This window comes from Benincasa hispida, chromosome 11 (genome assembly GCF_009727055.1).
Source record: "Benincasa hispida cultivar B227 chromosome 11, ASM972705v1, whole genome shotgun sequence".
Taxonomy (NCBI): Eukaryota; Viridiplantae; Streptophyta; class Magnoliopsida; order Cucurbitales; family Cucurbitaceae; genus Benincasa; species Benincasa hispida.
In genome coordinates, this window is record NC_052359.1 from 14,957,736 (window position 1) to 15,029,824 (window position 72,089).

The 72,089-nt window shown below is 32.1% G+C and overlaps 1 protein-coding gene, 2 non-coding genes and 1 pseudogene across 3 annotated transcripts; all 4 read right to left on the reverse strand.

Moving 5' to 3' along the window:
* Positions 1–2,398: 2,398 nt before the first annotated feature.
* On the reverse strand, positions 2,399–2,594 carry LOC120092244. The gene has a single exon (XR_005485955.1). It is a non-coding gene; the product is annotated as a U2 spliceosomal RNA (small nuclear RNA).
* Positions 2,595–14,671: 12,077 nt separating this feature from the next.
* Positions 14,672–14,774, reverse strand: LOC120092288 (annotated as a pseudogene).
* A 26,045-nt stretch (positions 14,775–40,819) lies between these two features.
* LOC120092255 lies at positions 40,820–41,015 on the reverse strand. The gene has a single exon (XR_005485965.1). It is a non-coding gene; the product is annotated as a U2 spliceosomal RNA (small nuclear RNA).
* Positions 41,016–56,566: 15,551 nt separating this feature from the next.
* Positions 56,567–58,788, reverse strand: LOC120090042 (early nodulin-like protein 3). The gene is made up of 2 exons (XM_039047530.1): positions 58,441–58,788; positions 56,567–57,260 (listed from the first exon to the last, which is right to left on the reverse strand). Exons 1-2 carry the CDS (start codon positions 58,667–58,669, stop codon positions 56,860–56,862), a joined length of 630 nt encoding a protein of 209 aa, XP_038903458.1. The 5' UTR covers positions 58,670–58,788; the 3' UTR covers positions 56,567–56,859.
* Positions 58,789–72,089: the final 13,301 nt, after the last annotated feature.

Below are 72,089 nucleotides of genomic sequence, written 5' to 3' on the forward strand. Positions count from 1 at the left end.
ATCACTAATAGTATCAATGATAGACTTCTATTTATTTCTATCACTAATAGATACTGATAGACTTCTATCACTAATAGATACTAATAGACTTCTATCAGCATCTATAAGTGAGACTTGTATCAATTTCTATCTATGATAGTATTAATGATACACTTCTATCAGTTTCTATAAAAAATTACTCTATAAATAAATCAATTTAGACTCTTATTTTGGAATTTTCTTTGAGAATTATCTGTGCATTTATTCTAATAGTTCATTTTATAGAACTCACATTTGAAGAAGCCTATATACGTTTAAGAATAAATACATGAATGATTTTCAATTGTTATCGTAATGAAAAATCTAAATTGATCGATTTCTAAAACTTTAACAGTTGATTTTTTTCAAATTATTAGTTTCAAACGATATCGATAAGTAGAAGGTATAAATTCACGCCGTTATAAAAGTTCATGAAAACATAAAAAGTAATGAACAAAAAATCACTCAGCAACGTAAGTAATAAAACATGTTTATCTTTTATTTTTTAAAAGAATGTAAAATGTACTATAAATCAAATTAAATAATTTTCAATATTCGACCATTTAAATCCTGGTAGAAACTGGAGAGCATGATTGGTTTAAAAAAATATATTCTTTTTTGAAGTATAACTACCGATGTGGGACGTGGGTTGGTGAATCTTTCCCATTTAAAGTTTGCAGTTGTTACTCCACGTTTAAAAGTTTGATAATGGTTTTTGTATATATTACATTTTCAAGAAAATTATGATTTACCAAATATTTATGTAAAATTGAATTATTATATTAATCCTTGAATGTTGATTTATTTTTCACAAAAATGGAACATATGAGATTCTTTTACCAAACAGCTTATAGCTTTTGGTGACTACCATAATTTTTGTACATTTTTTAAATGCGTGACTAACAAATTATTGGAACAAATTCAAACCACCTCACTAAAAAAATATATGGTTGGATAGGATCCCAATTATAACTACCCAAGCTTATGAAGGGACATGAATGAACTGAGATCACATCCGAATAAGAATGAGAGGATCCTGAAGACATGAAATATAGTTTTGAAAGTTACTATACCTATACTAACAATGTGCATATTTCTTTTTTGTGGCTCAAAAATATAAACTTCAAAGTTAAGTGTGCTTAGTTTAGAAGAATCCTATGTTGAGTATGCATGTGAGTGGGGATAAAGCATACAGGACTCATGTTGATTTGTGGGGACAACTTTCAATCTTAGAAGTATTCAAGACTAACGTGATGTTACCAGGTCGCAGGGGATGCAGGGGAATATCAGAGCTATCAGTTGCCGAATCCGAGTTCCGAATCCTAGTTTGAATCCTGAGCTTAGGACATAGATCTCTCCTAATAAGATGTGGTTTGAGGACGAACCAAACGAAAGCTGGTAGTATGTAACGACCCAAGTTTAGGAGGGGAACATGAATGAATCCAGATCACATCCAAATGAGAAGGATCTTGAGAACATGAAAATATAGTTAGACTTAAAAGAAATTTAAAGTTACAAATCTTCTCAGAATTTTCATAGAATACACGTAAGTGAAGAGAGCAAATTCCAAGTCGCTTGGGGCGTTATACTAAAAAAAAACATGATTGGATAGTGTAAAGATTTTTCATACTTTTTCTTATTAAAAGAACTTTGAAGATTTTCTTTTTTTAGACGGAAAAGTTGATGAAATGAAAAACCGAATATTTAGGGGAAAAAATGGAAATTTCTGGTAAGTTCAAGTTTAAACTTTGATTTGCATCAAATTATTACTTTAAAGTAAAGATAATACTTCAGTCAGATATGCAGTAATACATGCAAAAGATAAAAAATAAAAATTAAATTAAAAAGATATATTAGATACGTAGTTCGAATCTGGAAAAAGTGTTTCATTAAATATTTTAAATTTAGGATTTTTCTTCTGAAATAATATTAAATGTATTACGTACATAAATTGTATAAACATATTATATAAATACATATGCCTCGTATACTAATCAGAGACTTAAATTGTATTTTTTTTAATTCGAATTAGAACTTTGTTAAAAAAAAATTGATTTGGTTCTGTTATTAAAATTGTAAAAGTAAATATAAAAAAATTAAATCAAAGTTAATCTGAAGGTTTAGTCCAATCCCGTGAGGCAAAAATCCTAAACTTGTGAAACTATTAGAATAAAATTCACACAACTAAAAGGGAAAAAGAGTTGATTATAGATACCTTAAAAATGTGAAAACCTTCACCACCTTTCATGGAAATTTATATTGAAATTGTAAATTAAATTGAATAAAATTAAATCTTCGAATGCTCGTGATACGACTATTAAAACAGACGAGAAATGGGCTCTAAATTGGAATGATCCAAGAAAAATTGGAACTGGGGTTGGAGGGGTGCGCCAGGCCCATGCAGTAGTGCAACGCAAGGGCGACGCTAGAAGGCCCAAGCAGCAAGCTACTTTGGTGGGCCTTCCCCCTAGAAAAATAAATTTAATATCATGTGGACCGATGGCCCACGTATCAGATATTAAACTGATAAGAACAGATACTACACTTGATCTTAGCCAAAAGGCCGAGAAAGGTATGGGTTCTTTTGAATCACTCCATTGCTTTTATAGTCATCACGTTCTTTATGCTTTTTCCACCCAAGCGATGTGGGACAACGAACAAAGAATTTCTCATGAACATTTTGAAAAATAGGCTTACGCTCCAACGTTAGCTACTTTAGTTTTAGTGTTTTTATTATTTATATATTCTTTCTCAAAAGCAAATACCAAAGAAGTTTGGTTAGTTTTATTTCTGGTTTTTTTAGTTACAAAAGTAAAAATTATATATGTTCAATAATTATCCTCATTTTTGTTGGACAAAATATACTTTTATTCATTAAGGTTCAATTCATGTTTATTTAGTTTCTGAAGTTTGAAAACAGATACTTTAATCTCTGAGATTTAGAAAATAGTTTTAGATGGTCTCTCAGGATATTTGGACGATTAGTTAACTAATGGTAAAATGATATGCTTGTTAATAGGATGAATTGGCTAATTAATTTGGAATATTTTATTAATTTAATAATATTTCTTTTAATGATGTGGACTCTCCCCTCTTTACCTCTTCGCCATCATCATCTTCAACTAACATGAGACCCATTTGAAACAAGGAACCCAACGACATTTTGAGTGGCAGCGACTTAAACGTGCCCTTATAAGCCACTCGTAACGCGCCGTCGCCTACATTGGAAAGCCAATTATCTCCTCCGCCCCACCTTCTCGCCACTGCCGCCCCGCTCGGCCAGTTTCAAACCCCTAACCCAGCCACCGCTAGAAAGCTCCTCTTCCTGGGTCTACAGGCCGTGTCTGTGTCTTTCTAACCTCCGACGGTGGAGTAGGAAATTCAATGGCTTTCGCAATGAGGTCTCAGGTGCACAACGAGGGGGTTTTGTTGAAAAGATTCAACAAGGGGAAAAATGGGTCAGGTTTTTATGTGAGGTTGGCTCCGGCAACGCCATGAAAGCCGCCACTTTCCAGCTCTGCAAATTGACACGCCTCAAACTTGGAACTCAACTGGTTGATTTCATTTTTCTTCCTACATTTTTGTGTATTCAAAATTTTTCAAAAACCCTTGTGGGAATCTTGTATATTTTTTCCTTTTATTTATTATTAATCATATCGAACTCTCCGAAACCCAAAGCAGATTTGTTCATTCCTCTGATGTAAAATGTCGATGATTAATTTAGGGATAGAAAAGACGCAAAAACATAATGAAAGTTTGCAAGAGAAAGTTGAAGAATATGATAGGAGAAGTAAAGAGGAAAGAGTCAACATCTTTAAAAAATATTATTAAATTAATAATGTTGCCAAATCAGCTAGTCAATTCATTTTTTTACCAGTCAAATCATTTTACCATTAGTCAACTAACAGTCCAAGTAACCTCAAGAATCAATTATACTATTTCTTAAACCTCAAAGATTAAAATGTTCTTTTTGAAACTTCATAGACTAGATTGACATTAACTTCAAACCTCATGAACCAAAAGTGCATTTGTCCTTTGTTTTTTAATAAAGAAACAAAAACTAACATTGAGTTGAATAGTTTGTACTTGAGGTTTATGTTATTTTAGTTATTTTAGTGTGAGTTTAGGTTTTTTCTACTATTATTTTATTATACAAGTAATAGTACCTTAAATATCATATTTTATTAACCACATAAATTAACTGAAGTTATTTCTTAACTTGTACATAGTTCAACTAATTAAAGATTATAAAAATTAATCAAGAGATAAAAAAAATTAAGACACTTAAACTTATACAATCATGACAATGGGCCCAAAACTTGCAAATTTATAGAATTTTGGCCCTTAAATTTTTTAAGTAATTACATCATTGTAAAAATGAGTTTTTTTCTGGTTAAAGTTTTTGTTTGTACCAGAGTTTATTTATTTTTTATCGGTAGGTTTTGGGTCTACTTTTTATTTGGTCCTAATATTTCAAAAAGTTATATAAGTTGGTCTCAAAAGTGTTTTATACACAAGTTTACTTGATTTACTATACTAAAGTGTTTTTATTGATGTCAAATTACTATAAAAGAAGACTATTAAACACTATGAAATGGACACTAAAGGAGATCGTTGGAATTGGATGTCGAAGGGAATCATAGAGCTAGTCGTCAAATTGGGGGTCAGAGGTGGTCTTCGCTGGAGTTGACCACTAGATTCGGTCGCATAAGTGGTTGCCATAGTTGATCAACGAAGGTAGTCATCAGAGCTAGTTTTCGAGGTGGTCGATGTCAAAATTGGGCGTCGAAGGTGGTCTTCGCTGGAGTTGGCCATTGGAGTTGGTTGTAGAGATGGTCGTCTGAGCTAGTCGCCGAATGATCATCGGAGTTGGGCACTAGATGTAGTGGTCGGAGGTAGTTGCAAAGATGGTCATTGCCAAAATTAGACGTCGAAAGTGAACTTAGCTGGAGTTGGTTGTCAGAGTGATTGTTGAAGTTGGCCACAAGAGATCGTCATTAGAGTTGGTCGCCAATAGGTGGAGTTATTAGAAATATTTGAGAGATTGTTATTCTAACTACTAAGTTGTAAATAGTTTTACTATAGCAAAATAGGGGTTAAAATGCAAATTGTATTCCCCATTATTTTAACACACGCGCCCAAATATTGAGTGAGTTATCCCATCCAACCCACTCCAAATTGAGCCTCGACCACCCTCTAAAGGATTGTTTGATTTGATGGTCATCTTTTGTTTTCTATTATTAAAAAAAATCAAAGGTATTTTGTAACTATTTTAAGAAAATCAAACAATTTTTTTTTATAAAAAAAATACCTTAGGATGCCTTTGTCGCGCAAAACTTAGTTGAGTTGAATTGATAATAATGTTCCACCATTCACCATTCTACTAGGATGCTTTAGCTTTTTGTTCCACCATTCAACTACACAAATGCTTTAGCTTTCTCAAATTTTTTGCACTCATTTGAGATGTGAACTCAAGAATTTCAAATATATTTTATAATTTCCTACATGTAACTATAGCGTTAGATATAAACAAAATACTATTTTTTATATAATTAACAACCTTATAACATATTTGTATGAAAATTTATTAAATAATCCCCAAATAAGAAAAACATCATGTGGTTGGATATGATTGCTGAAGGTGATCACCGAAGTTTGATGTTGCCTGCTAAAGGTAGCTCTCGTTAGAGTTGATCATCAGAGGTGATCTTCGATAAACCTTTTTTCGGAGGTGGTCTTCATCAGAGTTGCCATTGAAGGTGGTTTTCGTCGGAGTTGGTGATTGTAGTTGGTCGCCAAAGGTGGCCAATAGTGGATACAGAACCTCATGTCAAGAGGCAAAAATGTATATAAGGTTAGAAGTTTAGTCCATAGACTTTTTTATTTGTGTTTATATATATAGTTTCTAAACTTTAAATTTTTTTAATAGGTTCATGGATTCTCGATTTATGTGTTTAATAGGTTCCTAATATGTCAATTATGCATCCAATAGATCTTTTACATATTTGAATATGTTAAATTAAATGTTATATTGACATTAAATTTAACTTTATGGTTAGTAGATACAATTGGATATTTTTTTAAAATTAATGTATCTATTAACTACAAAATTTAAAATTTAAGGTTCAATTAGACACAAATTATTTTTCTTCTTCTTATAAAACATTTAATTTTTTTTATATATTTTATATATTTTTTAGATTTATTAGATATAAAATTGAAGTTTATAGATTTAGTGAACATTTTTAAGCACTAGAGTAAAAACTGAAAGTTAGGGATTTATTAGTAACAATTTTGAAATCTTAGGGACTAAACTTGTAATTTAATATTTATATAAATGTAATTTTAAATGCATCAATATATGATATCTAGATTATGTAATATTAATTACAAATTTATAATAAATCTTTATAGAATTATTCCCTAAATATATGGGCAAAAAATCACTCAATCAAATTTTGTTAAATAATTTTATAAAGATCCAAAAGTATTTGTATGTTCCATATGAATATGTGAGAAAATTTAAATATTATATATTTTTAAAAATAAATAAATAAATAAATAAAAGTTAAATATATGTAGTGAACACTAACAAATACATATAGGATTGTTTTCATATATAGAAAAATAAGCTAACTTATTTACAAATATAGCAAAATGTCATTGTTCATTGTCTATCAGTGATAGATAGTGACATTTTGGTATGTTTGAAAATATTTCCACAAGTTTTATCATTTAAAACACTTATCCACATATTATATATATTGAAAAATTAGAAATATGAAATATGTTCAGAATTAAAATTAAAAATGCATTTCTCAATACTCAAACCTTGCACGATGACTGTGCCCCTCCGCACCATTGAGGTAATGTCAAATTTTAGGTTTATAACGAAACGGAATAATATATATTTAAAATACAACTACAATATTTTTTATATTTAAGGAAAATCAATATTCATAAATACAAAACATCACCAACTGAGAGGAGGCAAAAAGTTATGTCTTGGGCCAACGAGTGGGTCTTGTCTTTTTCTTCTGCATGTCTGTGAAGTTTTGAAAGATCCTAACATCTCAAATCTCGATAGAGAGGCATGAATTTCTCAAACGAACCACACTCTTTTGTGCCCCCCAGACCCTTAAATAGATCCGCCCCTGGAGGTGGTCATCGTTGGAGTTGATCATCCGAGGTGGTCTTGGCTAGAATTTTTGTCAGAGGTTCTCTTTGTTGGAGTTGTTTTCGAAGGTGGTGGTCAGGATTGATTACTTGAAGGTGATTGCCAGAGTGAGGTAGTGGTAGTCTTGCATTATATGTGTGAGATGCATGTGTAAAAGAAAAACAAAATAATATCTTTTAGTTAAATTCTTTTAAAATAATTTTATGTGATCCAAGTTTAGAAAAATGTACCCAAAAAAATTATAGAATTCAACCCATGTGAAACAATGCACTATTTTGCATATACAATAATGATTTCAATGATAGATATGTGATAACATTAAAATAAAAAATAGTTGCATGTCGATAACACAACGCTAAAATATTAACATATTGTTGGAAATAACTTTGGGCTTAGACCCATAGAAAAAGTTAAGGGGACTAAAAGAGTTTTGTCCCATATGGATACATTTAGAATTGCCTAGAGGGTAAATACCAGGCATTGTAAATGAGAGTCCAAAATGTGTTGGTGGTGAAATGTACAACCCTTTCACTCGGATAACTGTGCTTGTGCGAAATGAACTAAATTTTTGCTTAATTATTTTTAAATAAAAACTAATTTCTTATCATTATTAATAAATCATTTTCTTAATATTTTCGACCGTTCATTTTTTAACGTTTATGAACGACCATTCATTCTTACTCGTGACCGCAACACGGAGGTCGCGTCGTAATTGCTGTGCGAGGTGAGGGAATCAAACCTCTAGCCTCGAGGTCGATAGTACAAACTCTATGTTTATATTTGATCGTATAAACTTTTCAAACTCATTAAAAATCAAAATGCAATAACATAAAATAAGTTGAAAAAGATTTTAAAAAATCAAAACAAATAAATAAAATGATCAAAATGATCTTAGAAAAAAATTGGTTTAGTTTTGATATTTGAAAAAAATAACAATATGATTTATTGATTTAAAACATAGGAGATATTTTAGGAGAAATAATAATGTATGATAAAAGAAACATCTAAAGGAAAAAATTAGTTACATTGTAATTTGAATGAGGGTTTTATAGTCATAAAAGGTCTTTTGAAACTTTTTAGGGATACTATCGATGAGACATTTATGTGACCTACGAATACGTGGTAATTAGTCTCAAACTACGTCCAACAAATACACTAAACTAAAAAGCCAAATACACTACAAATGAAAATTAATTAACCAAACCATCCAAATAGCTTTTGAACTTATCCATAACTAACAATACTTTTTCTTGTTCTAGACTCAAAATATCAATTTAGAAAGTGAGGGTTGGGCTGATAAAAACTTTATCTAAATAATTGTATTCATGGAGAAAGAAACCGATTTGGATTGGAATATGAAAATCTCAATTAAAAATTGTCAATTGAAATTACTAACCAATTATGATGTGATGTTAATGTCAATCGTAAAGATCTCATGAACATAAGAGAAGCAAACAATATTCGATGATGGTACATCCTTCCTTAATCGAACCTGTCAAGATGGGTTAAGACCCTCAAGGCAATTCGGTTAATACCAACACCGTCCATATGCGTGGCCTACTTTTTCACAATGGCTTGATAGGAATCACTTTGGAAAGAAGAGACTTTGCGACTTGAACTCTTGGTCGATGATCGATTAAATCGAGCCTTTCATTTATGCACCAATGAATTTGATCGATTAAGTCAAGCCTCCAAAGTAGACTTGTCGTCGATTGAGAACAAAAAATAAAATCAGTTAAAAAAGATAAAAAATGAAAAAGATGTGTTCGAAGCAACAGAAACTTCAATAAATTGGAAGTCATGATAGTGGTTATTTTCATCTCACTTATCATTGAACAAAACTATTAATAGTTGAACAACCGTAACAAGGAAGTGTTCACTACAAAGCTAAGGCTACGTAATGTATTCTAATATTTTATGTTTGAGACAAAATGATAATAAATATAATGTTTAAAATAATTCAAAACTCATGACACTTGATTAAGATTAATTGAAAGTATAGTAAAAATAACAAATCTCAGTTAGGGTAACTAATATAATATGATATTTTAAATTTCAAAACAAGATTTGAAAACTAGTTGATGTACAAGATTAAAAAATTCAAAACAACTATTAAATCTTATTCGAAAATTTAAAACAACTATTAAATCGCGAGATTTATGAAAAATTATCCACTTGAAATGATGATTTAGTTGACGTTAAAAGAAATTGGACTCACGTGACATTTATGCACTTTTTTATAGTTCAAAAGGATCTCACCTTTAGCTATTTTTCCAAATGATAATGTAATTACTACTATATACCTAATTATTCCAAAACAAAAAAAGTTTAACCCAATCCAACTCTTACATTTTGGATTGGTTAATCCGAGTAGTTCGAGTTGTCGAGTTATTTGAATACCCCTAATTGTAGATTTTTCTTTTTCTTTTTTTTTTTTGAAATATTATACAAATGTTGTGAACTTCATGAGGGAACACGGATACCAATAAAATATAATACAATATAATAATAAAATAAATAAATATATAAATAAATAAAATAAAATAAATTAGCAAAATATAAAGTAAGAAATTTCTCTAAATTCTCCACTTTCTCCATTTTTTATGGAATTTGCCCAATGAGTGTGTATCTACCAAAAATCCACCTAATGCCACTATTTATAGGCAATTTGACAAGTAAGAGGTGGACTACATAGACATTAATAATATATAATGTTAAGATGCGCGGACAACACTTTGAAAAATGGGGTCATGACACATGGTCAATGGACACTAAGTATGAGCATCTAATGGATATCTATTATCATAATATTTATAATACTCCCCCTTAGATGTCCATTATATATATGAAATATGCCTCGTTAAAACCTTACTAGGAAAAAATCCTAGTGAAAGGAAAAAATTACATATTTCATATAATTTATACTCCTAAAAAGTATATTTACTCCCCCTCATGGAAACATCAGTCGTCGCATACCAATGTTGTGCACTAGTTTTACAAAGATTGCAATAGATAATCCTTTGTAAATAAGTCTGCTGGGTTATCTTTCGAACAAACTTGTTGTACAATAATATCTTCATTTTCTTCAAGATCATGAGTATAGAAAGGCTTTGGCGAAATATATTTTGTTCTATCTTCTTTATTATATCCTTCTTTAATTTGGGATATGCATGTTATTTTGTCTTCGTATAATATTGTTAGATGATTTTTATTAGAAGACAAACTACATGTTTCACGAATGTACTGATTCATTGATTTTAGTCATACACATTATTGACTAGCCTCGTGAATTGCAAGAATTTAAACATGATTTGAGAAAGTAGCCATTACGGTTTGTTTCACTGACCCCCATAATACAGCAGTTCCTCCACATGTGAATAGATATCCTATTTGAGATCCAGCTTTGTGTCGATCAGATAAATATCTAGAATCCACATAACCAACTAGATCAAAATTTGATTTATTTGAATAAAAAAAAAACTCATATCAACCGTTCCTCGGATTCCAGTTCAATATCTTTTTATTGGAGAAGAACTATATCTAGCTAATAAATTTACTGAAAATGCAATATCTGGTCTTGTATTATTAACAAGATACATAAGTGCACTAAGATATGGTACTTCAGGACCAGGAAGCTCTTCATTATCGTCTCGAGGTCCAAATATATCTTTCTTTACATCTAGTGAACGAACTTCCAATGGAATGTTTAATGGATGTGTTTTATCCATATAGAACCTTTTCAAATTTTTTCTTGTATCAGTTGACTGATGAACAAATGTCCCATATGCTAAATGCTCAATTTGCAAGTCAAGGAAAAATTTTATTTTCTGAGATCTTTCATCTACAATTCTTTCTTAAGATATTCTATTGTTTTTGAAAGCTCTTCAGGAGTTCCAATTCTATTTAAATCATCAACATATACATATATAGTTATAATAAAAAATCATGGCTGTGATTTCTTTATAAAAACACATAGACATATTGGTTGTTTTAATATCTTTCTTTCAACAAATATCCACTCAGGCGATTGTACCACATTCGTCCTAATTGTTTCAATCCATATAACGATCTCTGTAACTTTATTGAATACAATTCCCAGGAATTTGATTTATATATTTTAGGTATCTTAAATCCTTTTGGCATTCTCATATAAATATCATTATCAAGAGATTCGTTGTGACCAGATGCATGTCCAGATTTTCATACACAATCAGAGCAATTAAATATCTTAATGTAATTGCATTCACCACGGAAGAATACATCTCCTAATAATCAATACCAGGTCTTTGCGAAAAACCTTGTATAACTAGGCTTGCTTTATATCATATGACCACATTATTTTCCTCACAAATACCCATTTGTATCCCACAAGCTTGACACCATCTAGTGTTCAGACTACTAGTCCAAAAACCTGACGTTTTAAAAGTGACTTTAATTCTGCCTCGATTGCTTCTTTGAAAGCCAATCTTTTCTATGTCGACATTCTTCAATAAATTTTGGTTCAAGATCCTCACTTTCAAATATAATATCAAGAGTAACATTATATGCAAAAATGTTGTCAATAATTACATTAGTTCGGTTCCATCTTTTTCCTATCATGACATAGTTTATTGAAATCTCATTATTATCTTTAGATATTTCACCTTCCGCACTAGTCATACCAAGGATTTCTTCATGGGTATTTATATCCTCAACCAAGTCTTTTTTACTATTAATTATTTTTTGTTTTCGAGGATTTTTATCTGAACCATTGGTCTACCACGCTTCTGGGCTGTTCCAGACTCATTAATGATAATTTACTGTGTTGGGATATCAATTTTCGATGGAATATTTGCAGCTGGTATATGTGGCTTAATTACTTTCTTTACATCTAAAAATGCATCAGGTAACTGATTTGCTATATTTTGCAAATGAATTATCTTCTGAACTTCAAGTTCGTATTGTTCTGTACACAGATCTAAATGAGACAATAATGATGCATTCCATGTAATTTATTTTTCTATCTTTTTAATTCCTCCTCCTAATGTTGGAAATTTTGTCTTATTAAAATGATAATCAGCAAATCGTGCAGTAAATACATCACTCGTCAGAGGTTCAAGATATTTAATAATTGATGGAGAATCATATCCAATATATATTCCTAACCTTCTTTGAGGACTCATCTTAATACGTTGTGGTGGAGCAATTGGAATATATACTACACAACCAAAAATTCTCAGATGGAAAATATTTGGCTCATGGTCATAAGCTAATTGTAATGGCTAGTACTTATGACAAACTACTGACCTAATGCATACAAGTGACGTTGCATGCAAATAACATGTCCCCATACAGATATAGGAAGCTTAGCTCTCATAAGTGATAGTCTAGCAATTAACTACAAACGTTTTATGAATGATTCTGCTAAACCATTTTGTGTATGAACATTGAACATAAACTACAAGATGTTCAACACTTATCCCAATTGATATACAATAATTATAAAAAAACTTGGGATGTAAATTCATCAGCATTATCAAGACGAATAGTCTTTAATTATATAATCAGAAATTTGTGTTCTTAACTTAATTATTTTAGTAAGTAATCTCGTAAATGCAAGATTTCAACTTGATAATAAGCACACGTGTGACCATTTTCTGGATGCGTCTATTAGTACCATAAAATATCTAAATGGTCCACTTGGTGGGTTAATAGGTTCACATATATCACCATGAATTCGTTCTAAAAATGCAAATGATTCAGTCCTCACTTTGATTGGTGATGGTTTAATGACTAATTTGCCTTGAGAGCAAGCATCACATGATAATTCATTAGATTGAAGAATCTTCTAGCTCTTCAATGGATGTTTATTTGAATTCACAATAATTATTTTCATCATTATAGATCCTAGATGACCTAATCGGACATGCCAAATTGTAAATATGTCTAAATTCATGAATTTCAGGTTCATTGTTGTGTATGTTTCAATTACTCGTATACGAGTATAATATAATCTAAAAGATAAAGTAGACAACTCTTTCAGTATACGTTTTCCATGTGAGACAGTAGATATGATATAAAGATACTCCATATTATTCTTTCTATGAGTCTCAATATGATAACCATTGCAACTTACATTTTTAAAACTAAGTAAATTTCTCTTTGATTAACTAGAGAACAATGTATTGTCAATTGTAAATTTTGTTCTTCTATGCAAAATAATATTTTCTTTTCAAAACTCTTCAATAGGTTTGTAAAACCTGATATGTACCGACTTTTGCTTCCATATTGTCAGTTTGGAAAAATATTATTTTACATGTAAGTATTGTATGTGTTGTCGCATCTGTCAGACATAGATTTTCTTTACTCATTTTTTAATTATCCAACATATTAAAATAATCTAGGTTTGTTCATTAAAAAAATAATTACAATAAGAAAAACATCATTTGGAATATGCAAATATTAAAATCTACTAACAAGAAAAAAAACATGGAGAATCATTTCAATAAAATTCATTTTAGGGAATCGTGTCAGTCGAGATTCATGATTTTTCATCAACGATTATTAAAATTTACAACATTCAATCTAGGGAATATTATTGCTTTAGTTGACTGAGATTCATATTCTTTTTAATCAATAACTCGTTATTTTATTCAACCACGAGAAGACATCAGATGAGTGAAAAATACTTTTAAAATATTTCCCTTCATATTGCTACAGCAAAGAGCATATCTAACATATTGATTTACAACGAGCTTTAGGAAAATTTTGTTTTCTGATAATCACATTTTTATGGCATCCCGGTGTGTTTGATGCCAAAATACACCTTTATAACAAAAATAATTATTTTCATTAATATCAAAGACTACAAATTTTAATTTTATAATATTTTTCATAGTAGCACTATTACTAAATATTATATTTATGTTATAAATTTTATCATATATGTAAAACATCTTATTAATTGTACTTACATAGAAGCTCGTTCCGATAACATGTAAATTTAAGGTGCACAACGAAAATATGGAGAAAATAAAATATAAATAAATATTAAAATAAGTAAAACATAAGAAAATTCTGGGACAATCGCCTCATACTGACCAAACTTTGTTTCTTCTTTTAATTATTTGAATAAGTACACTTTGAAAAGAAAAAAAAATGCTATGGTTTTCATTGGAATTATAAAGTAAAGAGAGAAAATCAGTTGGGACAAAAATGTTCGTATTTAACTTAGAAAAATAAGCATGAAAATCGTTTATAATATAATAAAAAAGAATAATTAATTATAAATCAATAATAATTCTTGTACTTATTTAGTAGTTAATAAAATTAAAACTTACACAATTAAAAAGAGAGAGAGAAAACCGGTGAACGCAAAACGGTAAACTTGAAACAAAAACCATAAAACGCAAATCTCAGAATCCGCTGAGTCCTTAAAGATTAGACAGAAAATGGCTGTACATATACATGAGGCAAAAGAATTTGAAACTGGGCTTGGAGGGGTGCGCCAGGCCCATGCAGTGGTGCAACGCAAGAGCGACGCTAGAAGGCCCGAGTAGCAAGCTACACTTGATCTTAGCCAAAAGGCCGAGAAAGGTATGAGCTCTTTTTAATCACTCCCATCACTTTTATACCTATCGCGTTCTACAACCTTTTGTCACTCAAGCGATGTGGGACAACGAGATGAAATCCTTCCCTGTCAATAAGAAATTTAAAAATTCAATTATTCTTCACTTTTCCATTTATTTGCATATTATTATTCTAATTTTGCTGATGAATTCACAATTGTAACATTCGATTTTCCAATCAAAATTTCTCATATACATTTTCTTTTTATTTTTAAGCTCCATCGTTAGCTACGTTTTTTTTTCTTTTGTACACCATCTTTAGCTACTTTAGTTTAGTATTTTTAATATTTATATTTTTTTCTCAAAAACAAAAATTATATAGGTTTGGTAACTTATTTTTATTTCTTGTTTCAAAAGTTAGAAAAAAAAATGATAATTGACTTTTACTTTTGTTTTTTTAACATAAAGGACAAAACCAATGAACTAGTTGGGACACTTACGGAGCGTTAGGAACAAAGACTATCATACGACTATAATAATCACCTATTATTATAGTAAATACTATTTCAAAACTTTTAATTAGCTACAGTCAACACTATTTTAAAACCTCCATTTGCTATAGTATTTACTATTTTGCTACAGTTTTTACTATTTTACATTTATCATTTTTTTATTTCTTGCTACAGTGTTTACTATTTCCTTCTTAAACTCAAATATTTTGACCTTCAAACACATACTATTTTAACCCAAATACAAACTATTATGACCCAATTATAATAATCTAGGACTATATAACTAACTTCTTACCCCAAACATCTCCTTAGTTGGTAATTATAGTCTGTAATTATAAGTTATATTAGTTTGTAAATTACAATAATTTGTGTATGGGGTGTAACCTGTTTTAATCTAATAGTTAATCATACTTAAATATATTTGAATATATTTTCCTCTAATAACCTATAATTTTAATATGAATCTTATTCATATTAATTTTTAATCTATAGTTTTAGTATAAATCTAATTTATATTATGTAATATTTAAATCTTATTCAAAGATTTTATTTTTCTCATATAGTAAAGTTTAACTTTGAATCTAATTCAAAATTAGTTATACATTATATTAATTGTAACATATATAATTATATTTTCCAAATAATTCTAACATTCTAAATTCATCCAAAACTTCAACAAATTTGTTTTTATCTTAGTGAGCGAGAGACCTAATGGACCTATAGATTAGAAGCTCCAATGATAAGAGATTAATTAATTAAATTCTTTAATTAAATTAACCAATATTCATTAATTGTGGGTCACTCTATTAAAAACCTGCAACTGCATTCTTCGCACTGTAGATACATTTATGTGTCCATAGATATTACCGATATTACCGTTACCAGTAAGTCAAACCTTCACAAGTCATTCATAATTATCTGTCTATGGTCCTACCATAAACAAAATCCCTCTCAGACCAATGAGAGGGAAGGGGCCCATTGTTCAAGACCTCAAGTCAGCACTAAAGGGAACAACTCATTTACTTTCCAAGATGGGAAAAAATAAATTCCACATCGTGTAGTTATGTTCCAACTCCTCACTCGGTCTTGTCCCAAAAATGGTAGGCATATTGAGTCGTGGACTTATACTACTCTCACCCATGCAAATCAAATGATAGTTCCCCATAGGCAAGAGTCCATTGTTGACTTTTTGACCCTTAATCTCAAATTAATATATTTTAATTAATTAATTAATGTTTTGATGATAACAAATCTACTTTTATTAATTAACCATTTGAGTGTTTTGAAGTATCCATTGCGTAGAGCTTAGAGCAATGGTTTCAACACAATTTGAATCACCTAAATCGGACCTCAAACAAATAAGATATGGTTGAAACAATCTTAAAGGAAAAATCTCAAGCGGCTAGTTTTGGACATATGGTGTATTTTTGCTTTTTGTTAATTTTTTTAAATGAATTTAAAAAGAAAAAGAATTTAATATTATATTTTGTTTATGTCTAACGGCTAGTTTAGTTTTAAATCTTCACCATTGATTTTTCTTTTCCAAGATCCAAGGGTTCAAATTAAATATGGTTTTCAATAATTTTTCCTCCCTATTTAAACTCATATTCTTCTCCAAATCATAACAACAAATTTTATTATTTTCGATCCTCCATAACTCATTACTCATTAAGTCACCATTGTTGTTCTCTCTCCAAGCTTCAATTTTCTTATTTTTATCTTTTTCTTAAGAGAGATATTTTACGTTATGAGGATTGATTCATTGAGTGCTAAATTTGTAAATCTACACTTCAAGAGATTTTTTCTCATATTGTTCTTCATTTCCAAATTCATTGTAGGGGGTTGCTCTTGATCCCTAAAAAAAATAATTATAACGGTTTTATCCCCAATCGTGGAAAGGATAGGATTTGTTCTTGCGCCCGGAAAAAGGACGTTGTAACGGTTTGACTCTAAATTGTGGAAAGAGTCAAATTCGTAATGACATACCCAAGAGGAGCTTAGGAAGTAGATATAGGTCGGTTGTATCAAACCACTATAAAATTACCGGTGTCAATTTTTCTATCTCTATACTACTTTAATTTTGCAATTAATGTGTTATTATTTTTTATTACATTAAATTAATTGTAATATTTGTTCTTCAAATTATTTGTTCATATTGATTTCTTTTGATTGGCAATTTTAAATTTTCTATATTCATTACCAATCTTTTTATTATAATTAAATAGGATGCTTTAAATTGTGATTCTTATTTTTTTTTTTAATTGAATGTGAAATTATTTTCATGAATTTATTGTTTAAATTACTTATTACCTAAAATTATATTCATTTTGCTTAATCGGGCTTATATTATTAAAAGTTTCATTAGTTTTAATAAACCCTATTCACCCCCTCCCCTCCTTCCCCCTCCCTCTAGGGTTGCCATACCGATCCTACATACATAACTCACTCATGATTGAGATTAAGTTACCTGAGGTCATCCTATGAAATATTAATATTTTAAACTAATGGTGTTCTAGTGAAAGATTAATTTCACAGTCTGGTATTATACAAACTTTTTGTATAGGATACCCATCTTTGCATGTTTATTACATGAACGACTTGAATCAAATCGTTTATAACACTTACAACACTTGTAACATTTACAATGTGGGTCATATCCAAGTGTTACCAAGATAAGGTACCCAACCTTATCCATATAATATAGACCTTTTAGGTTATTACTTGAATACAATCCAATTGTATGTCTACCACATAGTGTTCAAGTTACATTAAATAACCATGAATCTTAGCTTATTGGATTAAGTTAGGCAAGACTAATAAATGAACAAAATACTTCTTTATTTTATTAATAAATAATAATGTTTACAAAATTACAAACTACGAGTATTGTAGTGTAATAGTTATAACCCATTAGAGCATACACTATACCCAGTACATATCTTCCACTTGCTCTAGACCAAGGGATGCATATCTTTCAAACCTAGATTCTCCAAACGACCCTAAAAAAAACTTAGTCGTGAGGGCCTTTGCAAATGGATCAACAATATTGTGCTCCGAAGTGATCTTCGTGACAATCACTTCTCCTTGTTGCACAATCTCCTGTATTAAATGATATTTGCATTCTATATGTTTTTCTCTCTTCTCACTCATGGTCTCCTTAGAATTCACCATAGCATCACTATTGTCACAATAAAGGGTAATGGACATTGACATGATTGGAATGACTTCCAAATCAATAAAAACTTCCTTAGTCAGACTGCTTCTTTAACAGCCTCACAAGCAGCTATGTACTCAGTTCCATGGCGGAATTAGCAATACAACCTTGCTTGACACCCTACATACTATAGCTCATTCGTTAAAAGTGAACAATGATCCTGATGTGGATTTCCTAGAATTCTTATCAGTATGAAAATTAGAGTCAATGTATCTTGTGAAGATCAAATCCTAAGCACCATACACGAGCATATAGTCCCTTATTCTTCTAAGATACTTGAGGATTGTCAATAACCGTAATCCAATGATCAAATCCAGAATTTGATTGATATCTACTGACAATTCAAACTACATAGCAAATGTCTAGCCTAGTACACAACATAGCATACATTAGCCTACCCACTGCCCATGCATAAGCAATTTGTCTCATCTCTTCAACTTTTTAAGGTGTCTTAGTATATTGTACCTTAGACAAGATAATTCTATGCGTAAAAGGTAATAAAGCCCTCTTGGAATTCTGTATCGAATATCTAACAAGTATCTTGTCAATATACGACACTTGAAACAAGGCCAACATTTTGTTCTTACGATCCCTAATAATGTAGATTTCTAAGACGAGCATCTTGTAAAAAAAAAACAATTTTCTTATTTCTTTCTTCATTTCATATTGAGTTAAGGCTCTCCCACTAACTAACTCTCAGTAACTTTCCTACATGGGGATTTATTTATTTATTTATTATTATTAATATTAAATCAAAATATAATTTAAATTAATTAAATAATATTTAATAAATCTAATTTATTAAATTCAATTCATTAAATACNTAATTTATATTATTTAATATTTGAATCCTATTAAAATATTTTATTTTTCTCATATAATAAAGTTTAACTTTGATTTTAATTCAAAATTAACTTTAAAATATAATATATCCATATATATTATATTAATTATATCATATACAATTATATTTCCAAATAATTTAAACAATTCAAATTCATCCAAAACTTTAAGCCCCGTTTGATAACCATTTTATTTTTTGTTTTTCTTTTTTAAAATTAAGCTACAGACACTACTTCTACCTCCAAATTTCTTCATTTGTTATCTAGTTTTCACCAAAAAAGAATACCAAATTTTGACTTAAAAATAGCTTTCAAAAAATTATTTTTGTTTTTGGAATTGGCTAAGAATTCAACTATTGTACAAAGATGCAAATCATTGTAATAAATATTGATGAGATAGATTTAATTTTCAAAAATAAAAAACTAAAAATCAAATAGTTACTAAACGAGACTTTTAACAACTCTATTTTTATATGCCTACCATACTATTTGTAAATCCCTTTATATGTAACTTTAAGACAAATGATTGGATTGCTAAAAGAATAGAAAGAAAAAAAAAACAAACAAACAAATGATTGGAATAAATTCAAACAATCCCACTTAGGTTTTGTTTGAGATTGTTGTACCTTTTAAAATAATTGCTTTCAATTGTACGGTTAGAAAATTAGCTATGAAAAGAAGTAAAATAATGTTTGATAAATTTCAGCTTGAACTTGAGAAAGTAGGTTAGAGTGTTTGGTAAATAAAATACTAAAACATCTTATTTTAGATATAATAATTGAAATACTTATAATCAACTTTTTTATTATTTTTTATTTTTTGTAATTTAAAATTCTAAATAATTGTTTTTTTTTAAAAAAATATAATGACAAAAATAGGGTTGGAAGGAAACAATTTCTAAGAATAGGTGTTTTTGGGAAACTATTGACAAAATGGGGTAGTGAAATCGTGTAACGGGTACACGATTTCCATGTGGCAAACTCATATACCCGGTACACGAGTACCGTTTAATCCAGTCAGCACCACATCGGCTGACTGGTTGACCGGTCAAACGCAAACTCGTGGACCCGGTCCACAATTTGTTTATTTTTTTTTTCTTTTTTTAAAAAAGTTTGTTGACTATTTTTTTTAATTGTAGATGTTGAACAATATTAAAACTTTAGGAATTGGTCCACAAATTCCTTCATTATTAAACTTAATTATATATTTAATTTACAATGAAAATATCTTGCACTCATATTAAAAAAATATATATCATGATATTAAAGAATATTTAAAATTAGTTCTTTAATTTACAATTTGAAAATGAAAGTTTACATGAAATTTAAAAACGACCACCCTGGCCCTTACCCCTCGTGTCCCTCTAAATTAGGTTCACCCTGTTGTTGCTGTCATCTATAACGAATACGTCTTCGATCAGTGTTAGCAACATTAAGTCCTCTTGTTTGTTGAATAATACCTTCTACGTTGACCAATGTTTGTTGACACATTGAACCCAATTCTGGTAAGTTGTTCTGCACTGAATATTGTTGAACATCGCCGATAAAATTATTCTGTAAAATAAAAAATAATAAATATTAAACAATATTCATATCATATATATGGAAAATGTTTGATTTTAAATCTCTTACCATGCAGTAGTAGTAAGCGTCATCAGGTGTGATAAATCGCCTCGTGATCGAATTATACCAGGGAAAGTAGTCGTCTGATACAACTTTATGTGGCAATTCTTCTTAAGCAAATCACCACAAAGCCTTGGGGTAACACTGTGTTCGACCGTTGATTTCTTGTGATCGCTCAAGAAGAATTGCTGCATAGAGCCAGTGCAACTTGGTGGGCGCAATTGGGTGAAAAGCATAATAAATCACGATGGGACAGAAAGCTGATGACGGTCGATTTCGAATTAAGTTGACAAGCCGCTAACAAACTATTGTAGCAAATACACTCAATTTTTCGGTGACAAATATTCGACGCATTAGACAGAGAATTAATGCCATCCCATCAGTGCAATCATAAGAGAGAAGCAGCCTTTCACCCCGAAGATCTATAAATACCGAAGGCAACCTTTAGTGAAGGAGTTCAGACAGTTAGATAATTTTTCCTTAGATAGAAGTAGATTTTCTTTTACTTCAAAGGGCGAAGCAAGAGAAGGGAAGAGATGCTGGAAGATCGCTCTGGTCAGCTCGAGAGAGAATCCAGAGGCATAGAAAAGCAGAGAGAGGGCCGTTCTCGCGAGAGCGAGGATATCTTTTAAACAGAGTAGAGAAGAACAGTGTAAAAAGCCTTGGGAAGCAAGAGATTGCTACCATGCTCTTTATTCTCATTTCGCATTATTATTTTATATTTCAACTCTATATCTATAAAATGAAACTTGCTTATCTACATCTATTCACTCTCTTAAAAGCACGCATGAGTAGCTAAATCCATTGAATGGGTTGAGAAGAACTAAGCTAACATGACCTAGGATCTTCATCGCATGCGATTGTCTTGACTTATGTTGCACCCAACACCCCTTTAGAGCTACTCGAGAGAGAGTCTAAGGAAAGAACCTAAGACTTGAGAGAGCTAGGTTAGAATCTAGACTCGAGAGAGCAAGATTAGATCTGCATAAGCAAGAGATAGAGACTTAGAGATAAGCTCTGTTTGCCAACATGCATTGCATGCACCCTAGAGATAGGTTATGATATTATGTGGTCGCCTTGTTTGTGTGTGTGCCATTTGTCATCGCATATATAAGAATAGAAGCTTATGTTAGGTTCTATAGACTTATCGCATATATCGCATGCGTTCTAGAACTAGAGGCCGTAGCATTTGCGTTGAGAGATGATTTGCTATTGTATGTGTGTTGCATAATCGCATAACATGAACGCATCTTAGGAAGTGTTAGCTGAACCCCTTCTCAACCCGTTCCCTGCATATTCATCGCATCTTCCGTATTATCAACTCTTGTCCTAACACCGTCATACTTTTTATTACCGCAAATAAAAACCCAAAAATAACTCTTGATTTATTGGTTACCACAAAGTCTTCTTGAAAATTATCACCGCATACCGTTTTCCCAAGTCCCTGAGTTCGACCCTGGACTTATCAGGAAACTCAGCGGGATTTATACTTGGATTCTGCGAAAAAAACTTATTGCTCAACGCATTCCCATCACTGCTGTGTGACTGTGTCCATTTTTCCAAGTCAATGTCTGAAAAAAATTCAAGACATTCAGGGTGCAATTGTTTCAATTCTTTCATGCACCGAATGAACTTATGCCTTTGGTGTTGATTTTCAGCCTTAAACACCAAATTTTCTAGTTGCTTTGATTTGTATTTCGTATTGAAATTACTGGCAACATGGTGAAGACAATATCGATGGTACGTTCTGGGTTCACTCCAACCAATTTCTTCATTATTAATTGCAGCAAGAATGCCCTTATGTCTATCAGAAATCAAGCAAATACCCTCTCTTTGGGTAACATATTCACGCAATGTCCACAAAAACCATGACCAACTGAATGAATTCTCACCTTCGACGATAGCAAAAGAAAGGGGATCGAAAGACTTTCCATAGAGATGAGTTCCATCAATCTGGATTAATGGCCTACAATGGTTGAACCCTTCTCTTGCAGGATCGAAAGACCAAAAAACTCATCCAAAAATAGTCGTACCTGACACATTAGAGGGAAGGAAAAACCAATCTGTTCGTGTTCCTAGATTGTAATGAACAAGAGCACTCAACCAATACGGAAGCTCCGAATATGATTTCTCCCAATCACCAAACACAACAATCAACACTTTTCTCTTGGCTTGCCACACCCGTCTATAATTGACATTATAGCCATATTGTTTTTTAATGGCTTCTTGGAGTAGGGCCACAGGTACTCCAGGATCAGCTTTAACCAAATTTTGAATTTCAATACTCATGAAATTTGAATCAAGTTGTGAATGATCCTGTGTCAATTCTGAAAACAAACATGAGTGTTCTCCTTGAAGTTTGGTGATTTCGAACATCCCATGAGTTTTACGCCGACATGCCCGTAACCTCCAAGCACAACCACATCACTCCATGATTTACATTTAACATACCAAAGATCCTGATTTGATTCCACTATAACAATTTCGTAGTGTTCTGTCACACAATATTTTTTACAGCAAGCTGTAAATCTTCTTTGGTATTAAACGACATTCCTTTTTGTATTAAACTACAATTATCTACACCTATATTCCTTTCTTCCAAAGTAGACCCTAGTTCACACGATGAATTTGTCATTTCCCAATCTATTTGGGTGAACATTTCAGACCGTACCAACTCAAGATCATGTTCCCCACTATTGTCGTTTCCAAATAATTCATCAATTTCAACGTCAATGGCACTATCTCCATCATTTTCAGGTTCAAGAATAACTAAATCTTCAGGACGCATCGACATATTTATTCTGATTTTTTCAACTATTATAGTTGACAAAAAGTATGTTAATATGTCAACCCAAAAAAATCCAATTTCTAAGTTTAACATATAAGATCTAAATATTATACATTTAAATCAGCCCAAATCTAAGATTCATAAACTATATATTTAAATCAGCCCAAACAAATAAAAAATATAAGATCTAAGATTTAAGATTTATAAACATATACATATAAGTTCAGCCCAACAAATACATATATTTCTAAGTTTAACATACATATATTTCTAAGTTTAAATCAGCCTAAACAAATAAAAAAAAATATAAGACCTAAGATTTAAGATTTATAAACATATAAATATAAGATCAACCCAACAAATAATTATAAGATCAGCCCAACAGATACATATATTTCTAAATTTAACATATATATATTTTTAAGTTTAAATCAGCCTAAACAAATAAAAAAAATATAAGATCTAAGATTTAAGATTTATAAACATATACATATAAGATCAGCCTAACAAATACATATAAGATCAGCCCAACAAATACATATATTTCTAAGTTTAACATACTGTCGAAAAAATAGCTTGTAACCCTAGGGGTATTTTAGTAATTGTGTGTACCCTAGGGCTTCCCACTAGTCTATTTATTTGGCCTATTCTCTTGTACTTTGTGTATTAGAATCAATAATAAAAATCAGTGTCTATTGTGGTTTTTCTCCCTGTACTAGGGTTTCCACATAACCTTTTTGTTATTCTCTTCCTTACTCTTTTATTTTTAACATGGTATCAGAACATGGATACGAAACCCTGACCACCATTGAGGAAAAGCCAACAAGAGAATCCCAAACCAATAACCTAAATATAACTAGTATTATCCAAAAAGCCATTTACAGATACTTCTAATCTCTTCTTCCCCACTTTCGTGAAAACCAGCTGCTGCTGCCCTACCCATCGCCAGCCGACTCCTTCGCAGACGAAATGACCAGCCGCTAGACCTAGCAACTAGCGACCAGCAAACCAGCAGCTACCCATTTGGTTCGGTCGCGCGTAGACGAAAACGACCAACGACCGGCCGAACGAAATCGAGATCTGTCCGGCCGCTCTCAGACACTGCCAAATGACTTCGACCTGCCTCGATCTGCGATGCCCAGCGCCGACCGGTCCAGATCTATGATGCCCAGCGTCGATTAGTCCAGATCGACCCCGCCCAGCAGTTCCTGTCTGTTGTCGTTGCCGTCGGTCTTCTCCTCTCAGATCGGCGTCTCATCTCAGCCACTGCCGCACCAAAAGACAGATGGAAGAAGTGTGTGTTTTCCAGCCGAGTATGAGCAACCGAATGGGGCAGTTTTTGCCGATCATGGATGAGTTTGGAAATGAAGATTCTTCATCATACCACCAGGACCAAGGAAATATAATCCAAGATCAAATTACCCAGTTGCAGTTGCAGATTAAACGACAGAACGAGATGTTTCAGCAGCAGCTTGTTGCTATTGGGGAAGCCCTAGGATCGACATCCAAGATCCAACCAGGTCTTGCTTCTTTTCCAGTCCTGCCCAATCATTGTGGCTCAACACAATACCCAGATGAAAACCCGATAAATTCTTTCCCTATTTTACCCACTACAAATATCTTGCATGGTTTTTTGTCGGTTGACAGTACGACTAGCCTGAGTACAGTTGGAATCAGTACTATTGCCTAGTCAGGCAATATACAGTCTTTTTGTCTTGTTAGTGTGAACAGTAAAAAACCTTGGATTGTTGACTCAGGGGCGACAGATCATCTTACTTGTACCTCTGATCAGTTTTTCTCATATTATCCAAGTGCTGGTAACGAATGAATTAGGATTGCAGATGGGTCGTTTGCACCCGTTGTAGAAAAGGGGATTTATCTCCGTTTAAGGGTTTGGTTTTGCGGGACGTTTTGCATGTTCCTAAAATTTCATATATTTTGTTTCCATAGATATCACCTTCCTTGAGGATCAACCTTTCTTCCCTTTAGCCATCTTCAAGGGGAGACCTCTAGTGAAGAGACTAATTGGTCGACATATACAGTTCCCTTGGAGTCTGCCCCTATTCCCGAACATGTTGGTCCTGTCCTTTCGACCAATCAAGTCCTAAGGATAACATACTATAGGAAGAATCTCAGGAAGGAAGCAGCGTCACCTGTTGCATCTCCGGCTCCGTTCCATGAGTCAAATTCGACATCAGGTACGTGTATTCCTGTACTTGTATTAACGAGTGCAGAGAGAAAAAAGGAGGAAAATGTGCTGACAACACCACTATAGCAAATGGGAAGACGACAGTGAATGACGATTCAGACACAGCTCTAGAAAATGTGAGTGATACTAAAGATAATGGTGAAAAAGGTGTGATTTTTGAAGATGAGAAACAGGAAGAGGAGACTAGTGATCACAGTGGAAATTCTGACAGTTTGAAGGAATATGATGCTTCTCTTGATCTTTCAATAGCCCTGAGGAAAGGTATTTGGTCATGTATAAGGTACCCTATGCATAGTTACATGACATACAGTAACCTGTCATCTAAATTTAGGGCCTTTACCACTAGTTTAGATGCAGGGGTGATACCGAGTAACATATAGGAAGCAATGGGAACTGAAGTTTGGATAGCTGTTGTTATGGAAGATATGAGAGCTCTGGACAAAAATGGAACGTGGGGCCAGGTGATCCTACCTAAAGGGCACAAGACTGTTGGGTGCAAATGGGTTTTCACTATAAAGTATAAGTCAGATGGGACTGTTGATCGGTACAAGGTCAGCTTAGTTGCCAAAGGGTTTACTCAAACCTTTGGGGTAGATTACTCTGAAACATTCTCTCCCGTAGCTAAACTCAATACTATCCGAGTATTGCTATCAGTTGTAGTTAACATAGATTGGCCTCTGCATCAACTGGATGTAAAGAATGCCTTTCTCAATGGAGAACTTGAGGAGGAATTCTACATGAATCCTCCTCCTGGATTTGAAGATCAGTTCAAACAGCAAGTCTGTCGGCTGAGAAAGTCGCTATATGGGTTGAAATAGTCTCCAAGAGCCTGGTTTAACAGATTTGCCACCTTTGTCAAAGGACAAGGGCATACCCAAGGGCACTCAGATCATACACTTTTTACAAAGAAGTCAACTTTAGGGAAGGTAGCAGTTCTCATTGTGTACGTTGACGATATTGTACTCTCCGGTGATAATGATGATGAAATTGTGAAACTCAAAGCAAAAATGGCCAAAGAGTTTGAAATTAATGACCTTGGAAACTTAAGATACTTTCTCGGAATGGAAGTAGCCCGGTCTAGGGATGGAATCTTAGTGTCCCAACGAAAATATACGATTGATCTTCTAACGGAAACAGGAATGACTGGGTGCAAACCTGCTAACACCCCAGTTGAATATAATTCAGAGCTCAGCAATACTAGTAACAGTGTTCCGGTCAATAAAGAAAGGTATCAGCGGTTAGTTGGGAAATTGATATACTTATCTCATACAAGACCTGATATTTCATATGTAGTGAGTGTCGTCAGTCAGTTTATGCAAGCTCCTTATGAAGAACACATGATAGCAGTTGAACGCATCCTACGATATCTGAAAGGTACACCAGGGTTAATGTTCAAGAAGTATAATAAACGTTACATTGAAGGCTATACTGATTCTGATTGGGTAGGGTCTGTTGTTGATAGAAAATCAACATCAGGGTATTGCACTTTTGTTTGGGGTAATCTTGTGACCTGGAGGAGCAACTCTATTTTTATATGCCTACCATACTGTCTGTAAATCCTTTTATATGCAACTTTAAGACAAATTATTGGATTGCTAAAAGAATGGACAAAGAAAAACAAATGATTGGAACAAATTTAAATCATCCCACCTAAGTTTCGTTTAGGATTGTTGTAGCTTTTAAAATAATTGTGCTGTTAGAAAACTTAGCTGCGAAAAGAAGTAAAATAATGTTTGTAAATTTCTGCTTAAACTTGAAAAAGTAGGTTAGAGTGTTTGGTAAATAAAAAACATCTTATTTTCGATATAATAATTGAAATAGATTGATAATCAACTTCTTTTTTAATTTTTTTAATTTAAAATTTTAAATAATTGTTTAGTATGGGAAATTTTATTTCTTGTAAATTAATTTTTAAATATTAAGGGGAAAAGCTTTATCTAAAAAAAAAAATTGATGCATTTAACATATGAGAAATAGAAAATAGATTTTGATTATATTAGAAATAGATAAATATATAAAATTTATTATAAATAAATCTTTTTTTAAAGTATAGAATTGATACTAAATATTAATTAAAAATTCTAAAACTAGTAGGATACTGCTTTTAAAATAGATGTAGAATTAATGTTTTTTTAAAAGTGGTTGTATCCGATTTAATTTAAATCTATTTTAGCACATGTAAAAATCTGTTCAGATTAATCTCAAACGTAGCTTTGATAATATATGGTTGGTTAGGACTCCACTAATATGATTGAGTAATGTAAAGGTTTTCGATTTTCTTTTCTTAAAAAAAACAAAAAGAAAAAAAAGGAAGAAAAAATTTAGGAAAATAGTTGAGAATTGAAACCAAATAGGCAAATATTTAGAAAAAATAGAGTGGAAAATTTATAGTAAAGTTCAGTCATCTATGCTATCAAATTATATTTTAAGTTAAGATATCAAGAAAAAAGAACTTATTTCTATTTTCAAAATTTCAAACAACATGCATTTTAATACAAGAATACAAAGAGTATATAGCATGGGAAATTTGTACGAATGACCCAAAAATTTGGCCCAAAATGTCAATGACCAATTTTTAAAAATAATGTCAATTGACTCTCTGCTAACATCATCGCCATACCAAATTACGTAAATTGCCCTTACTTCGTCTTCTTACCTTTTTACTGAGAACCCACCAAAACTAAACTATTCTTCATTCAAATTTTCCAAGGCTAATGGCTTCGTATCACTCATAAACGAAAAAATATTTCCGACTTGCAAACGATTCTACTGCCATCGACAAATCGAATCTTATCGGTAAATCTTTTAATATGGTTTTTTTGGTTTTTGATGTGTTCTGTGGTTGAAGATGAGTAGAAAGAGTTTGTGAGTGAGATAAGTGAGAGTGAAATCGATAGAGCGAACCGGAGAGAACGAATGTGAGCGAAATAAGTGAACCTATGGTTTTTTTGTTTGTTTTTCTGGTTTTCGATGTGTTATGTGGTTGAAGACGAGTAAAAAGAGAGAATGTGAGGGAGATAAGGGAGAGTGACACCGGAGAGAACGACATCAGAACATCAGAGAGAGCGACACCGGAGAGAGAGACACCACAGAGAGCGATACCGGAGAGAGCGATGCCAGCGAGAGCGATTCTAGCGAGAGCGATTCTAGCAAGAGCGATGCCAGCGAGACCGAATCTAGTAAGATTTAAACAGAATGTTGTTTTACATTTTTTTTTTCTGAAGGAGTTTACTGATTGAATTTTGCAGGAGCGATTTAAGATGGCTACATGTTTCAAAATAGCCGAAGCCGACCGATTTTCCGGTCAAGTAACCAGCTTGGCCCACATTGCTAATGCAAACGAGATTGTCAAAGAGAAGCTCACGCCAACGTAGTTGGCCATGTTCAAGAGAACAGTTTTTAGGAGATTTGTTGACGTTGATATGGTGTTTAACAACCCAATTGTCCATCACATGTTGCTTAGAGAAGTGAAGAGGACAAAATTAGACTCAATGTCATTCTCTGTCTGTGGGAAGGTTGTCACCTTTTCGAAGGATTACTTTTTGGTGATGACTGGTTTGTGGCAATCCCCATCATGAGTTGATCGGAACCAGCAGTCCTCATATAAACTTGCTATCAAGTATTTTGGTAATCGAGTGACGAAGGACACTTTACACCTCCGTGAACTTGAAGAAAAATACAAGGACTTAGAGTTTGAAAATGATGATGATGCTGTGAAGATCAGCCTAGTTTACTATACTGAGGTCGCAATGATGGGGAAAAACAAACAGAAAAATGCAGTCGACCTCAAACGTTTCAAGGACGTTCAAAACTTGGAGTACTACAATAGTCTTGATTGGGGTACCATTATTTGGGAGAGGACATTGGATGCCCTAAAAATTGCCTTGAATGATAAGAGCAATCTATACAAGACGAGGGTCAAAGCAAATAAAAACTACGTTGTGAAGTACTCCTTACATGGATTTCCACAAGCGTTCCAGGTAAATTTGATTAACATAATAATCGTATTGTTTGATCTAACATTACTATTGTTCTTAATATATTTTAAATTTTATTTAGGTATGGACGTACGAGATCCTAGCTTCATCGATAGCTGGGAACATTGCGGAGCGAAGGAGCAAGGTGGCTTTGCCCTGCATATTACGATAGTCATGCTCTCACTCAGTGTCCTTCAAAGTACGAGAGAGAGAGATATTCGAGTCTAACAATGTACATTTACTCTATGCATAATATGTTTATCTGGTTGTTAAATTTACACTAATCAGTTTATTGGGTTGTTAATGCAGATAAAGGTTGAAGAGGGCACTATGATGTCAAATGCTGAAAGGGAGTTTCGGGATACCCTAGTGAAACGATGACCTATATTTGAGCTAGGTGCAGATGATGATAGTTTTGAAAGTGGCAATAGGTCGATGAGTGAGGGGGGTAGTCCCGAAAGTGAAAGTGACGGTGATGACCATCATGGAGATGACAAAGATGAGGTTGTCAGGGTGGGGGGAGGGGATGAACCCAAGCATTCTGAGCACGAGGATGCTGAATATGGAAGGGTGGAAGGAGGGACATACACATGTAGTGATGATATGTTCCATGATATGATGGGGGACGTACGCAAGAAGGACGAGTTGAACCAAGTTGATGTCTTTCTTGCGGACTCCAGTACAGAGCGACCTGTGGATGAGGAGTGTCCCGAGTGTGCTGCCCACCGTAGGGAGGGAGCCAATGCAGACGAGTCTATTTATTCATACCTGCGGCCCATGGACAACTCACTGTCGAGGTTGGATGGTCGTATATCGGGTTTTGATAGTCGTGTCTCCAGTATGGAGGAAAACATGACTGACATGAAAGGGAAATTGTCGACCATCCTGTCATTGTTGCAGTCTATGTGCAAAGTTTGCATCATTTTATGTCTTTATGTGTTTAGCTTTTACGTGTTCGTGAACTCACCATTTTACTTTACTAATTGAAGGGTTCCACGGTGAATGAGAAGACAAATAGGTCACTCATCCCATCTCGGGATCCCGATATGACTGCGACTGCCTCTGACACTCCCATCCCCATCTCCCCTCTACAGCCCGATACCACCACTTCACCTATTCCCACCCCCCTGTACAGCTCGATACCACCACTGCCACGACATCACTGATNCCCCTCTACAGCCCGATACCACCACTTCACCTATTCCCACCCCCCTGTACAGCTCGATACCACCACTGCCACGACATCACTGATTGACGTCAAACTTATACAGGCCGACGTCCCACAAACAGAGCCCGACATGTCTGCCTTACTCACCATGCCACATACAGAGGCTGGCATGCCTGGCATCCCAGAGCCAAACACTTATGGGATTGTTACGACCACAGAAGAAGTTCCACTGATGAGTAATTTATCGATCAGTAATCTTTGTTTATATTTTTATATTTCTTGATTAGTAATATTTTGTTATCTGTTTATGTAGGAATCTCGAAGAATTAGTCGTAAGAGAAGACCGGTTGATAAATATACACCCCCAGCCCAAGTAAAGAAGTGGCTAAACATCCTCTCCCAGGTGTAGCTACGTCAATATCTAGATCGATCGTCACATATAACGTAGCACACGCTGTTCCACACAATATCTTGACAGAAATGATGGGCTGGATCTCTGACGACAATACAGACAACGAGGTTCGAGAGAACTCCTTCAAACCTTCAAGGAATTGATTACCCTGAATTCGTTGGTCGAGTGCGATGTAAGTGTCCTAGTCTTTACGTCTCTACATGTTGGCTATCTTGTACTTTTACTGACATATTATTTTTTCGTGCAGACCATAAATACTTTATTTTATTTTATGAAAGATAAATTTTATACCCGGCCCGACATGTGCATGTATAAGTTCACCATCTTGCCAATTGGTGTAACGATAAATTTTGATATTTCGTTTCTCAACTTCTCATTTCGTTAAGTTTCCTGGTCTTTACTTCTTTACTTAACTTCTCATTTTATTTGACAGAGTCACCTCAATGCTCGTGGCAAGGTATTTAAACGAATAAAGAATAAGTCACTTCTGGAGGCTGCCCTAGCTTGGGAAGATGAAGACACGTATAAGGACTACGTCACCGGTAAATTCGATGTCAAATGGGCAGATGTGGATTTCGTTTACACGGCGATGAATATCAGTGACCACTAGATGGTCCTTGCAATGGAAATTAAAAGAGGCCACATATTCGTGTTCGATTCACTTCCGTCATACACACCAATGACAAAGCTGGTGAATTGGCTAGAGCCATTGACGGTCACAGTACCATCCCTACTTCACTACTGTGACGTGGATCGATCAAAGCCGGACCTATCCATAGCCCGTTGGAAAATCTCGCAACCTAAGAACGTCGACATACAACACGGGTCACTTGATTGTGGCATCTTCGCAATAAAACTACTGGTACACCTGGTGACTGGTGCTGATCCATCCGTAATCACTCAAGAGAAGATGAGTGAATATAGGATGCAATTAGCGTGTCAGCTATGGGCAAACACTCCATATTTTTTTATATGTATAGAACATTGTATTTTTTATTGTATGTAAAAACATTCATTTATTTTTTATGTATGTAAAAATATTCATTGTATAATTGAACATATATTTTTTTTGAAAGTTCAAAATTCAAAGTTCAAAGTTCAATATCAGAATTTTATCAGAACATGCATTTTTTATGTATAATGGAGCTACTGCTCTTTTCATTGTATAATTGAACATCTATTTTTTATGTAAGTTCAAAGTTCAAAGTTCAATATCAAAATTTTATCAGAACATGCATAATTGAGATTAGAACATTATATGGTTCAAGGTTCAAAGTTCAAAGATTGAGAGAGCGAGATGTTCAGAGAGAGCGAGATTGTGAGAGAGAGCGAGATTGAGAGAGAGATTTGTTATCTATTTTGTTACAAGTATGAAGATTAAGAGAGTATGAAGTCATTGTTTTTGTTACACGTATGAAGATTGAGAGAGTATTTGTTATCCACTTTTGTTACAAGTATGAAGATTGATAGAGTACGAAGTTATTGTTTTTTGTTTTCAGTATGAAGATTGAGAGAGTATGAAGTTATCCATTTTTGTTACAAGTATGAAGACTGAGAGAGTATGACGATGGAGAGAGTATGAAGATATAGAGAGTATGAATATTGCTATTATATAAATACTCCAACTTGTTATTGTTTTTTGTTTACAAGAGGAAAGTATGAAGTATGAAGTATGAAGTGTTACAAGTATGAAGTACGAAAAACAATGAAGTATGTTACAAGTATGAAAAAATATGAAGTATGTTACAAGTATGACGTATGAAAAAATGATCAATGGTATTATAACTAAACTGGATGAGGGGTGTTTATTCTCGATGTCTAGGATTTTCGGCATGTCGCACAATTGTAAGTGGTTCAGAACAATTTTGGCAGTTATGTCCATAATTCCCACACCAACCATACTTAATTTGTCTGTGAAATTCTCCTCTGGATGGTATTCTTCTCACTCTCCGTCACCCAGCTTGTGGCACAAACTTCAGAGGAAGGATAATCTTTTCTACGTATCCTTGGTTTTTTCCATTCAGATATGTGGTCAAGTGGATTTATAGGCTCCGCATACGCAGTCATTAGAGAGTCCACTGTATAAAATCGACTGCAAAGACTGTGGATGGGTATATTTCTTTCCTTGGCAACAACAATTGCATGGGAACATGGGATACCAAGTGAGTCGAATTCCTTACACGTGCCTCCCTTCGTGAAAATTGACAATACCGTCCAATCGATTATCTCGCACGTGTACCCGATAACAATCAATAGACTCCACCCGATATCGTCTGCTCTTATTAGCTTCACTTTCCAATCTGGTTTCACAGTAGTCAGAGTGCAATGTCGTTCGAGATGCCCAGTAATTCCTCCATTTGTAGAACCACGATTGGAGCATTCCTCTAACATGTTCAATCAAGCATACTATGGGCATCAGTCGATACTCTTTAGTTAAGGAATTGAAACGCTCTGCATTGTTGGATGTCATATTATCATATCTTCGTTCTATTTGGTAAACCCGTGCCCACCTTTGAAGACCGATGTCTTCTAAATATTTCGTGACATCACCGTCTCTAAAACTCGAAGTTCGTTCCATTTTGTCTGGAACTCTGTCATATGAAATGCCCTTGCTGCATCTCTAAATATCCCAACAACCGTGCTATCCTTAAGTTTGTAACCAGATTCTATTCTATATGCCATGTGCACAATCCATGAAATTTTGTGGGAAAAAATGCACGAATAGTATTGTCGATAGATACCATCCGATCAGACACAAACACTAGATTATCGGGTTCTCCGATACTGCATTTCAAGTTTGACATAAACCATTTCCATGATCGATCGGTTTCATTGTCCACTATTGCATATGCTAGTGGGTATAATTGATTGTTCCCATCCATAGAAACCGCAACCAACATGGTGCCTTTGTATTTTCCTTTCAAGTGCGACCCATCAACAATAATACAAGGCCGACAGCTTGCAAAACCTCTAATACAAGGCCCTAATCCCATAAACATATACTTGAAATACACCTCATCTTCAAGTTCGATCTCAAAGACTGTATCTAGATTCTCTATTTTTAGCGCTTCTCCATACGCATGTAGTATGGAGTATGAGTATTCTGGAGTACCTCTAGTGAGATCAAATTCCTTCACATGGCACATTCTCAAAAATAAGGTTAAAAATTGTATTATGGATATGAAGGACAAGAAGAAGAGACGATGGATTTATTAAAGGTTTTAAGATATTAAAAACCCAGCATTTTGAGAAGAAATTTAGAAAAGATTCATAAGTCATATTCACTTGGATAATACTACGACTTGATGGTGTAGATAAAGTAGATGTGATGATATAAAGAATTATTTTGGAATATTTAGCTAAGTTGATGTCATTAAAGGAAGCTAAAATAGTTGGACATGACCTTGGACTTACAGGGGATAAAGTAAGGTGTTATTTGTTTAGGTTGAAGGATTATTCTAGTATACTTAGACAAAAACCAGAGCCTTATTGTGATGAGGAGATCCAAGTTAGGCAAATTTGAAGAAACAAAAGTCTTTTGGAGTTTAAAAGTATGCAAATTTGCAAAGAAGAATTCTACAAGATAGAAATTCTTAGTGAGAGAGATAAGATTTATGGAGAAGTTAAGTAAAATATAATTTAGTAAAGAGATTATGTTCCACATGGAAAGTGGAAAAAAAAAAGGTGTCTTGCATTTAGTGGTTTTATCAAAGATAAATGTGAATGAGAGAAAAGTATCCAAGAAAGTTACTCTCTTGGAAAGAGAAAGAAATTTAATGTGTTCGAAACTCCTAGTTATGTATGGTTCGAAGGCTTGATAAGAGGGGTTACAAGGTATTTGTTTTGGTGTAAAAGAAGAATACCTCATTATCATGTGGAACTTTAGGACAATATGTGTTAGATGGAAAGCTAGCTTATATAGGTGATTGATATGTAACTTTGTTTTAACACAAGAATCTGTTACCGAAACAGAAGGTTGAGAAGGGATAAGTTAAAATGGAGTTTGTAGTAACAGTAGATGTTCGAGAACTATTGATATGATATATTGAGGATTCATTAGTTAAGACGTAAAACATTGAAGGCATTAGTAAGATTTAAGGGATTTGGACTTTGTGTGCAAGTGTTGGAAACATGAACTAGCAAGACCATCAATTTGATTGAAAAAGGAACTTAATCCAGCTCGAGGTAGACAAAAGTGGTAGATGCACAAAAGTAAGTAAGTTGGATATTCCAATATCACCATTGGCATGAGGGATAGACTTGTAATAAAGTTCAGTTGATAACAAGAAGTTGCTATAGGTGGGTTTGGAGCAGTATAGGATAGTATGTTTTCTCTTATATGGGCAATGAGTTAACTAACTCTAGGTAATACGAGTAAATCAAGCTATGACTTATGAATCAAGAAGGTTTTATCGTAAAAACCGACTTCAGGGATCAATTATGGTTATTACGAGGTAATGGAAATGTGTTATCAATTGACTGGCACTTTAGCATCCAGGGACTTCAAAACCTCATTTTCAGAGGGAATTTTAGCCTCATCCACAACAGGATCTAAGTAATGATATGTGATTGTTTTAAAGCTAAAGAATAATTTGAGGATTGGCTCAAGCCAGTTTTATAGCCCATGATAGTATAGAGCCTAATGATGAGTTTCTCATGAATGCGAGGATTAATTAGATAGAGTTATTCTTAGACATGTAGACCCTAAGAAAGACATCACAGTCAGCGCTTCTAGAGTAGAAGCAGTTTTAGTTGACCAGATTTGTTCTGGTACGTAACTTCAGATGACACATTATATCGTATGACCAGTTTCTCCACTACACCTATGAAGTTTTCGCTGTGACAGAATGGTAAGCTCAGATATATGTTCTTAGTGGATAAGACTTTCTTAAGCTTATGACAGTTTTCATAGTTCTTAGCTTGAACGTGTTAAAGTATTGTTGGTTTTCAACATCTTAAGTTTCATAGTTATGTATGGATGGGGTTGTCACACCTCTTTGATGCTAGTTTCAGCTATGTTAAACGACGACCCATGTTTAACATCCATTTTTTGAAGAGTCTCCCAGGTGTTGGATCTCAGTTAGAATTTATTGTAGCTTTTCACCCATAGACTGATGGTCAAACAAAGCGTTTGAACCAAAAATTGGAGAGTATGTCATGGGCGTGTGGGTGGAGTTTTTGAGGAGTTGGGACTCTCATTTGCATCTAATAAAGTTTGCTTATATTATTAGTCACCATACTAGTACTAGCATGTCGCCATTGGAGGCCTTATATGAGAAGAGTTGCAGGTCTCTTTCATGTTAGGATGAAGTTGGTGAATGGAAGTTGCTAGGACTTGAGTTAGTGCAGACGACAAATGGGGCAATACAACAGATCTGAGCACATATGCAAACAGCTCAGGGTAGATAGAAAAGCAATGCTGATATGAGACGTAAGGACCTAGAATTTCAGACTGGTGATAAGATATTCCGAGGTTTGGTAGGAATGGGAAGCTGAGTTCGTGATGCTTTGGGCCATTCAAGTTCCTGAAGAGAATTGGCCCCGTAGCTTACTGATTAGCTTTTCCTTCATTGTTGTCTTCAGTTCATAATATCTGTTATCTTCGATGTCGAGAAAGTATGTGACAGATCCGTCCCACGTAGTCGACTACGAGCCCTTACGATTGAATGATAACTTGAGCTACGAGGAGAAGCCCATAGAGACCCTTACCAGAGAAGTAAAGACATTGCGTCGTCGGGAAATTGCATTTGTGAAACTATGGCAGAACCACCAATTCAGGGAGGCCACCTGGGAGCGAGAGGATGAGATGAAAGCCCAGTACCCAGAGCTTTTTCAAGAATGAACTTTCGAGGGCGAAAGTTCCTTGAGTTGGGAAGAATGTAACACCCCGCAGTGTTTTAACTTTCGAGGACGAAAGTTCTTTGAGGAGGGAAGAATGTAACACCCCGCACATTTTTTTTATATAATAATGTAATTTCAGTAACGTTATTATTTGGTAATTCAATAATTGCTTAGTCGGAGGGCATTTTTGGAATTTTGGATCGCAAGTATAAATCCAGGAATTTAAGTTTGGTGAAAAATTATTCAATTTTGAATTTCAATGTGAAAGTTATGGCAGAAATTAATTTTCCTTTCGAAACGGAAAGAATTTATTATAATTATACCTCCTTTTTAGTTATTACATTTATTATTATTTTTTTAAACCCTCACCAACCCTTCTCCTTCTTCTTCCTTGCACCGCACGACAACACCACCATCCTCAATTTTTCTTTCTTCTTTCCTCCCAACCGCACGCCGCCTCCGTCCAAACCCACGAATGCCGTGCCTCCCCTCTTCTGACCACGAGCATCTGTTCAGGATAGGACTCAGTCTCTTGTTTGTTTCATGTGTTTATGTGCCATAGGTGGGTATCTAGAGGACATAGATGCCTAGCCTGACCCCAGTGGTGGGGTTACTTACTGAGTATTTCATACTCATCATTTATTATGTTGATGTTTTAGGAAAAGGTAAAGATGCACCGGCGATGGCGCAGCGGAATTCGTGATCGTGTCACTGGGACTAGACTTTTTCGCTCCGCACTTGAAATTTGAGTCCTTATTTTCCTCTTAATATTTAGCTTTACTGTTTAAAATTTATTACTAAGGATTATTTCTTTTATATACTTTTGTTGGTCTTTAAGAATTTTGGGTACCTCATTATTTATTTTAACAATTGCATTTAATAAATGTCTTTTGAACTTCTCTTGTTTAATTAGCATTTATTTCAAATAACTGAGCGTCGTTTTAAATTCTGTGCATGCATTTATTTTAGTAACGGCCTTACCTAAGTCCTAGGGGGTCGGGTCGTTACAGACAATCTCATTTTCAAGTCCTTTTTTCTCAAAAATAGTTTACCAACTTCAACGTCCTCTGTCCCAGATGAAGAGGTGTCAGGCATAATTAACTATGTCCTATAACTTGAAGACACAGATGGTGAAACCACTGAAGCTGCTGTAGAACGACGCACATCTCTATGATCACGATCCATTTCAATCAATCCTGTTGGTTGCTCATTCACATCCACATCCACATCCACTGAAAGACCACAATCCATATAATCGAATGTTGATGGTATAGTGTTGGTAGACAATGGAATATCATCCTCTTCCTGACGAAACTGATATGATTCCTCGTATTGTCTGTCCACAGCCGTATCATCATAACTCACATTTCCAAACCCCATTCCAACCCGTTCGTCCTGTTTAGACTTTAACGTTACAGCTATCTGAAGTCTACTAACCTTTTCTCGCAAAAGAAAGAAGTGAAGATCATCATCATCCGTTATGCATTGTGGAGGGGCTTCAAATTCAAGATTATATTTAACTTTCAGGATAAGATCAAAATCTGAAGAACTGACTTTTGTAGCCCTGTAAATGCGAGATTTAAGTTTTTCATAATTCACTGTAGGGGGCACAACGATTCCTTTCAACTGTCCCCCAATATACGAACTTTCATTCTCATCCCAAGCACCTCCAAATTGAATAAATAGACATTTTTCTGTCATCCTACAAAGCAAGAGAACATTTATCATTAAGTTGTACAAGCAATTGAAGTGTACTCTAGCTCTCGCTCTCGCTCTCGCTCAACATCTCGCTCTCTCTCTTATTCTTCCTCTTTCTTACTCTCTCCCAATACAAAATTTCGTAATGCTATCCTTCCAGAAATAACACATAAAAAATAATTAAACAAACTCAAAATAATTCACCTTTCTGAAAAAGCTGTTCCTTTCTGAGAAAACCTCGTCTTGAAAATCCTCATTCGAAAAATCTCCGTTCAACAAAACACCGTCAAAAACCAGAGAAGTAATCACTTTTGAAATGAAGTTTAGAGTTTAAAGAAATCACCATTGTATTGTGTTTAGGTATTATTGATTTGATTTGAGGCTTTCGTCGTGACATTTTGTCAAATCAACAGTACACTGACGAGCAACCACATCAAACCAGGGAATTTCAAGCGAGAGCGTTTAATCAGATAAGAGCGAGATTTACCTCGTGAGGCCAGTGTAAGGGCAATTTACGTAATTTGGTATGGCGATGATGTCAGCAGAGGGTCAATTGACATTATTTCTTAAAAATGGGTCATTTGACATTTTGGGCCCAATTTTTGGGTCATCCGTACAAATTTTCCCTCGAGATCCAAACTCTAAATATTCATTAAAAATCCAATTCTCCTCTCAAATGTCAAAATACACCAGTATTTATACTTTGTTATTTTCATGAAAAGGTGCCAAAAGTTACAAAGCTGTGTTACAAAGTTGTGCTAACTTCATTGCCACTTATTACCCTGTTTCATAGTTCGGAAAAAGTATTAGGACTTTTCTTTTAAATACCATTGAAATTTGTATGCATTTAATAAGTTCTATAAACAAATTATATTTATACACGTGTGTCGTATAATAATCACAAATTAAATTCTTTTATTTTTAAAATGATTGGAATTAGTACTCATAAATTTTTGCTTCGATTTTTATTAAAATTATGAACATATAGAAAATCAAACCGAAGGTAAGAACAAATCATTAAGAACTAACCAGAAATAGGCTCTACTTTTAAATGAGGCTATAAAAGATAATACTAAGCGATCGTTTGGGTTTTGTTAAGCGATCGTTTAGATAATACTAAGCGACCGTTTACCTAACTGTTACGCGATTGTTTAGTTTTCGTTTATTAAAAATTCTACCTGATTCTAAAATGGACGTAGAATTAATGTTTTCTTAACGACGGTTTTAACCAATTTAATTTAAATCTGTTTTTGTAAACGTGAAAAACAGTTACAGATTTTCTTCAAATGACACAGCTAAGACAAATCTCAAACGTAGCTTCAATAATATTTGGCTGGTTAGGATTCCAGTAAACATGATCAGGTAATGTATTAAAGGTTTTGGATTTTTGTTTTCTTAAAAAAATTAAAAAAGAAAAAAACCAATAGGAAAATAGTTGAGAATTGAAACCAAATTGGCAAATTTGGTGTTTTCCCCGTTTTAGCATAAAAAATCCCACTTTTTTCCTTCATTCTACCGTTTTCATCTTCCTTTACCGATCGGTTTCATCCTCCTTCACCAAAACCTTCATTTCATCTTCCCTTTCAGCCCTCGTTTCATCTTCACCCAAAACAAACTTTCCTTCATTTATTTGATCATTTAAGGTCGTCTAAGCAGTTGAAATATTCTTATAAATTTTTGCTCTGGTTTTCAATGAAATTATAAAGTAAATACGTTGAAAGAAATAACAAATGAAGAATTGGCAGAAATCGGCTTTACTCTTAAATGAGGCTACAAAAATTGAAACTGAACTTGGAGGAGTGCGCCAGGCCCATGCAATAGTGCAACGCAAAGGCGACGCTCGAAGGCCCAAGTAGCAAGCTACTTTGGTGGACCTTCCCCCTAGAAAAATAAATTTAATATCATGTGGACCGATGGCCCACGTATCAGATATTAAACTGATAAGAACAGATACTACACTTGATCTTAGCCAAAAGGCCGAGAAAGGTATGAGTTGTTTCGTATCACTCCACTGCTCTTATAATCATCGCGTTTGTAAGCCTTTCAAACGTAGGCGATGTGGGACGAACAGCTGAATCCTTCCCCGCAATTTTGAACTTTAAAAACTCAATATTCTTTTTACTTCTTTTATTTATTTCTATATTATTGTTCTAAGTTTGTTCATTAATTCAGAATTGTGACCTCGACTCCCCGTCATAATTTCTCATGCACATTTTCTTTTTAAGTTCAGGCTCCATTGTTTTTTTTTTTTTTTTACACCATCGTTAGCTACTTTATTTTGGTATTTTTATTATTAAAATAAACTTTTTTCTTAAAAACTAAAACTATATAGGTTTTTGTAACTTATTTTTATTTCTTGTTTCTTAATTACATTAGTAAAAAAAATATGTTAAATAATTGACTTTTACTTTTGTTTTTTAATATAAGAACAAAATAAAATTAACAACGATTTGGATGTTTAGTTGGTTGTTATAGTGTGGTTATACTAGTGTGTAGATTATAGGGGTCGTCATTCAAACCACAAAAATCGAACCGAACCGAACCAAAAACTCAATGAAACTATAAAATATGGTTCGATCCGGTTTAACATATTAGAAAATTCGGTTCGATACGGTTTAACTACCAAACTGAACCGATCCGAACCGTTTTCACCCCTAGTAGATTATACATTTGTAGGTTAAAAATCACTTTAGTCCCTAAACGTTCGTTTATAACAATTTAGTCCATATACTTTAAATTTATAACAACTTAGTACCTAATGTAGAAATTAATGATAAGATTTCATGAGATTTCATGCATAATTAAACCGTTAAATTGATCAAATACTCAATATTTTTGCAACATATAAAGTCTACATCATAAAATATTCAAAATTGACATCGAATTGTGACTAAATTTTTTACTTGAGGGATTGCATTGTTAAAATTTTGAAAGTACAAAGATTAAATTGTTACATACTAAAGTTCAGAGACCAAATCATTAAAATTTGAAAGTACAGAGACTAAATCGTTACAAACCATAGTTCAGTGACTAAATTGTTATTTTAAAGAAAGTTCAGGGACCAAAAGTGACTTTTAACCTAATTCATATTTGAGGTAGACTATTTTAGTCTAGGTTATAATAGTATTTGTATGGGACAGACTATTTTTGTCGAGTTATAATTAGTTTGTATTTGGGTGTGCGTTATTTTAGTCTATATTTAGGTTTTTTCTAATTTTTTATTATACAAGTAATAGTACCTCAAATATCGTATTTTGTTAACTACATAAATTAAGTGACCATATTTGGATAGTTCAATTAGTTAAAACATATCTTTGTTATCAAAAGATAAAGACATTCAAACTTATACAATTATAAAAATTAGCCCAAAACTTATAAAGGACTTATAAATGTAGAGAATTTTAGTCTCTAAACTTTTAATTAGTTACATAATTGTTAAACTAGGTTTTTTTTAATTAAAAAATTGTTTGTTTCAAAATTTATTTTCTTCTTCCATAGAAGTAAATAAAAATGTGAAATTAATCATTTCCTACATTTTTTTTATCTTTTATTTCTTAGAAGTTTTGAGCCCCAAGTCTATAAGTTTGAGGTTTATTTAATTTCATTGATTTCATTTTTAAGAACTAACCTAAAAAAAAAAAAGAAAAGAAAAATAGTATGAAAAAAAGGGGAAAAAAACCTTATTGACTCATAAGTTTTTTTTTTTTTTGGGGTCTAGTTTACATTTGGTCCTCATGTTTGAAAATGTTACACAAATTGGCCTCAAAAGTATTTTACACACAAAGTTTTGTTTGATTGTTGTACTTAAAATATTTATATTAATGACAAATCACTATAAAAGAAGACTATTAAACACTATAAAATGGTCATCAGAAGTGGTTGTGGGTTGCCCGTCAAAGGGAGTTGTAGTCGAAATTAAGAATCGAAGGTGGTCATCACTGAAGTCAACCATGTAAGTTGGTCGCATCACATTTCAAGTTGTGGGTCCCATACATTGAGTTGGTAATTTTTACCAACTCAACCGAACTCAGGTTGACGAACCAAACATCCTCCTAGTTTCTATATCAACAATACAAATGTTATACGTGTGTAGACTTCTTCAACTTATTATTAGTGAATCAATTTAGACCATTCATTAAGATTCCATTTGAAAATTGTCTATGCATTCGATTCATTGAAAACTTTTTCAAATCTTGGATTAATAAAATGGATGATTAAAATTAATTTATAAACAAATTTTGAAAAGAAAAAAAAAAAACTTAATTGAAACTCTAAATTGATTTGCTCAAGAAAGTTTAGGGGTTTAATTGATAAAAGGCTAAATCATAGAAAATATTCTTGAACTTTATACTTTATGTCAAAAATATCTTTAAACTTTCAAATGTTTCGATAATATCCTTAAACTAAAAAAAAAAAAGGTTAAGAAATGCTCTTATCATTAGTTTTAGATGAAAACCGTTAGTATTTTGTTTAAAAAGTATCTTTGAACTTTCAAAAGTTTCAATGATATCTTTAAACTTTAAACATGTTTAAAATGCCCTTGATCTTTCAAAAATTTCATTAATGCTCTTATTGTTAGTATAAAGAAACATTAATACCCTGTTTAAAAATACCCTCGATCTTTCAAAAATTGCATTAATGCTCTTTAACTTTTTAAACAAAGTTAAAGAAATTTCTACCATTAGTATAATGTTTAATTTTTTTGAAGGTATATTAAGTTGGAAAAGAACCGATTTAGAACAATTTTTGTAGGTACTTTCATTCTTTTTCATATAAATGCTCTCATCTTTCTCTCATTTGTTTAATTCTTACATTAATTTTCTCAGGAATGAAATGTAAACCAAATTTCAAGTTAAAAAACATAAAATCTCACAAATAAATCTCATAAAATTTCAAAATAAAAAATCTCCCTTAACGATAAATAGACAAATAAAGAAATGATTGACAAAAGAACATCATCTTCGATCACGGTGAATTTTTTTAACTAATCACAATAAATAAAGTAATTTGAATCGCAAAAAAGATCGACAAAGTATTTATCACGATGAGTTTGGTAATATACATGTTTCTGTCTTCTCTTTTACCCAATCGTCCTCAAAATTATGATCCAAAGCCCATTGTGTCTCTAATTTTCAATATGTTTCTCTCTTTGTATATTAAACTCAAATGACTTATTAACAAACACTCAACTACTAATGTACAATATTGTTAAAATATTTAAGTCCTAAAGTTCTTAGGTGGTTACATTATGTTCTTTCTTGTTGCCATAATCTATATACCTTAATTGAGTGGGTTTTTTTTCTAACAAAGGTCCGACAATCAACTTGAAGCCATATAATTAGTAATAAGAAGAGAATGAAATGGGGAGGGAGGGGGTCAAAGGAGGGGAGTGAGAGGATATTGAAGAATGGGAGAGAAAATAGAGAGGACAGAAATTTTAGTTCATAATTTGGAGTAGGAGAGAAGATGAAGTGGAAGAGCGAGGTAATGAGGTGTAGATAAATAGTAATGATATTTTTTAGAGTTTTTTTTTTTTTAAAAAAATAAGGGTACTAATGAAACTTTTAAAAAAGTTAAGAGCAATTTTTGCAATAAGGTATTAACAATTTTTGTTTATATGCTAACAGTAAAGGTATTTTTAATATTTTTTTTAAGTTTAAATATTTTTTAAACTTTTGAAAGTTCAATGGGTATTTTTGAAACAAAGTAATAATGATTTACAACAGAAGTCTAGTGGACACAAAGATTAAGGCTCCGTTTGGTAACCATTTTGTTTTTTTGTTAGTATTTTTGAAAATTAAATTTATGTGAACACTACTTCCACCTCAGATTTCTTTCTTATCTACTTTTCACCAATGGCTTAAAAAACCAAATCAAATTTTGAGAACTAAAAAAAGTAGCTTTCAAAAAGTTGTTTTTATTTGTGAAATTTGGCTAAGAATTCAACCATTATACTTAATAAAATGCAAATCATTATAAGAAATGTGAATGAAATAGGCCTAATTTTCAAAAACAAAAAACAAAAACTAAATAGTACCAAAACGGGACCTAAATTTCAAGTAAATTGCTAAATCGTTATAATTGAGCTAATTTAAACCCTTTATTAAGATTACATTTGAAAACTATCTAATCATTCAATTCTTACATACATGAGTAGACTTCTTCAAATATCATACTAATAAAATGTGCGATTAGATTGATGTATGGACAATTTGAAATAAAATCTTAATTGAGAGTCTAAATTACTTTTCTTCTAAAAGCTTAGGAGCTTCATAGATAAAATTATGAGTCTTCCATGATGTTCATCCAAATAGAATGTAATAAATAGTGTAAATTGATACATTTAAGAACGATGAGGGTTTAATTTTCTAGAGACAACACGTTATAAAAATTTATTGAAAATGCCACCATAAAAAAATTATAAAATTTGTTCCAATTGAAATAATAAGAAAGAAAAAAAATAGTCATGGAACTATTTATATATAATGAACCGACCAGGTGCGGAATATAGGCGCATTTGAAATGTTGTGTGCGCGCACGAGCGTGAGAGAGAGAAGTTTGGGCGGTTGAAAGACGTTCGTGTGGGCAACTTCCACATCTAATGTGTTAGCCAAGCTAGCAAACGTGTGCCATATATTATCATTTTCCATTTTTTATTATCTTATTTAAGTTTAATTATAATAGCTCAACGGATTAACAAAAAGCTCGGATTTTTTTTAAGTAATATATTAGAAGTGGGAGAATCGAACATTTAACTTCGAGGTTGATAATATAAATACTATGCAAGTTGAATTATACTTTTCAAAAAATATATATAATAGATAATAGGGCTTTCAATTTAATTGATTCTCAAAATTTAAAGTGTCATCTTTAGTTCTATTTGATAATTGTTTTATTCTTTATTTTTTGTTTTTTAAAATTAAGTTTGTAAACACTATTTTTAGACCTAAATTTTTAGGTTTTGTTATCTATTTTTTACTAAGGTTCTAGAAAACTAAATCAAATTTTGGAAATTAAAAAATTAGTTTCAAAAAGTAATTTTAAAAAAAATAATTGAAAATTCAAGTGTTTTTTTCTAACAAATATGAAAATCATAATTGAAAATACGAAGAAAATCATAATTTCAAAAACAGAAAACTAAAAATGATATCACTACCAAATGGCGAGACCTACTAAACTCTCAATTCGGCATCTAGATTTATCAATATTAAATTACAAATTAGGCTGTTTTTAGATATTAAAAAATGAACCAAAATATTTACAAAATATAGCAAAGTTTTAGAACTATCAATGATAGATGCTGATAGATACTAATAGACTTTTATCAGTGTCTATCAGTTGATAGATACTAATAGAAGTCTATCAATGTCTATCAGCATCTATTATTGACAGCTCTAAAATTTTGTTATATCTTGTAAATATTTTCAACAGTTTTACCATTTGAAATAATTTTCCTTAAAAATTTTTAGACTTTTGCAAATTTACTAGATAAAATTTTGGTTTTTAAAAATAATTTTAATGTTCAAGGATTTGTCAGATACAAAATCGTAATTTTTAAAACTTGATATAACACTCTTCAAAGTTTAAGAATCTATTAAACATAAACCGCCAAAGATTAAACTTAATTAATTTAAAACCCTAGCTCCATATCATAACCTTTGAAACTTCTCAATGTCTTAATTAAACTCTAAAACCCATTTTGTTTAAAAATTGCAATCTTTTAAAAGGGAACCAAAACAAAGCAATCGTGTTAGCTTGGTCGCCACTAACTAATTGGCTTTGTTAAGGATATGCCCTCAACTCTCTTTTCTTCAAAATGAAACCCATTACTCTTCTTTAAATATCATTTATCTTATTTTCTATGTATTATTTCTTTTCTTTTATATTATTATATTTATCCAAAGTTTGTCTCATTTTAAGAAAAACCTCTTACAAGACAAAACTCACTTAGATTTAGGGTTTTGTTTTGTGTGCATTTGAATCTTATGGGAGAATGTCTTAGAAATTTAGTAATTGTTTATGCATTTGAATCTTTGAAGAGAATGTTGCAACTTTTTAATTGAAAAAAGAAAGTCAATTTTAGTTTTATTTTTCTTTTAACTAATTATATATATAGTCAAATATTACAATTCAATAGTGCACTTTAAAAAATATATTTTAGTGATACTTTCTTATAGAGATATCAAACTTGAGATGTTAATTCTAACCTTTGCTATTCTAAAAGAGATTATTTATGTCTTGACCATTTAAAATAAACTTTGAGTTTGAAAAAAAAAACAATTATAACTTAAGTATTCATTTGCAATTCAAATATATCTGTTCGTTATTATTTTTTTCACACACAATTTACAACCTGAGTGATAATTTACATATTTACTAGTTTGTAAATGTCTAAGTTTGTAAACAAAATTGATCTCTATGTGAGTACACATTGAATATATCACGAGTAACAATTTTGTTAAAGGTCACAAGTTTAGAAAATCGACAATTTGCACCTTCATATGTTCAATTAAAAGAAATGAAATATTTATCAACTTGTTGATATATTGCCATAAATTAAGGATACATGACACCAATTAATATACGAGATCAATCAAATAAGATATGTTGTAAAAATATTGATTGAAATATAAAAGAAATGTCAAAAAATTAAAAATGAAAGTGAAGTTCTAGTAGTACCCAAAAAATGAAGTACTCATAATAATATTTGAGATATAACTTTGATGAAATTTAATACGTTATCTTTTGGTGTGGTATATAATTATCTCAAAAAAAAAATTACGAATTTAATGGAAGACAATCCAATTTGTTACATATTTATTTAAATAAACAACAAAGTTTAAACTGGTAATTATTATTATTGTTGTTTTATTCAAGTCAACAAAATAATAATAATAATAATAATCTAAACAATAAAAAAAATACCACTTTCAAATGTTACAATAATACCTTTCAAATTAAAAAATATTAAAAAAAAACACCCTTAATAATTATAGTAGTATATAGATGGAAGACGTTATCTAACTATACCTCAATAACTTTATATCTCGTTTCAATTTAATAATATCTTTGAACTTCAAAAAAGTTGTATTAATATCTTTTAACATTTAAAAAATAAAGACTACAAATATACTACCTTTAGAATTTGGATAAAGATCGTTTAATTACACTCCATCACCTCCCTCTTTTCTTTGCTTCAATCTAGGGCCTAACATTTTTCGGTTCTTTTTCCCTCTTCTTTAATATCTCTTAATCTTCTTTCTCCTCTTAAAATTTAGTAAAACGATGGATCATCCAATTATTAAAAAAATATAATGGTCGACAAACGAATATCAACCTACATAATAAGAGAACCTTTTAAATTAGTCACCACAAATATATTAATTTGTGAAGCAAAGAGGATCAACAAAATCTTAATATCTACAAATTTGATAAAGTTCGTGTTTGCTTTTCTTTTCGTCCCACTGTGCGTCTTCAAAATTATAATCCAAAATTTCAGTGTCTCTTCCTATGTGTATTAAAATCCAAATTTAGTTCTCACTAAGCAACTAACATACAACCTTGTCATTAAAATATAAGGAAAATAGTTAGGAATGACCCAAGAAAGCTTTTATTGGTAATTCATAGTCTAATATTGATTTGAATCTTCAAGTTGATCTCAACCAAGGATCGAGCAAAAATATATAAAACGAATTGCCAGAAATGGTTTTAATTATGAAAGATGAAAATTTTTTTAGATTATTTCTGACAATTTTTCAACCTTTAAGTCCTAGAGCTTCTTTAATGATTCCATCGTTATGTATATTGGTGGTGTAAGATCATGAGAGAGTGAAACGAAAGAGAGATTATGAGGCGTAGATAACCAATTTTTTCGTGCACATATTAATGGTAAGAGTATCTTTTTTTATTTTAATTTTTTAAAAATAATAATATTAATGTAATTTTTTAATGTTCAACAATATATATTAGGATTTTCATCAATATAATAAAAACAAGAACATTTTTAGCTTTTTCTAAAACTTTAAGAGTATTAATGTGAGTATTTGCCATATTTAAAAGTTTGGGAATAATATCAAAACTGTAAAAACAAGATTTGAATGGATGATTTTCTGTGTGTTTCTATTGATCAATTGTTGGTTATAAATATCTTGGTACAACACTAAGATTAGCTAACAAAAATCCCCTAACAAAGATCAACTATCTAACAAAAGGAGACGACTTTGTAACCTGAAAATCTTAAAAAGTAGTTTACAATTTAACGAAAACAAAGTATACAATTTAGGATTTTTTTTAAATATAATTTAACAAAAAAAAAAACGAAAAACCCTAAAAAAAATTCAAAGAGAAAAGATACACAAATTTAGAGCATAATCTGTGACTGATAAATTTTGCCAGAAAAAGAAAACTAAAAATGAAAAAGGTATACATTACAGAATGCTTTTAATTTAGGTCACAATTTTGACCAATATTTTTTTAAAATAAATAAATAAATAAATTTTTTTAAATTCAAAGAAAATCCAACTAAAATCTTCAACCAAAAAAAAAAAAAGAAAAGAAGAAGAAGATATATTTACTATAAAAGTCAATACATCCATGAATTGAGGACTGCCATGTATTGGACACAACTTCCTATCGTATGAATGTGCTAGGAATGATCTATCATTAAGAATTTCATTAAGCTTTTTTCTATATATTATATATATAAAAAAAAAACAACATTAAGCTCCAAGATCATGACTTCATGGTTTTTTTTTTCTAAAAAAAAAACTTCATGAGAGGGGAAAAATTCACTTTTAGCTTCAAAATTACATAAATGAGAGATCGAACATCTAAGCTTAAAAAAAAAACAATGTCAATTATCAACGAGTTGAACTCACTTTAAAAAATTTATTTTACTATTAGTCATGGTTGAAATAGTTTAATCCAATCAAATTGAGCTATATATATACGTGAATAAAGAGGGGATATTAACCACCGACCTTAGTTTAAGTTTATTATATTATTATAAAAAAAAGATTTATAGCTAGTTTATATCTAGTGAGATCATTTGGGACTATTTAAGCTCTTTTGATAACGTTTTCATATTTAATTTTTGGTTTTTGAAATTTAAGTTTGTTTCCTTCTTATTGTCGCTATAATTTTCACCCTTTTTAATAAACACTTGAATTCTTAGTCTAACTTTAAAAGTAAAAATATATTATTTGAAAACAAGTATGGATGTAAGTAGTGTTCGATTATAAAGTTAATTTTCAAAAAGTAACAAAACTAAATACCAAATAGTATATATCTCAGTTGAGTTATGCTGAAGTTAGTTTGGAGAGAAAATACTTTATATCAAATATGAAATAGGTTTTTGTTTTCTTTGTTTCATTTTTTTTCCCATATTTTTGAAACTTAATGTGGGATGGAAATGTAAGAATCAAACGTGTCAAACATATTGATTGTTGTACTATGGAAAGATCACTCCAAAGGAATTTCAACATTATCTCGGTACTAAACCGTTTCATATTCGGTATTGTTCTCTAAAATCAACACAACAGCCTTCTAAAGAAAGTAAAACAAATTTTAATAAATTATTTTTTAACACGAAATTAGTCCTCAACGCTAAGGAGAAGTTATGTAGTATCATACTTTAATATTGAAATATTTTTTTGATTTAGTATTTGATATTATAAAAACTTAAAGAAATTTTAATTATGGGGCATGCCATATATAATAAAAGCACTTTTTTGCAACTCACCATTTTTCTAAGCATCAACCAAATCACATACTATTCTGGTAATGGGTTGGTCAAGGTTAAGTTGCAAAATTCCGTTATATTTATGACTTTGAATTAAATACAAAAATGAAAAAATATATATAAAAAAAAACAAGTAAATGCGTTTTGAGAAACAATATATATTTTTATAATATATATAAACTATTGTCTATTAGGAATTAAGAGATTAATAAAAAAAGAAACCATGTCACCTTAGTCAAGAAATTACAATGTAGTCCCTAAAGAAATAGATAATTAAAAAATACCTATTTTTTTGGTATTTCTTTCACGTCCGTTCCACAATTTAAAAAGAGTAATGACAATTGGTAGCATTTTTAGGAATAATAACAAAATGTATAACATCATTTAAAAAAAATTACAAATATAGACAAGTTTACCAGCGATAGACTTCTATCGTTGATAGACTCTTACCAGTGATATGGTCTATCATTGATAGACTCCTACCAATAATATGATCTATCACTGATAGACTCCTATCAATAATATGGTCTATCACTGATAGACTATTTAAATTTAGTCATATTTACAATTTTTTTTTATATTATGTTATATCTGTTAATACTTTGGGTTTAATGTCTATATTTGCAACTATCTCATTTAGAAAAGTAAAAAAACCTAAACTAACTAATTTTTTTCCTCCAAAATTATACTTTAAGTTTGAAATTAACAAGTTCATGTTTAAATTTCATATACCAAGTGTGTGACCAATGTTTCGTCAATATTAACCAAATTGTTGCAGTTTCAATGTATATATGGAATGTATTTTCAAATATTTAATTTAAAAGAGAAATTATTTTTAAAAAATTGAAGTATTTGGTAACCACTCAAAATAGTTTTCTCCAAGTTATCTTTTATATGTTTTCTTGCACCAACGAAGCTTTGTTCTCGTATCTTTTTTTAAAAAAAGACATATACTCGACTTCTAGCAAACTACGTTAAGTCACCTCCTATGAATTTTTTCAAACAATTAAATATGTGAATGAGGATAATGTACGTGGAAAAGAAACTATATAGGTTGGTTTTTACTTTTATTTTAGTTATCGAATTTAAATCTCAAATCTTGATTTTAGTATGTCCTTTGATCTAAACATTGCAAGTTCTAATCGGACTACTAAACCATATGAACTATGAAGTCTTTGGTTGTTAGAGATTAACAAAATAAATAACTACAGTTCTAAATATGAAATTAACTATTTTAGACATTAGGAAAAAAAATGCAAAAATCACTCTTTAATAGTTTAGCGTTTTTTTAAAAATTAATTTTTTTTAAATATATATTTCACTATATTTCAGACACTGTTTGATGATAATTTAGTTTTTTTAAAGTAAGCTTAGAAGTATTACTTCCATCCGTAAATTTCTTTGATTTATTACTCAACTTTTCACCAATGTTTCAAAAAACCAAGTAAAATGTTTAAAACTAAAAAAAAATAAAAAATAAAAAAAACTTGCTTTGTTTAATTTCTAAAACACGACTAAGAATTCGAGTCTTTTTTCCAATAAATGTGTGAAAAAACATAATATGGAATTTATGAGTCACAAACATAAATTTGACAAAAAAAAAATTTGAAAATAAAAACTTATCAAACGAAACCTAAATTTAAATGCTTACATACACCAAAATTTTGATGGTAACCATCCTTATATTTTAGAGATACGTAACATTTGTGCAATATTTTAAGATTTAAATTTGAATAACTTTATATGTTTTAGGGTGTGTTTAATTTAACTTCTCAAGTGTTTAATTTTGAAAATAAGTCATTTTAGAAAAAAATTGAAATATTTAACAATCGATCAAAATAGCTTTTGAAACATTTTCAAAATGTATTATAAACAATTTTTATCAAAAGAGGTTAAATAATTATGACTCTATAAAAAAAACAAGAAATTATGCAGTTAATCCAAACGGTTCTGCTTAAGCGACCATAGTCCAACTGATATCCGAAATATGTTAATAACTCATGAGGTCCGTGATTTGAATCACGCCACCCGAAATATAATTTTTCTTTTGCAAAGGTATCGTAATTAAAATATGAGGTGAGAAAATCGAACCTCTAACTTCGAGATCGATAGTACGAGTACTATATCAATTGAGTTATGCCTATATTGGTATTGTGTTCGATATTTCTAAACAACATATAATAATTAAGATAGTTAAATAACAACCAACCACCCCCTTTTTTTCTATATCAATTGGAAAATGTCAAATGAAAGTATAATAAATAAACTTTCCTAGCCAACTTCCCCACCACCACCATGTCCCATGCCCCCACAAAAATTTATTTTATTTTTTTAAAAAATCCAATATATTGAAAAAAAATGCATTAAAAAATAATCATAATCTTCCATTCATATGTGTAATATATATATATATACACCAACAAAATTCCTCCACTAATCTCCAAGTACTCACCAACATATTTCTTTCATCTTTGTGTTTTTTGTCCTTTCTTTGTTCATATTAATGGAAAACTCAGCCACCTCCAGAATCTGCAGCTATGATCAAGAGGATCAGTGGCAAGTGACGTCGTTTCACGATGATAGTAATTGGAGTTCTTCTTCCTCCATGGATGATCTTCTCATGTTCGATGTTCATCGTAGTACAACTCATTATTCTTCTTCTCATGAGTATTTTCAAACCTGCCTCCGTTGTTCGTCCGCCGTGGATGGCGGAGCTCAGCCTTCTGATTCCTCATTCCGACGGAAGCGGAGGAAGATGGCAGCCGATGATGATCTCGAAGATACTGCAACTTCTCCTCCTCATCCTTCCATTGCTTCCAAGGTATTTTCTAGCTATGGGGAAAATAAACAATTTGTCCAATGTGCTACTATTATATATGGCTGATTAATTTTCAGGCTTCGTTTGATATATATATATTTTTTTTTGTTTTTTGAAAATTTAAATTTTAAAATAAAGTAGTTTTCCGAAATTAATTAGTCACTGTTTTTGGAATCTCATTAGGAATTCAAATCTTGTCGAAAATAACTTAATAGATATGAGGAGTAAATAACCTTAATTTTAAAAAACAAAAGTCTGTTCCGTTTGGTAACAAGTCGAGGCTCTCATTTGGAAATTTCTTCTGATTTTTTATTTTTTTGAAAATTAAGCAAGATTTTCTTCCAACTGTTTTTATAACGATTTGCATATTTCTGAAATGAAAATTTTGAGTTCTTAACCAAATTTTAAAAACAAAACAAGTTTTTCAAAACTATTTTTAAGTCACGTTTAATAACCATTTTGTTTTTTGTTTTTTGTTTTTGAAAATTAGACCTATTTCTCCTTAATTTCTTAACATGATTTTCATCTTTTTTTTAGTAAAAGAGTTGAGATCTTAGCCAATCTTCCAAAACAAAAAGAAGTTTTTTTTTTTAGTTTTCAAAACTTACCTTGATTTTTGAAAACATTAATAGAAAATAAATAACAAAACTATAAATTTAGAAGTGGAAGGACCGTTTATTAACTTAATTTTCAAGAAACCAAAAACAGAAACTAAATGATTACCAAATGGGGCATTATTTTTCAAATTTTGATTTGGTTTTCTAAAATATGGGTAAAAAGAGATAATAAAGCAAAAAAAATTAGAAGTGAAATGAATTTTTATAGTCTAATTTTAAAAATGTTTGGCTTTTGATTTTTGAGAATTGTGTTTGTTTTCTCATCATTTTTTAACCATGATTTTCATTATTTCCTATGTGAAAATTTAAATTCTTAGCCACATGTTTTAACCATAATTTTCATATTTCCTAGGTAAATATTTAAATTTTTAGCCAAATTTAAAAAACAAAAAGAAGTTTTTAAATAATAATCTTTTTAATAATTTTCAAATTTTGTTTTGGGTTTAAAAACTACACCTAAACTATGGACAACAAAACCTAGAACCAATAGATAGAAGTAAAATGTTTATAGACTGAATTTTAAAAAATAATAAAAAAAAATTAAATCATCACCAAACGAATATAATTAATTAAATTTTATACTCCACATATTCTCTAATTAATAATTAAAACTACTAGATATAAATTTGAATTACTTTCGCAGCTTCTCTCATACATCGACCTCCTCTAACGACTTCTCATTCTTTTAATCAGATGGGTGAGCTTAGTTCTTCTAAGCAAAAGAAGAAGCAGAGAGCAATGATCAATCAAACAAAGTACAAGGTTTCTAATTTCTACCTGAAAAAATTGTGGGTTTTTTTTTTATATTAGAATGCAATTCTTTGAGATATACAATCTAACTATGTTTTTGGGGTTATGTTTTTATTGTTATAGGGAAAAGGAAGTGAAGACTATGGGGAAGTTGAAAATAGAATAATTGAAGTGGGTTTTGTGGAGAGGGATAATAAGAACTATTGTAGCACAGGGCTTAAGAATATTGGCCTTTGTTTAGTTCCTCTATCCATGGCTCTCAATTATTTTGCTTAGGGTTTTCCCTTCTTCAATACACATGTGTTTCACATATATATCCATGTCAATTTTTTTTTTTTTTTTTTGTTAATATACATATAGTTCACATTCGTTGATCTCTTTTATATCTCTCTTCTCTAATGATATTTAATTAAGGGGCGTTAGGGCAAAAACTATGCTAAGACTATAATAACTATCTCTTTGATACCGTACATGCTATTTTGTAATCCCCAATTAGCTATCGTCAACATTATTTCAAAATCTTGATTTGCTACTGTATTTACTATTTGCTACAGTTTATACTATTTAACATTCATCATTATTTTATTCTTTACTAGAGTGTTTATTATTTTCTTCTCAAACTAAGATAGTTTACATCTCAAACACATACTATTATAGTCCAAACTAAAATAATTAACACCTCAAATACAAATTATAATAACCTAACTATAAGAACCTAGAACTACAATAACCAACTTCTTACCACAAATGCCCCCTAAATGTTTAAACTGATTTGTTAAAAGAAAATGGATGAAGGGAAATTTTCAACATAGAAAAACTATTTACAAGAAATTAAAAAAAAAAAATACTAATAGGCACTGATAGAATCCTAAAATGATTAAATTTTGCTATTTTGTGTAAATAGTTGCCCTTATTTTTCTATTTTTGAAAATTCCCCTTGGATGGATTTTATTTTCACTATTTGACACAAAATATGAAGGTGAAGATTTGAACTTAAAGTGAAAGTATAAATGATATAGAACTAAAAAGCCTAGCATCCTCGAATCAATTTTTTATATATATATATAGTTTCAAATGTTTGAGTACTCCAACAATCCCCTACTGAACGAAGGACCAATAAACCTCCCCTCAAATAGTCATCTCATTCGTGTTTATTTTTTAGTACACTTTTAACTCGAGCAACTCCTCTTCACCAGATCCCATTTCGTATCATGATTAGCTCAACTACAGATCACAATGTGGCTATGTCATCGAGGCACACTACTGCACGACTAAATGTTAGGGGCATGACTCTGATACTACTTGTTAAGGACAACAACCATTCAAATATCTCCACAATGGTATGATGTTATCCACTTTAGGTATAAGTCCTTATCACTTTGCTTTTGGAATCACCTTAAAGATCTCATACTGTTGGAGATAGTTGTCCTTACTTATGTATCATAGATCTTCCCCTTATCTAATCAATGTAGATCTTTGGTCGTACTCCAACGTTAATAAGATAGATTGCTATACTCAATGCCAACATATCATATATATGTTAAGTAAGCTTCAACCAAAAGACAAAGGATGACAAGGAAACTTTTATAAATAGGGGAATAAAATAACAACCAAAGTATATATAAAGCATATTTTCCTTTCCCTTTTTCTTTTTGATGAAAATCCATTTATTTGAATATATAATACATGCAAACAAGGGCCTTTTTTAACCCTACCACCCAAGATTATTACCTTTTTTTTTGTCATCTATGCCAACTAAACAAACAATAGGCACAACACACAGATTATTCACTCCCAAAAGAACACCAAACAATCCACCCCCAACAACATCACAGCTCCTTGTTAAAAAATAATAATACAAACCAATTATAAAATAAAAACCCTAACCATCAAATTACAATGTACACAATTACAAAAGAAGAGCAGTTGAAGTAGCAAACACTCCAGTTAAACCCAAAAAGGTGACGATAGGTAAAGACGATGCAACATTAGCGGGAGGCTCCTCGGCGATCGGGGACGGGGTCGGGTTCATCTGGACGGAAGCTTCGGGGGGTTGGGATTCGGTAGCCGGAGCCGGGGGTGGAGCAGAGTATTGCTTGGTTCTATCAGCCAAGACAACCACAACCAATTTCTCATTCTTAAGGCAATTGTCTTTGATCCCACTAATGAAATAATGAGGGCCAGATTTTTCAAACTTGATAACAGTGTGGCCATCTGAGAAGTGCTTTATGGGCGATTCTGTGTGGCAATTTTTATAGTCATCTTCATTCACTAATAGTACTGAGTCTTGCCCACCTTGGTAGTTGAACACTGCACCACAGATAAGAAAATTTCACTTTTTCAAAATCGAGAATATTTTATTCTCATTAATTGATTTTCATGTTCCCATCTTTTAAATAATTTTTTTAATTTATGATAAAAAATTTAATGTAAACCTGCAAACGTAGAGTAGGGAGTGCAGGAATACTAAAAAAAATTTCCTACAACTAAACCTAATTAATTCTTAAAATTTTATTTTTTCTTTCAGGGAAACAAATGGTTTTTTTATATAATAAAATTTACTAGTATTTTTTTTATAACTGTTGAAGGGATATGGAGAAAATAATGAAGTAAAATAAGGCACCTATAAGTAAATTGTTGGCTAATTTGATGAACAGGACATAATTTTTGGAGATTGAGGGTTCATTTGATTCTGATTTTATTATTTTTAAAAATTATTTTACAGGTTTTTAAACAATTTCCTTTGTTTATAATCTACTTTCATGAATATTTTCTTAAAATTCTAATTTAACTTCAACAACTAAAAAAAAATGTTTCTTTTGTCAAAATTTGTACAAAAAATTAAAGTATAAAGGAATTGTTAGAAAAATGTCAATTTTGAAAACACAAAACAAATTAAGTTCATTATTGGAAAGCATCAAAGGCTTTTTTGATCAACGTTTAATTTTTGAAAATTGTGCTTATTTTCTTATAACTTCTTTCTCACAATCTTCATTTTATTTTACTAAACATTTAAAGTCTTAGTCAAATTCTTTTAAAAAAAAACAAGTTTTTAAAAACTATTTTTTTATTAAGTTTTAAATTTTACTTTGTTTTTTAAAACTACGTAACTAGACAAATAAATCAAAGTTGTATTTATACGTTTAATTTTTAAAAGTGAAATGATTATCAAATGGACCCAATAATTCAATTTCAAACTTCAAGACCATATAAAATCATTTGTCAAATTATAGTGACTCATCCAAACAACGTGGTTTTTTTTTCACTTGATTGATTTTTATTAGTTCTATACGTGAGGGTGAGAAACTCAAACCTCTAACTTCGTAAACAGTGGAGCTATGCTGAAATTTGTCATCAATTACTTTAAACTAAGAAAATTTAGGGGAAAAAACAATAAAATTTGAAATCTTCATACAGCTAAAAGAAAAGAAAAGAAATTGTTGGATGGTAAAAAAAAAATAAATAAATAAAACATGAATTAATTAATTACCTAAGGAGTCTCCAATTTGAAATCTTCTTGATTCTGCCCATTGATTAAGAGTTTGAGCATTAGGATCTGAAGGAACTCCCCATACACCCTTTGATCCTCCCACTTGAAACTCAACTCCACAAACCTTTTGAACCAACATCATTACTCCAAACAACTTCACTACAAAATTAATAGCACATGCTTTCTTTTGGGAAAATACTCCAAAATTATTGCTCTTCTTTCCCATCATATTATACAAACAAGATCAAGAACAAGAAGAAGCTTCTAATAATGGCAAGTTTTCCTAAGCACAAAAAGGAAGAAGAGATCAGCCTCTATGAAACTTAACTTGTTTTTGCAAAGCTAAGGGAAGCCAAAAACCAGCTTTTGTAGGCAAAGTTTTGAGGGTTTTTTTTTTCTTTTCTTTTCCAAGTTGTGGCAGAGAAGCTTTTGCCATCTTTTTTCTTTATTCTCTTTTACTTTCTTGAAGGATAGTTGGCTTAAGGCTTTGGCTTCCTCTACAAATCAAGCATATATTTTTGCCTTTTTGATGTTATTGATGAAGGGATAGTTTGGGGAATATGTAAACTTGGATTGTGGGATTATGCTTTCCCTACAATCTATTTCTAAGAATATTCATGTCTTCTCCTTTGGGTTAAGGCTGTGGAAGTTGATTTCTTAATTCATCTTTCTAAATCAATCCAATGTTACTTATATAGTTTGATGGAAGTTGTTAAAGATTGATTGTAGTGAATGACGTGTGGGATCAAGAATGTCCTCAAAAGAATTTGGTGAAATTTGTTTCTTATCGTCACCCGAACTCCGATCACCATGTCGACACAACTGTATGAAAATTTTTGTCTCTTACCTATTTTAAACCTGTTTGGAATTACTTTTCAAGTGTTTAAAATTTCATTTTAACACTTAAAAGAATTTCATTTCTAAAAAAAAAACTTGAATTGTTCCAAAGATCCAAAGAGACTCTAAATATATATATCTCACATCATAAATTTCCATGAAGTTGCTATTTTGAATCAAAAAAAAAAAAAATGAAATTCAAAACCTAGTCATGTTTATCAAAATATGACATAGGAACAGTCCTTGACAATTTTTATAGTGGCATAATGTATATTTTTTTTTTGTTAAACATACTAAAATTTGAGAAAAATTATTTTAAATATAGCAAAATGTCACATTCTATCAACGATAGATACTGATAGACATCCATCAGAGTTTATCAGTGATAAACTATAGTGGTCTATCATAGTCTATCACTTACTTACACTGATATTTTGTTATATTTATAAATGTTTTGATATATTTTCCTATATTTGATCTTTGTATATATTTAAAGTAGCATATTATTTTTTTTTATATGCAATAACTATTCACCTTCATGTAGATCCAATTACTAAAAGAAAAGGAAAGGAGTATTGTACATTTAGAGAGACATAAAGTATGAAAAGATGGTCGTTAGGGAAGAAAAAGAAAGGCCACGAATTGTACAAAATTGAGAAAGGGGAGAGAGATGTGCACTTTTAGATTAGTTTATTCATCTTTATACCATGATGATTTAAGGGTCAAAATTGAGCTATTATATGCTTCTATACTTTACGAATAAGAAAATATATACATATACTTTACATTATCTTTCCACAGTACATAAATGAGTTCGAGGTTTGATTATGTCACGTAATATTCAAACTCCAGCTCGAATAAGTTGTTTGTCTTTTCATATTAATAATAATCATCAACTTGAACATAATTTAATTGGTTAAAACATATGTCAAGATGGCTAGAGATATGAAACCTCCACTAAAGTTGTAGAACTACGAAAACAAAAGAGCGGAACTAACTGAGTTAAAAAAAAAAAAAAAAAAAAACTCTATAATTATATAATAAGGGAAGGAGATCCATTCAAAATAGTTTTGAAAAACTCCAAACCTTCTTGTAGGCTTCTTTAATAATAATAATAATAAAATCAAAGTATATGAACTGATGGTATGAGATTTATTAAAAATACATGGACTAAAATTAAATATTTAAAAATACATGGACTAAAATTGAACAAGACTCAAAGCGTAGGAACTAAAATAAATATTTAACCTATGTATACTTATAAATTTGTGATCAATTATAAAATTGTCCATGTTATCTCTCAAATGATGCTTGTGTTAATCACCATACCTATAAATTAGATTTATTTTTTTTAGAATGCGAATTTATAAATCATAGGCTAGTGTAGTTACCCACCAAATATTATGATGAATATGAATTATTAATTATTAATTTATGGGCATGTTTTATGTTGAAAATTTTGTATGATTATTAATTTGTAATACCATATAAATTTTAATACATTATATAATATATATTTTAATTTAACATTTATAACATGAAATACTATATTTATTAACATTTTTATTATTTTTAATATAATTTTATATTCTGAAATTTCAAATTCAAAATCCTGGAATTGAAGTAAACATTTTAGAGAACCACTACAATCGAATTGAGTTTCCATAGCATAAGCGTATAGCCAAAGTGAGAGAGGGGAGAGAAAAAATTTCATAAAGGATTATATATTAGAGATAGAACACTTAAACACAAATCAATAAAATTAAGTTCATTTTCATACACTAAATTTTATTTTCTAAATATTTTGTCTGAACAAATTGACACATTCAGTAAGACTAGTTTCTATGAACATCTCATCTTCTTCTCTCTCCAAGAAGTGAAAAGATCCAAAAAAAAAAAAAAAATGTTTCTTAAAAAATATGAAGAAATCCATAAACCTAGTCATTGCAACCAAGATGTTAATAGCATATATACTGTGTTATTTCAAGAACTTGTTTTATACTAATTTTGAAGATTAAGGATGTGTTTTGTTTAATTTTTTAAATGTTTAATTTTGAAAATAAGTCATTTTAAAAAATTTAGAATAGTTGGCAACCACTCAAAATAGCTTTTGAAACATTTTCAAAATTGATTATAAACAATGTTTATTTAAATAAAAATGACTTTTTTTATATAAAAAAAAAAATCCCTTCTAATCAATTCGAACGGGGCCTAAATAGTGAAATCCATGAGATTATTTGTTTGAGTTGTGATTTGAAACAAATAGAGCAAACCAAGGTGTATGGGAAGAAAACACAAGCTAATTGTGCAAGAATTTAACTATTGAAGCCTAAGAGAAGTAGTAAATGCAACCAAAATTTTGTTCATAGCATCTTGGCATTGTGAAGATTGTGATATGAGTTCAATCACTGAACCATTGCATGTATTTGAGTGAGCAATTATAAGAAGTAAGACAAAGAAGATTCAAAAGGCTTTCACACTACATCTTCAAAAACTAGCAAATTCACAAGAACCGACAAGTAATTTTGAGCCCAAATTTATATATAATGTTAGTTCAATGAGTCAAGTAGATAATGACATGAAGATGACACGAGATAAGTCTTATAATTTGGAAGATGGTATGGAGGTAGTGTGCAGATTTTGTAAAGAAAATACTGTCAAGTGTGTACTGCATGGGAAAACGTGATGTCAAGCCTTATCAAAGATGCAAATAATTATTGTCGCCTCCTATAGGAGTTATTTAAGATAATTTGAAGTCTTTCTATATTTTTTAAGTTTAGCATTTTGACTTATTAATTAGTATGTAATTAAGTTTTAAATTCTTAGGTCTTATTTTCTACTATTTGTAATTAATTGTGTTTGTTCTTGGTCATATCCACGAAGATTTGGCCTTTAAAAAGACATGTAATGCTCTCTAAAACTCATATTATCAATATATAAAAAAAATTGTGCTTATTCAACCCCTTTGGTGTTGTCTTTTCTTTCAAATATTGCTTTAGATTTGGTGTTTAAATCAATTTATTGGATTAGTCTTGATCAAGTCAATTCTAGAGTGAGTTGTCTTAGGATCTAAGAGTGACCAGCAAAGATTCTAAGTTTGATCTAAGTTAGCTTTCTTTGTGAGTGTTTACAAGAATCCTAGAAGGACCTCTAGCTTTACATCCAACGCACATTGCGAGAACTTGTCATTTGGTATTAGAGCATTTGGTCATTGTTCTTGGTCGGCTCTATAGGTGAAATATTTTTGCTTTATTTCAATTTGTTTTCAATTTCATTTTTTCCTCCAAAGCATCTGCTTACATCTTGTAATACAAGACATACTACAACTTGTCTTGAGATCTACTTCAAACTTGCTCTTGGAAAAAAAACATTAGCAAAAAAAAAAATAATAAAGAAAAAGATAGTAGCAATAATAATAATAAAGTCAAAGACCCAAAGCACATGAAAGTTCTTGTCAATAGTTTTTTTTTAAAAAAAAAAAATTACAAATATTTTTTGAGTCGTTGATCCTAAGGTTGAGTTACTCTAGTCTTAATTTGTGAGAGTTGTTCATTTGAATTGGTCTTCATCAAACTTTTAGTGAGATTGTGCCAATATTTAAGTCAACTCTTACATCTTTGAGCTAACACGACTATCCTTGAATGAAATTGATGAGAAGTATGGTGAGGTCCTTTTATTACTAACTTGAAAATGTCACAAGGAGAAGGAGTACCACAAGTACAAGATCCTAATATGGCTATTCTTCAAGCCACTTAAGGCGTGATGGAAATGATGAGGGAGGATGGGCAAGAAAGAAAGGCTCACCAACAAAGAGAAGAACGAATCTTACAAGAAGATGAGAAAGTGATTGGTTTAGTTGAACAAGAAAGACAAGTTGGAGGAAGAGAAAACGTGAGAGGAAGAGGAAAAAATAATTTTATGCAACCTAGAAGAGGAGAAAGAATTAAAGAAGAAAGAGATAACAAAGTTAAGCTTAAAATTCCACCATTTGGTGGAACGGTGGACGTAGAGGCATACTTAGAATGAGAAAGGAAGATAGAACATGTGTTTGATTGCAAGACATATAGTGAAAATAAGAAGATAAGGCTTGCCATTGCCAAATTCACCAACCATATTGAAAATTGGTATTAACATCTCAAATTTGAGAGAAGAAGAAAATAAGAAGATCCAATAGAAACATGGGATGAATTTAAAGAAGCCATGAAAAAGAGGTATATTCCAAAACATTACGAAAGAGATTTGAAAACTAAATTGCAGGCTTTGAGGCAAGGAACAAAAAATGTGGCTGAATATTATCAAGAGATGGAGAATTTGATGGAAAGAGCAAAAATTCGAGAAGATGAGGAAGACACCATGTCTATATTCCTTGGAGGTTTGAATCGAGAAATTGTTCATCCAGTTGATAGAAATCTCCAACTTTACTGGGAAGATATGTATCATTATACAATAAAAATTGAAGATCATTAATGCAAGAAAAGGAGCACTCCAAGAGGTATAAATCTAAAGCTAATTCCTTCTCAAATTCTAAAGTTTAAAACAATAATGGTTTTGTAAATAGGAGTGAAGCAAAAGGGAAGTTTGTGGCTACTAAAAGGGTAAAGGCTGAGAGCTCCAATGCTAAAAAGAATGAAGTTTCAAAGGAGGCGAGAGAGAAATCTAGCTCTATTCAATGTTGGAAGTGCAAAGGGTACCCAGCCTTATCCATATACTACTGACCATTCGGGTTATTACTTAAACATGATCCACATGTATGTCACCACATACATGTTTAAGCTATACTAAATAATCTAGGATCTTAGTTTATTGGTTTTTGGTTAATGTAGACTAAATGTCAAATAAAACAACACTTTATTTTATTAAATAAATAACTCGTTATACAAATAATTTACAAACTATGAAACCACAAGATTTAGGACATCAACCTCTACACTTCAATGTTTAACAAACAATTGAGAATTGAAGGTAAACCCCTAGGCTCTTATTTCTTTTGGGAAGATATAAGGATGAGGTTCTTTGTGATGTAGTATTGATGCATGCGGGCGATATGTTGTTAAGTCGTCATTGACAATATGATAAAGAAGTCACATGCAATGGATTGTTGAACAATTACACATTTACTTTGAAAGGAAAGAAGTTTACTTTGCTTCCATTATCTCCATATGAAGTACATTATGATCAATTGAAATTAGAAAAGAAAAGAAAATAATTTGAAGATCAAGAGAGGAGAGAAGAAAGTAAGTTGACAGGAAGATAGGAAAATAAAAAATAAAAAATAAAAAGTGAAATAAAGAGGCAAGTGAAAAGCAAAAGAGAAAAAAGAAAGATTTTGATGAAAAAAAAGAAAGAATGTGAGTTTATTTATGAGAAAAGGGGAAGTGGAGAATCTGTTTTCATTTGAAGTACCAAACTTTGTACTTATGTGTAAAAGAATGTGCTTAGTGATTTAACCAAGTCCTAATGATGTTTTTCCATCTAATATTTTTACTAGTGATACAGTTGTTTCCAAGGAAGAAGACATCAACATTTTGTACAAAGAAGTCAAAGAAAGTATTGAAAAGAAAATTCACAAGTTAGTCATTTGCAAGAATAACAAGAGAAAGATATTGATTTTCGAAACCGGTGATGGGTTTGGGTTGATCTACAAATGGAAAGGTTTCCAATTCACGGGAGATCTAAATGTAAACCAATAGGAGATGGTCCATTTCAAGTGATAGAACAAATCAATGACAATACCTACAAACTAGATCTTCGAGGTGAGTACAATGTAAGTTCTATATTTTATGTGGCTGATTTAACTTCTTTTGATGTAGGGAGTACAAACCTTTATTTGAGGACAAATCCTTTTAAAGAAAGAGGGGAATGATGTGAATTCAATCATTGGACCATTGTATGTACCTGAGGGGGCAATTACAAGAAGCAAGACAAAGAAGATTCAAGAGGTTTTCCCACTACATCTTCAAAGCTAACAAATTCATAAGAACTGACTAAAGGAAATCAAACACGAGGATTTCCATGAGTAACGAAAAAGATCATTCCAAATTACAATCATGTATGAACATTACAAATTACAGTCGTAAACAGAGACAAACGATTACGCATTCATTAAAGAAATTACAGCATGAAAATACAAATGAATAAGGAGTAATGCTACGAACATTTGTTGACTCGTCTCCACGCTCCTTGCTCACGAACGCTCGAACACAGCAACCTCGAATGCTCGAAAAACATGACCGCTCCACAACACGAACACCGCACACTCGTTCTCAGCGATCGCCTCGGTCATGAACACCCTAGCAACACGAACGGACTCCACAGAAACTCAATGGTGTCGAGTTAAGTATGACACCACCAAGAAGGCTAACTTGATATTCTTGGTGTGAGAATCCAAAGGGTGAACTCTGTGTGGACTTGGTTTGAGGCAGAAGAATGGAGGAATCAACAATCGTGTAAACGATTGAGGAAGTGGGAGAAGACTGAATCTATCGTATAGGTCGATGCCCAATCGTTTAGCAAAAGCTAAGCGACCGTCTAACAAAAGCTAAACGATCGTTTAGCTCATCGCTTAGTTCCGTGTCTGTCGCCTAAAAACACTACACGATTGTTTACCTTTGTCAAGCTGTCACTCAGTAAATTGTATTTACTTGACAACTTCTTTTCCGTGAGAAAATTCACAAATTCAACATTTGCTAAAACTTACTAAAATTAGAAAAACAATTTTCCTTTTATTTCACGGTTACTATGAACCACCAATAACCTCCCACTCAATTGGTTATTAGATAAAAAGATTTAATTATCCAATAATTAATATTATTATAAATATAAATGATAACCAACTTATCATACTATATTTATGATCTATAGTTTTAATACTTCATCTCATAAAACATATAAACCATAGTTCTTTTTCTATTGTATGGTACTTAATGTAAATATCATTTACATCAATCATCCACTAGATGTATCTCATACACCATACCGATTATATCATATATAATCGAATTACCTCTTGTCAATTTGAACATTTCAAATTAACACCAAGAATTAATCCTCAACTGAATCCATTGAGCTACCAAGGGGACCTTATGGACTTGTAGCTCGAAGCTCAACAGTACATGAATAACTGACTAAACTCTTTAGTCACGGGGATCCACCATCTGTTAACTACTAGGCGCTCCATTAAATATCGACAGCTGAACTCTCCTTACCACAGATATATTATGTGTCCATCTTAACCAATCAGCAGTGCGACAACCCTTCACAGATTGCTCGTAAGTACAGCTGGGACAATAACTGTTATGCCCCTATAGTTACATTTAACTCCTTAAGTGCCATTGATTCCTCTAATGAACATAAGTCATAGTCCTACTATGAATGAGTCCTCTCTTCCAAAGAGAAGCTGTGGCTACTATGTTCAAGCCCTAGATTCAACCCTTAAGGGAGCAATCTCTCTACTTATCCCTACTTCGGGAAAGGAGTGAATTCCATTTTATGGATTGAGTTCCCAGCTTTCAGATTAGACAAGTCCCCAAAAAGGTAGGCATGTTGAGTTGGCATCTGGCCACTCTCACCAATATTAATCAAAGGACCGCCCTCAAAGGCAAGAGTTCCCAAAACACTTAGGATTGAGATCGTGTCACCTACGGTCGTTACGTGAGATGTAAGTCTTTAGCATCAACGGCGTTATATATAAAGTCTAGTCATCTCGTGGTTCGGTCTTATACAAACTCTTTGTATAAGACACCTCTGCTCGCACGTCTCTACATGAATGGTTAGGATCTACTATCTGTAATAGTTTACAACACTTGTAAACCTCTACAAAACGGGTCGTATTTGTAGTATCACCAGGATCAGGTATCCAACCTTAATCCTTATACTACATACCTATTTAGGTTATCACTTAAGGCATAATCCACTTGTATATCACATATACATGCTTAAGTTCACATAAGATAACCAAGGAGCTTTGTTTATTGGATATTAGTAAATTTTAGAATGAAATAACATTTATTTTATTCATCAAACAATGTGTATCTTTAAAAACAACGAGACTCCGGGAGAATTAGGACACCAATCCCAACAATCTTCCACTTGTTCTAATGACTCGGGGGACTAATGTACAATACAATATAAAAATGTACAATATACAATAAACTAAGGCATACCCCAGTATCATCTCCCACTTGCCCTAGACAAGATGACGCATGTCCAATACAATATAAAAATGTACAATATACAATAAACTAAGGCATACCCCAGTATCATCTCCCACTTGCCCTAGACAAGATGTCGCATGTCTCGTAGACCCAGACTCTCCAGGTGACCCTTGAACATTTTAGCCATGAGGGTCTTTGTAAAGGGATCAGCAACGTTGTGCTTCAATGCAATCTTCGTGACTATCACATCACCGTGATGCACAATCTCCCTGATCAAGTTATATTTCCGTTCGATGTACTTGCCCCGACCATAGCCCCACTGTTATCACAATAAAGAGTGATAGGCAAATCCATATTTGGAACAACTTCCAAATCTGAAAGAAATTTCCTCAGCTAAACAGCCTCCTTAGCTGCTTCACAAGCGGCTATGTATTCGGTTTCCATAGTGGAGTCCACGATGCATCCTTGATTGATGCTTTGCCACACTACAACCCCTCCATTCAAAGTGAAAACTGACCCCGATGTCGATTTGCGAGAATCTCGATCGATCTGAAAGTCAAAGTCTATGTATCCTATAAGGATCAGATTCTTATCTCCATATACGAGCATGTAGTCCTTCGTTCTTCGAAGATACTTGAGAATCGTCTTGACCGCCATCTAGTGATCAAATCCTGGATTGGACTGATACCGACTGAATATCCCTACTGCATAGTAAATATCGAGTCTGGTACATAACATTGCATACATCAAGCTTCCTATAGCTGAAGCATAGAGAATCTGTTTCATCTTCTCAACCTCTTGAGGTGTCTTAGGACATTGATCCTTAGACAAAATGATTCCATGCCTGAAGGGTAACAAACCCCTCTTAGAATCCTGCATCCTATACCTAATCAACATTTGATCAATGTACGATGTCTGAGACAGGCCTGATCATTTGTTCTTACGATCCTGAATGATCTGAATCCTTATAACATATTATGCCTCACCCAAAATTTTCATTTGAAACTGGGCAGCTAGAAATTTCTTAATGTTAGTCAATTACCCTATATCATTCCCAATAAGTAGGATATCATCCATATACAGTACCAGGAAAGCTACTGAGCTGTTGATGATCTTCTTGTATATACAAGGCTCATCAACGTTTTGATTAAAGCCAAACGACTTGACAGCAATGTCAAATCTGATGTTCCAAGATCTAGATGCTTGTTTCAGCCCATAAATGGACCTATTAAGCTTGCAAACTCTTTGCTCTAGATTTGGAATGATGAACCCCTCTGGTTGAGTCATATAAATGGTCTCCTTAAGATTACCATTAAGAAAGGCAATCATGACGTCCATTTGCCATATTTCATAATCATAAAATGTGGCTATAGACAGGAGAATCCTGATAGACTTGAGCATGACAACGAGTGAGAAAGTTTCCTCATAGTCAACTCCCTCGACCTGGGTAAAACCCTTTGCCACGAGTCTAGCCTTAAAGGTTTACACCTTTCCATCTAAACCTCTCTTTCGCTTATAGATCCACTTACACCCAATAGGTCTTACCCCATCAGGTGGATCAACAAGCTCCCAGACGTTATTGAAGTACATAGTCTCCATTTCCTGGTTCATGGCTTTAACCCATTCATCTTTGTCAACATCCTCCATTGCTTTCTTAAAAGATAACGAATCATCGACCTCATCATTTGTAATGATGTTTTAGGCTTCAGTCAAACCCATGTAGTGATCCAGTGGGTTCATAACCCTCTCACTATGTCGAGGCAGTCTCAACTCTTGAGTTGGTTGATTAGATGTACCAACCTCAACAACTCTTGTTGATCTGTCGGCCTGTTTAACAACTCTTGTTGAACCCTCAACAGTCTCAGTATCACTAGAAATCTCACGTAAAACAAGTTTACTACATGGTTTATGATCCCAGATTTGGCCTTCTTCCAAAAAGATAGCATTTGTAGAAACAAACATTTTGTTCTCACTCGAATCATAGAAGTATCTACCTCTCGTTTCCCTGGGATAGCCTACAAAGAGGAAAACTTTCGAACGCAGTCCCAACTTCTTCGGGTTAGTCACAAGCACATGGGTCGTACTCCCTCAAATCCTGAGTGGTGTAAACTACCTTTGCGGCCTCTCCACAACTCAAAAGGTGTTTCGGAAACACTTTTCGAGGGAACGTTATTCAAAATGTAGCATGCAGTTTTCACTACAAAACCCCAAAACGAGTATGAAAGATGAACATAACTCATCATAGACCGAACCATGTCCAACAAGGCTCTGTTTCTCCTTTTCGATACACCATTCTACTGAAGTGTACCTGGGGCCGAAAGTTGGGATGTAATTCCATATTCTATCATAGTTCTGGAATTAGAGGTCCATATACTCTCCACCACGACCAAGTCTTAGTGTTTTTATCTTCTTACCTAACAAGTTTTCAACTTCAGCCTTATACTCCTTAAACTTGTCAAGGGCTTCAGACTTACGTTGCATTAGGTAAAGATACCCGTACCTTGAATAATCATGTATGAAAGAGATGAAATATTCTTGCCCACCTCGAGCCCTAACACTCATCGGACCACAGAGGTCAGAATGTACAAGCTTCAAGGCTTCCTTGGCTCTGTAATATTTTCCAGCAATAGGTCGTTTGGTCATCTTGCCTTCAAGGCATGATTCACATACCGACAAGGAGATTTCTTCTAAAATCTTTAGAAGTCCACTTTTCACCAATTGCTCAATCTTATTGAGGTTGATGTGACTCAACCCAAGATGCCAAAGATGGGCGTTTTCCTTAGGTTAAACTTTTGGTCTTTTAGCTGTTGTTGCCGTACTGAACATTTCAATGTTAAACAAGGCTTTTATGACTAACGACCTTAGTACATATAAGTTACTTTCCATTGAACCATAACCAATCTCTATTCTATTCTTGAAAATAAACATTTTATTCTTAAAAAATGAGACGGTATAGCTTTGTTCAATGAGACAAGAAATCGAGATTAAATTTCTCTTAATATGAGGTACTACAAAAACATTATCCAGTAATAGATAACGTTTCTTGTCAACAAATAACTTCAGCCTGCCTACAACAATAGTTGAAACAACCTCACCAATACCGACTCGAAGAGTCATCTTTCCCTATGGCAACGTTTGCCAGGAACTGAATCCTTAGTAAGAGGAACTGACATGATTGGTAGCACCTGAATCAAGGATCCAAGCAGAATCATCATTCTCTACCAGACACGTCTCCAAGACCAATAAATCAGATTTACTGTCTTGTCTCCTCTTTTGGAGAGTAGTGGGATCGAGGTCGTTTGCCACAAAATTTGTTTCACACAATTCTTTCCACTGTAAGTAGTCGGTCATATTAAAAGCTTTAAATGGAAATACTAACGAGTTGCTGAAAAGAAAAACACATTGACCTACGTTAGGTTTTAAGAGAATACCTGTTGTAAAACAAAACAACATCTAATAAGGTTTTAAAAAAACTAATATGAACCCTGTGTGACATCTAGTTTCGCAATGATACTTCAAAGGTTTAGGACAAAAGCCGCCGAAGGGAGGTCAGTTATTCCTCCTCTGAATTCAGAAGTTCTCAACCAGTCATTAATACCAGAACAACTCTTGCTCCTATAATGACTAGCCATCATTGATTTGGCCAAGAGATCATTAACTTACTTAACAATCTCTCGTAAGTGTGACCTGTCATTTTAGGCCCTAGAGGTCCGCCCCAAAAAGCCAATCCGAAGGGAGCAAAACCTAAAGCGACCCTATCCATTTCTGAAGTTCACCTTGATCTTGACCAACTACACAAACCCATTCGAAGGGGGACGCTCAAAGGCGACACGAGGGAGTATAGAATAATCTCACGGTGTGAACCATTGACAAAGACCATAGGACATGTTGTCACACACCTTTTACCCACTTACTATAAATACTCTTTTCGTTCACCTTGATATTGACTCTGTCTCTTATACACATCTAGATGTGTATAAGAGACAGGCTTGATATTGACTCATGCAAACTCCATCCAAAGGGGGATACTCCCAGGACACCACGAGGCCAAACATGAATCTCACGGTGTGAACATATAGGGAGAAACGTGAATGGAATCATAGACATGTCAGATACATCTCTTCCTCCCACTGAGTATTTTATAACCTAGGGTTTAGTTTACTTAGAAAAAACACGGCTAAGGGTTTTAACTAAGTAACTTTTAGGTTTGCCCAAGAGTAACTTTTACCTTGGATAGTTAAACAACTTTTGATCATCATCCATTAAACTCTTTAACGGAGCCTTTGACCAAATCGTCGCTTGCTTATTGAAAATCTATCTAATTCACCTTTCCAGGTAGGTTGCTAGATAGGGGTGTTACGTTTCCGTCAACTTAAGAAACCCTAGCCTAGCCAGAACCCACCTTAGACAAAAGGTCCCTTATAGATAGATTTAAAACAAATTTAATCTTTTATGCCAACCAATTTAAACCTATTAAACCGATTTTAAAAGATTAAACTAGGTTGCTAAACTCTTTAGAATCACTTGAACTTAGGTCTATCTCAATTCAATTTTAAAACCCTTTTAAAAAACTTGAGTTCACCCTAAGTCCGTATGCAACTCTTTCTTATTGATTTTAGGTTTACTTTCCTTTATAACACTTAAACTGAAACCAACACC

Bases quoted from the DNA above. Each gene is read 5' to 3' on its own strand.
- LOC120090042 (XM_039047530.1), bottom strand. From the start codon at position 58,669: ATGATGGGAAAGAAGAGCAATAATTTTGGAGTATTTTCCCAAAAGAAA. The intron at 57,261-58,440 runs GTAATTAATTAA...TCTGTGGTGCAG, and splicing joins TCAAATTGGAGACTCCTTAG to TGTTCAACTACCAAGGTGGG.